Genomic DNA, 72089 nt, shown 5'->3' on the forward strand with positions numbered 1-72089 from the left:
AGCATGATGGTGTGTGTGTGTGTGTGTGTGTGTGTGAGAGAGAGAGAGAGATGATGGCTGGATAACTTTAAAAGCAAAAATGTTTTCTACCAAAATTGTGTTACATAACTTTTTTTCCCCCCCATTCCTCTTCTCAACCCCTTATCTCTGTTTTACCCCCCAAAAAAATCTGTTTTAAGCCAGATTTAAATTATTAATTCAAGTCACAAAATTGTGTACCAGTGTCCACTTTGCTGAAAACAGTGAGACTATTACATCCTGGATCCTCATCTACAGGCCCATAAAAATAATGTAGTTAAACACACAAGTAATTGTGCCACATATGAATGTGTTGCGTGCAAAACCAACAAATTGAATCTAAAAAAATAGCATGTTTTGTGTCTCAAATAACCAATGGACTGAAGAAGTGTGAAAATAGGTTTGGTATGGCCTCATGACTTTGGTGTGTTGTATCACAATGCAAAATACATGTGGACATTACCACTCTTTCTTGTGTTTAAAATGTATTGTTAGGAGAGACAACTTCTTACTCCACCTGCAAAAATGTCAAGTGTTGATTGGATCTTCAGTGACCGGCCCCTCTGTGCCTCTCGCAGTGACTGGCCCTCCTCATGCTTGTTGTGTTGTCGTTGTGCTTTATTAGTACCTGCTTACTATGACGGCATTCAATGTTTTGACAGCTTGGAAAGTTTACTGTTAATACTGCTAGCCTTTACATGAAGCTTCCTGATACTGGGGTTGAAACATGCACACAAATTTGTCCTACTGATAAAGATAGGACTTAAAGTTTAAAAATCTTTTCAGACCAACGCGACATAATGACATTCATGTATTAATGGCAAACATTTGCAATCGTTCATACGTTTTCATGTCAATTGTGTGTTTGAATTGCTTACATCATACTTTTCTGGATCCCCATGCAACTTTTAGCTTGTGGAAACAAGAACAAATTGAGCAAATGAGACTTTTAATTTTAATTTCAGTCTTTATGCTAATGCTATGACTCCTAAAAATAACATCATTGTCTGTGATTAATGGAGTAAAATAGTTGAGATTCGTCATGATTGAGTCACATAATAAGATCCATCCACCCATTTTCTAGCTGCTTATCCAGATCAGATTCATGGTGGGAAAAGATCAAGCAGAGCAGCCCAGATAACTTTTCCTGAGCAACTTGCTCAAGTTGCCTCACTAGGTGCTCCCAGACCAGCTGGGAGAGTCGCTCCAACGCGCATGTGTGTATAATGTATCTTCCCCACCAATCCAGTTTTCTAATTAAACTGAAAATATTAGATGATCTTCTGCCTCATGTGTAGTGTACATGAAACATAGTTGTACGGTGTAAATAAACCAGTTCTTGGGTTTTTCCATTTGATTCTTATTATTTTTTTTTTTTTTTTGACCCACATAGGTGTGAAAAGAATCATTTTTAAGATTAAAATAACTGTCAAGGTTTGAAAATCAAAAATCTTTTACATAATTTATCTTTTGCACTGTACATCTGCAGAAAAAATAATTCAGTGGAAAATTGCCACTAAATGGCCAAAAGAAAATTGCTACAGAGGATGTAAAGAATAAAAAATGGGCATTCTTGTGCCCCACAGCCAGTCGTAACAGATTCTACTGAAAGGGGGCGCAACTTGTTTTGTCACCGCTGGGCAAAAGGGTTTGCAAAAGGGGTTTACTAAAAACTTTGAGATTCCAAGAAATGGTGAATTGATAAAGCACTTTTAATGAAGATTTAAATAAGCTCCAAAACGCAGTGATGTGATTTTATTCTCACAAGGGGAATTTAAAAAGGTTTTGTAATAAGTATTTCATGCTGTAATTACAGTTGATATCTATTTATTGTCACACTTGCTCATATTTTGATATGTATGCTAAACAATGGGTATATAGTTGTTTTTAAATGAATGTATGGGAGGTTTGAGTTCTATATTCAGTAACAGTATAGCTATAAAATAAGATAATCAGGTCTTTTTCTAGAATTATTTTCTCGATATTTGTTATTGTAGACGCAGCCGAATTTTAAATCTGTAGTAGACCCCTCCCTAATTCATCTCCCATGCAAAATGTATTTTCAGTTAATGTTATGAGGTATGCCACAACATGCTGTAAAATGAAAATTGAGTGGGTGAGTTATATCTTATAGAACCAAAACATGCTGTTTGAAAAACACTTTGCGTAAAGCAACACCTTTGTGCGTGTTGTCAGATTTTGAGTGCAAGTGATTTCACCGAATTCACGGCTGCAAAGCAGTAATGGGCTCATTACTTTCCCCTGAGGCTGAAGAGAAGAAAACACCAACTGCAAACTTGAAAGTTGGTGAGAACCACAATTGTATAGTGGGTGGTCTTGCCCCATTGCCCACAAGGGACAGCACTGAGCCCATTCCACACTTGAAAACAAACTTAAAAATAGCTGTCTTCCAAGCAGTGGTTAAGACAGACTCAAATGGGGCTATCACTGGTACAGTCGATATACCGGGTGATGTCAACGCAGGTCACGTTAACATTGTCTGTGCCTTAATCCTTTGTTCTCCATACAGGGATTCCTTTGTATTGAGGTATTATTACTGACACAGATTCATACTGATGCAAAAGCGTCTATATGCAGTTGAGACCAGTATAAAACAAAATATGACCTGATTGAGAGACTGTGCACAAGCCTCACTCTGTTTTGAAACAGCAGATCACTAATATTCTGCAGAATACTGAGCATTGACAGAACTTCATATATTTTCTGTCTGCAATCCCAGTACCTGCTGCATCAAAGAACTCACAGGTAATTTGCCCTCCATATTTATTTGCTATCCACTTCATTTATAATTTGTTTTACCAATTAAATTGACTTTTCTTCTGGCCTAAAAAGGTAACAGCATTTGCTCAGCTGTGCTTTGGAATTAACATCCAGGCTCATGTACCAGATTGTGTGCCCAGACCTTTCTAACAGGCCATGCCTGCAGTGGTGTATTTAAAAGCACAGTCATGGAGCAGCATCATCTGCCGGAAAAAGCCAGATCAAATAACAGATCCAGATTCGCCGAAAATCATTAAATTTAACATGCTGGCAGTGGAAGTCCTTGTGGCTACTGAATGAGAAATTTTTTCAATCAAAGATTGGAATTCTTATTCAATCCCCGCAACTGCCATTTGGGGACCAGACTTCAGTATTCACAAACCAGAACAGCGTGTTGCAGAAAAGAAAGACCCTTTACCATTTCAAAATTGATCATGAACTTGCGGTTGGCAGAAAAATATTTGTTTCTTATGTATCATTCCTCTGTCTTAAATTGAATAAACCCATACTACAATGTGTCCCAATGTAATGTGATGAAACAAAAATTAAGTGAGTTTTAGCAGTGTGTAATGCTCTTTATTTTGCCCTGACCACTGTTCAATCGTGGCTTCCCGCTAATCCGGCGATGTCTGTCATAAAGGCTGTAAATGTGGAACAGTCACACAAATATTCAAACAAATATCACAGACTAGGGACTTAACTGGTAGGACTTTGGAGAATTTGGAGGGATTCATCAGGGTAAATCTATGAGGGGTTGGCATTTATATAGTTGTACAGAGTGGAGTTATGTGTATACTTGTGTGAAGTACTTATATTCTTGTGGACCTGTGCTGACATTTTTATGGAGCAAATTTAGGGCCAAATGTTCAATAGTAAAGAACAATGAAGCGTACTTGCAACCCTATTAGTTCTTGTGTAAGCCTCCTGTAACCTCCACATTTGATTGCTCATGAATTTCATCGTTTATTAGATACAACATATAGAAATTTCTGCCAGAGTTTTGCTCTTTTGTTCATAGACGGTTGAGGTTGTCTGCATCTGCTGTTCATTTGGTCTCTTGTCCAGGGTCCTTGTCATTTCCCCCTTTGTAGTGTTCCTCTCAGCTGTTGCATGTAATTTCATGCACTGCTCCAGTTTTCCTCTTTAGGCAGGTCCTGTCTTTATGGTGTATCATCAGACATCTTAAGATGTTTTTCAGCGGCTCCCTGTGACTTCAAGGCTGTTATTATGTTCCAACAGCCCAGCTACATAAGGGAATCCCACCGGGATGGTCTTGGTGATTCCAGTTGAGTAAGTGTTCTTCCTGGTCTTAAGTCTGTGTCTCATTATCCACTAAACACTGCAGTTTCCCTTGGACCTGCTGCACCTCCCACTCTCTATCCTTCCCTTCAGGGGGCTTTTTGCCCTGGACATCTGCTTAGTTGTAAATAGTAAAAAAAAAAAAAAGGAAAAATCTATTTGTTTTCTCTTTTATAGTTTGGTTATTCTGTGTGGTTTAGAGCTGCTGTCTAAATTTTTTTGCTCTGAGACATTTATATTATACATTTTGCCACCTTAATAATGCAATCTAAGTACAAAATGAAGTGATACAGCTTCACCATTGAAGCAGAAACCGAAATGAAACCCGTTTTAGCCAGGCGAAACTAAATGGTTTTGGTCTGGCTGTACCTGTTAAATGAGGAGACTAAACAGTGAGCAGGGGATTGGTAGAGCATGCAGGCAGATATATGGTATGCTGAACATTTGCTTAGTTTGATAGAATTGATTAGAGTAGACCCAGTTTGGTTGCACATGTGTAAAAACAAAGTTTTTTGTTTAGAATAGTGTGCTGAGCGATTGCAGGGTTCATGGGGTCGTGCCTACAGAGTGGCTATCCTTGTGTTCATGCAGCATCAAGAGCTCAGTCAGAAGGGGGTATTTAGGCCTGTGTTGGCGTTATGTGGAGGGCCAACGCTTACCAGCCAGTGAATCACTGCTTTGGTCACCGTAGTTTTGATTGCTTAGGTCTGTTCAGCTAGTTTGTGAATATTCTGTTCCACCGCAGGCATCTGCTGTTGAGTCGCCTGCCAGAAGTGCAAGAGGTTTCAAATGGCATGTAGGTTGTTAGCCCCCCCACCCCACGTCATAGGGATTATATGTTTTGTACAATAACGATCGGTATTTTATTCTTTTACCACCTTGTTTTTTGTTGTTGCTCTACAGTGGGAAAGCAGAACATCAAATAAAAAAAAATTGCCATTTTAGGTAGAGAGGATGAGGATCTGACACATTAAATATTCGAGCAAAACGAATTTATGAACTTCTGTTCTGTCAATAACTGGCACGGAAAAAGAAGACACTGTATGTATTACATAAAGTTATGTGACGCTTTTCTCCTCCACTTTGAGGCTAATTTATGTGGTTTGCAATTCCATTCATAGAATCGAAGGATTAATTAGCAGCAAAAAGTTGATAGCTCTCCATGTTTTCTCCTCTGTCAAAGAACGCCATCTGCACTGCCTTCCTGATTAATGAGCAGGTGGAGTAGGAAGCATTTTCATCATGGTGTGCACTGAGGCAAACGAGAAGTGAATTTACTATTCCCAGAACACCAAAATATCAAGTGATTTTTTTTTTTTTTTTTTTACATAGTCAATACAAAAATGATTTTAATTCAAGCCATGTACATATAAAAATGAAATCATTTTTTAACAACATATAAACATGTTCTTCTCTGCACTATTATGAATTAATAAATAATAACAACAACAAAACCTTGATTAAAAGATTTTGAATGTACAACAACAACAACAAAAAAAAACAAAAAAAACAACAAACTCCCCTATAATTAACCTACCTTTTTCTTGCAATGGGGAGGGCTGGTTTGTGGCCATCTTTGTCCAAATGCTAGAGAAAGCGAGAGATGGAGAAAGAGCCAAAGTTGTGATCATTTATGATGTACTGTGGGGATAAAACCTGGGGCTCCTACGCTGATAATGAATAAGACTGAATTTGTCGAATCGGACGCTTTTCCCATTTTACACAAAATAGCAATTTTGTTGAGTTGATTGTGATTTGGATCACCTGCAATTTACAGTAACTAGAACATTTTCTGTAGATTGTGCTCTATCATGCCTGGGGCAAATACTGTACATACTTGGGAATAATTGTTTGCTCTCTACTAACAATTCAACATATTAGTGCAAGACTCAAGATAACTGTATTGTTGGCTCACAAGCCCTCACAATAGCTTTGGGCACAACATAAAAAACACTTAAAGAAATGTAATGTATTTGCAAAAAAAAATCCACTCTTAATTAGTAAATTATGTACAGTCACTCAAAAATAATCCTGGTCCAAGGCTATAGTGTTCATTACAACAGAAGTTATTGTAATTTTTCCAGAGAAAATCCAGTAACTCTGTCCCTTATACCCCTCCAAATAAATTGGTGATGTTTCCTAGGACGCAATGTCCCTGAACTACAACGAGTTTTTTTGAATTTATGAAGGGAGAATGTTCATGCAAAAATGGGGCGTTAAGTTGCTCTTTAAGACTGACTGCCAGCTGTGGGGTGACCAACCCAGCAAGAGCACGTAAGCACATGGACAACATGTTCACTTTTGCAGCTCCATCTTTTCTAATTCCACCATCACCATTGCCAACATCAGCAAGAAAAGCCATTTGTTATTCTATTCATATCCTGTTGTTTTTTTCACTTATTTAAAAAAAGTAATATTTAGGACTGATGCTGGAGACCAATGCTCTTATCCAAGGTTTAGGTTACTAATACAACTGGGAAAAAGATCAGAGATGTGGGTAGAGAATAAAAAAAAAAGTCATGCTTTACTTCCCATGGGCAGATGTTGTGGGGAAACAACATTTTGTGTTAGGAGTGACTGTATGTAAAAGCGTTTGTAAATGGATAAGGTTCTCCCGCTTGAGATGCTCCTTAGATGAATACAAGCAGCATGTATTGATGTGGGAGTGCAATCAACCCCCCCGGTGTAGAACAGGACTTCAGTGACATCTCTGTAACATTGAATTAGATGATGCACAAGGCAAGCAATGGCATCACAAATAGGATTATTAAGGAAGCAGAGCAGATGTGGGCTGTACCATTGACATTCATCTGTAACAGCAGTGTCTAAGCCATAGCAGCTACTGCCTTATGGGCTGTGAACCTCTCATTACTCTCACTTACAGTATCCACTGATGACATCACAGATGAGGCTGTTTTTGCTTTGCAAGTGAGTCATTCATGCAACAAACCTAAAATTTTGAAGGTCAAATGAATAAGTTATGTAAATTTTTCTGAGCTGAATGCAACCATTAAAGTTAACAGAATCTCTGTGTGGCCCTTGCACAGCTGGAAATGGAATATGGGATCTTTAAAATAACTAAACAGCATTGCACTCCATTAATATTATATACAAATAAAGCCGTCTTAATTGATACAGCACAGGTGTTTGTTAGTCAGGAAGGCTTCATGCAGTAAGTTAGGGGCTTTGTTTTTAATTACCTCAGGGATTTGCTCATTTACATTCTGCCTCTAAAAGTCTCTTGTTGATACTAGGAAGTGTGTGTGTGTGTGTGTGTGCACACATACAAGTGTATGTCTAAGTGTACTGTATATGTTGCAAAGTGGTTTGAGGAGGGTGTGGGTAAAGAATCAATAGCGTTTTAATGGGAAATCTCCTCAGGTAAAATCCAGGCCAAAAAAAAAAAAAAAAAGTATGAAATTCAATCTGTGGGATTATATTTTGGAGGTTGGATGGAGGAAGGAGAGAAATGTAAGGAAAGGCACTCGATCTTGGCCGTCATGTACACTATTCCTGAAGGTCAGACAGCTTGTTATAGTGTACAAACATTAGATGTCCAATGGTGCTGCCCTGTCATTAATCTGTTCTTATCATCTAAGGCCAAACCTGTGAAAGAGTCTGCATACTGTATACCAGCATATCTCAACAGTCCACATCTCCTCTGATGTAGAACGTCACAACGTGATGTCTAAAAACCATGGCTACTCATCCTTTATTTAACAACCATACGCTTCAGAAATGAGGTCTTTCTTCTCCCGATGGCTGAAAACAAGCTGTGTATCCATAGCCCCCCCCCACTGGTCACATATTTTTCATGAAGATCATCTTTCCTCAAGAATTTTATTGACATAGCTACATTATTTAATGATACACTGTAGAGCAAGGGCAAACATTTTTAGTTGGGGGGAGGTTTGGGAAGACATTACAATTATAGTCTATAGTTGCTATTTAACATGTTGAAACGAACCCTATGTTTTGTGACATACTGTCTTATACTACAGATTTTCCTTATGAGAGACATGAAGTAAATGTAATTGCTGTTTGGTTCACGTTCAGTTTTTCCAATGTAGGAATTTCTAAATTACAAAAGCACCAGAGACAAGAGTTTACATACTGCACGCAGTGTGTTGTTAGTTTGATAAAAACATCTCCCTACCAACTAATAAAGAATAAAATTCCACCAGTACAACCGAGAGAAAGAGAAGAAAGACAGTGGACAGAGTGACATTATGTCAGGACTTCAAGCTGCCACCACACTCTATTCTATACAGTGTTGCAAAAGCAAGATATGGACTGCAGTCCAACAGTTCTCTAATGGATGTAAACATTAAAAGACTTCTGTTTCACATCAGAAATGCCCCACCTCCACTAAAAACATCAACACAACTGAATATAGATTCACTTCCAAAGCTGATTTACATGTACTAGAAATGTTTCTGCTCATCATATTCGACTTAAGTGTTACCACTCTGCATTTTAATGTTTCTTGACGTGGATAGCATTCAGGACTGGACAGCAATGAGTTTTAATTTTTGTAAAGCAACGATTCCTCTGGGAAAGTTGCAATAGATGTTGCATTCAAAACAGGATATTTAAAAAAAATGTTGATCCCAGAGCTTTTTATTTTCCTGGAGCGCTGAGTTAACATGCAGTACCTCACACATATCATTTCATAGTCACATTTTAATTGCTTTCCATTAATTACTCATTCTGAGGAAGCAGGGCATTTGCATAGATTTCACATCCAAGTGTGACCTACTGTTATGTTGTGTGGGTGAAAAAGGTTCCACTCATTTATACGATATGAATAAAGTATGCAGTTGGAACCTCCTCCACCAGACTACACCAGTGTATGCTTGAAGACGTTATTTCAGCTTTCAGTGTGCGCAGAGGCTAGGCTGAGTTAGGGCTCCGGGTGACTGGGATTTTGAGTCTGGTGTATGTTTGTGCTTGGAACAATATTTTTGTTTTTTGATACCACTGTTAACAGTGATACTGTTGAATGTGTGGGAAAATTCTGTTAATAACCAGACTAGTTTTTGGTAATCTTGTAAAATTAGATTTGGATGAAAAAAAAAAAAAAAAAAAAAAAAAAAAAAATCTGATTTAGCATAAAGCCAGGAAAACTTCTCATGAATATTTGTTTTTACAGTGGGATTAATGTATTAAATTTATATAAACAACTATGGCGTGCGTGCATGTGAATAATTAAGCTGTGCTTCGGTTTGAGGGTTATGTAACTACTGTTCCCACGGTTGCAAGTTTACATACATTAGTCTATAACTGACCAAAAAAAAATAAAAAAAGTTAGATTGCCTTAATGGATAGCTTCACCATGTTGAGAATATAAAAACGCAGCTGTCAGCCAAACATCTAGCTAAGTAGTATTAGACGATAACATAGCATCTTTTAATTAGCATAGTATTAAGCAATATGGGCAAATGAACAAATGTAGTTTGTGTTTTGAATGATTTCAGTTATTTGTGCCGAGCAGAGAAGCCACATTCGAAACATCCACTGTGAGGAAAAGTTGCAGTGCAGGCAGGAGGTTCAACTCATGTAACAGGCTTGGCTATGAAAAAAAAACTTAGTTAAGCAAGCTTTCAGTTGCTGCAGGCATTCAGGATGCAGCACACGCTGTCCAAGTTTAATATGACGACTTTGGCCATTCCACTTGTTTTTATTGCCTCTCTTGCATGACATACACACTAGTGACGTCTAGCTTTAATAAATAAATAAATAAATAAATAAAAAAAAGTATATGAATTTCAGCAGGATTATGCGGACTGGAAATATTCTATTTCCTAACCTGGTGTGCTCTGGCAGCAAGAGCTATAGGAGCATTTGTGAAAAGGGATATGTTAGAGGAATGATATTGCATACTAGCTGAAAACAACTTTTCAATGTCATTCTGTATTTACCGTTTTATTTTTTAAACAGAAAAAAAGCGAAGATGAACTATAGAAGCTGATCATGCCCTTGACTACAAAAATCTATATTAAGTCTAGGCTAGTGTACCCAAGTGCAAAACCGAGGAGGACGGCATTGAATAGAAGAGCGTTTATTGCAGGGTTAAAAGGGATGGAATTTGAGTCAGGGATGAGAAAGACAAGAGGGGATGGCTGGGAGCACGGGGACCGGGCTGGTGGCTGGTTGTGCCGAGATGGGGAAAGCTGAGGCTGAGCCAAGCAGAGTGTCCGGAGAGTGAGAAGCTGAGCAGGGGTCCAGGGGCGGAGGCGCAAGGTTGACAGTATAAGGGGCCGGAAACGGTGGCCGGAGCAGAGCAGACAGGATGAGCAGGTACTATAATCTGGCAAGGTGGATGTGGCAGACCTGAGTTTTCGTAGAAGTCTTGATTACAGGATGGGATGCAGCTGGTGGGCCTCTGAACTGAACTCCAGTACACCTGTCTCCACTCAGACAATCACACTCACACACAGACACTAAGGGAGAGAGAGACCTCAGGCTAGGTAGAGGTGGAGGACGTGGCATTCTAATTAAATCGGAATCATAAATCCTCGTGTTAAAAGAAAAACAACCTTCACTCTGAGACAGCTTTTGAGACAGAATATTGCTCTATTTCATTTCTAAAAAGCCCCTGCTGTTGACTAACTGTTGACTTTCAGTTCTTACTCAGAAAGCTCCTTGTCTGCAATCACCATCATTTCTCAAATGTATCTCACTTTTTCTCTTCTTTTTTATATCCCTGGGGAAATAGAGGCCATTCTGCTGTCCACAGCACATTCCCCTGAAAATACCTCTGGGGATCCTTTTCTCAGTTGCAATTCCATCACTCCTATTATCAGTCCCCAGAGTGCCACTGAGCCTTGCCTCTCCTGGAAAGCAGGGAGGCACTGGAAATGTCGATGTCATGTCATTATTTGCGGCAGTGGATCCCTAGTGAGAATATATGAGACTGATATAAAAACTAAAATAACTAAATAAACAAAAACTACTAATAAACAAGACAAATTACTTTGGTAGAGCAATAGTTAAGCAGAAAAAAATTTGTTAATATGAAGCTTAACATCACTGTTAGAAAGTTACATCGATTTGGCATTTCAAATAAGCATTTACCAGTGAAATGTAACACACTGGTAAAAACTTTCTCCAGAGGGCCACTGAATACTTTACAGTATTAACAGTGGCATGAAAAGGTTTGGGCACCCCTGGTCAAAATTTCAGTTAAAGGTGAAACTTTCTGTTCAACATTTCAAGCAAGATTAATGTATTATTTTCATTACAAGTTTAGAGTTAAAAAAAAGGAAAGGAGCAGTGCACAAAAGTTTGGGCACCCAAAGAGATTTGAGGTCTCAGATAACTTTTACCAAGGTCTCAGACCTTAATTAGCTTGTTAGGGCTACGGCTAGTTTATAATCATCATTAGGAAAGGGCAGGTGAGGCTAATTTCAAAGCTTAATAAATACCAACAATCAGCTACAGAGCACTCTGAAAATTAGAATAATTGATGCCCACAAACCAGGAGAAGGCTATAAGACGCTTGTGTTTTCAGGTAGCCGTTTCCTCAGTTTGTAATGTAATTAAGAGATGGCAGTTAACAGGGATATTGGAGGTCAAGTTGAGGTCTGGAAGACAAAGAAAACTTTCTGAGAGAACTGTTCGTAGGAATGCTAGAAAGGCAAATCAAAACCCCCGGTAGACTACAAAAGACCTTCAGGGAGATCTAGTAGACTCTGAAGTGGTGGTGCACTGTTCTACTGTGCAGCCACACCTGCACAAATATGAACTGCAAGACTTGGAAACAAGTCTTGTGGACTAATGAAGTTAAAATAGAACTTCTCTGCCACAATGAGCAAAGGTATGTTTGAAGACAAAAGGGTGCAGAATTTCAGGAAGAGAACACCTCTCCAACTGTTAAGCATGGGGGTGGATTGATCATGCCCTGGGCTTGTGTTGCAGCCAGTGGCACAGGGAGCATTTCACTGGTAGAAGGAAGAATGGATTCAATTATATACCAGCAAATTATGGGAGCAAACATCACACTGTGAAAGGAGGATGGCTTCTACTACAGGATAATGATCCTAAACACACCTCCAAATCCACAATGGACTACCTCAAGAGGCGCAAGCTGAAGGTTTTGCCATGGCCCTCATAGTCCCCCTACCTAAACATCATTGAAAATCTGTGAATAGCCCTCAAAAGAGCGGTGCATGTAAAAAAGCCCAAGAATCTCACAGAACTTGAAGCCTTTTATAGGAGGATTGGACGAAAATCCCCCGATGTGAAAACCAAAAGACTCTAAGCTGCTACAAAAAGCTTTTACAAGCTGTGATACTTGCCACGGGGGGCGTTACTAAGTACTGACCCGGCAGGGTGCCCAAACTTTTATTTCCTTTTTTGTTATGTTGAAACTGTAAAAGATGGAAATAAAAAAGTAATCTTGCTTAAAAATTAAATAAATGTGTCATCTTTAACTTTATGCCTTTTGGAAATAAGGTCATCTTATTGTCACTTAACTATTCACAGTAAAAGAGAGTTTGCTCCAAACTTTTTCATTCCACTGTGGTTATTGAAGAATCTCACAGTTGGCCTTTTCTTGAGCGCTTATGTTTCTCAGCTGGTTTCTGTTATATTGTTTTTCACCCATGTATGCCATGAGATTCTGAGAAATGACAAAACTGATTTTACTAGCTTGCCTTTGTAGGGGATTTTTTTTTTTTTTACATTTTGCACATCCACATTAACATCTTGAATAGTTTGTTTTACTACTGGATTTTATTACTGCTCAGCATATAGTCTAGAATTCTCTCTTAAATTTTGCTCTTACATGTGAATAGTTTGACTTATTCATGAAGTCATTGCTGAAAGACTGGGTTCTCTTATCTTGAATCAAACCAAAACAATGTGCTGGTCCCAAGAGGAATCTCACAATAGTACTGAATCATTTTCTTCTCTTCTTAATTCACTGATATCAAACATATCTGTAACTTTGTGCAGATTTCTGTCACTCTCTGTTGCCTGTTTTATTCCTTCTTTTATTCGTTATTAATGTCTCAAGAGCTTTATTTCAAAGATTGCTTAAATCTTAATTTAATATATATATTCTACATTAAAGGAAAGGGTGGAATGTGTCACATTATTTAAGCAGAAAATGCCATTACCAGAATTCAAAATATTTCTTGTCAGTATTTTCCTGTTGTACGCTGACAAGAGAATAAAATCCCCCATGACAACTACCAGAGGAAAATCCTAATATATGGCTTCCATTCATGCGAGCGCACATAGTCATTTAAGAGCATTATAGGATTTATGCTTGACTTCCAGTATTAGTATTAAAATTGTGTGTTTTTACTTAATTTTCTCGCTTGGGTGTTTATTAAATGATAAAGGGCAATATATCTACACTACCATAATAGTTATATTTGTAATAAGCAAATAATGCACTGACTCATTTATGATTGGTGTTAGTGTTCCTTTATTTTTAAAGTAAGTGTAGTTTTGTGATACAACATCTTTAAAGGTAATTATTTATTGTTATATATCAGGAGATCATGATTTATTTAAAACAAATGTGACATGATTTTGAGCATTTATACTTTATGTAGCTATTTTTCCCTTGTGTATTGTCATCTTCATATTTATATTTCAATACTAAATTTTTCGTGGTATTAAAATACTGTTATAGCTGTGACATGGTTACTTTATTCTCGTTAACATATAGATTTGTAATCCTATATTAGTTTCTCTGTCTCTATGCCAGACACTGGTAGAAAAATACATGAGTTTTGTGTATCCTCAGCTGCTTCAAGAAAATGTGATGGTAGACAACAGCATAAAAACTACATGTGAACCACAGTGTTGGAGGGCTCAGGGTCAATGATATCTTCAAATGCCTAAACACAGTTAGTTATACTGATAGGATGCCATTTGTGTCCACAGTTTTCTTGGAGAATCAAAACAGCTTTTCCAATAGTTGAGGGAGTACAATTGAGGTGGAAGGTTGTTATTAAGTAAAAGCAGTGAAGTGCAAAACCCCTGTTCCAGTGAGATGTCAGGACTATAGAATAAAAATTGCATTTGTTAAAGGGAGAAATACCAGACCACTTATTTTTAAACACTAATAACTGTTATATTGTGGCATACATGCCTCTCACTGCTGGACTCCAAGGATATTACTACCCGACTTATTTTGTCAAACTAATAAGGATCTCTTTTGACTTTTTTTAAACCATTACTATGGCATCATTCTAACTAGAGTAATACTGTAGTAATACTGTATGTTCATAAACATAAGAATATCAGTACATGTCTGGCTGCCTCAGAAAAAAGTTTTAGATCAGAGACACTTGTGCACTTAGTCATATAGACATGACTGTCTGTTGTGAGGTTTCAGACAGTTGGCAGATCATTCAGTCATATTTAGTTCTGTCAAAATGATTCTGAATGTTCTAACCTTAGTCAACGCCCAAAACATTTGCAGTTACCATAGAAAATGACAAACTATCAGAGAGACATCTGTTTGCTTGCTGGTTTGCAAAATGTCTAGGTAGTTGCGTGTGAATGTGTATAGAAAGGCAGGGAGTGTGTGCATGTGTGAGAGGGAGACCTGATGTAGTGAGAGCTGGATAAGAAATTTGCAATCAAGCTGAGTCAGGTCGAGAGCCTCACTGCTGTGAAAAGGCCAAAATTTTTTACAGACAACAAGCTTTATTTCTATAAATGGATCACTCTGTAACCCAGATACTGATCTTGTCAGGTATGAGTCTGGGAATAAATGTTGATATGCTAAGAAAAGGCCAAAACTTTTATAGTCATGTGGCATTAGCTGTCTGAAACTGGCTGCAAGCCTGTTTGGCCACTGTGACTAAAAGGCTGGTCTTCAAGCTTTTACACCCTTCATTAGTTATAAAGCATCACATAAAAATAGATGTGTTTCCATAAAAAACGAAGCATACAAGAGTTACAGACTACTTGGACACTGTTAATCAGTGGTTTGTAAGCACTTATGATCAAATTAAAGGGCTGATGGGAAGATCTGAATTCTCTCCAGAGCCCAAAAACTGCCTGATAAAGCCCCCTGTGATTTTCATTCAGCTATCCCTGTGTCACCTTCATCTCACAAAACCGTTTTCTCGTTATATTTTTTATATTCTCAGAAATATTTTAATATTCAATATTTGGAATGTGTTTTTCAAAAATATTTGTTGACAGACATTGAAGAGGGTCATTGAGCAGAGTATCTGTGATGGGCTGCTTGACAGATATCTCAACAGTTGATATAACACAAGCTTGTCAGATACCATTAAGTGTCTGGACAACTACTGAACTCCATCATTGTACTGTTGCTGAAGCACAATCTAAAGACATTACACACCTTTTGTTAGCGAAATATTGATTTCTAACAACAATTCCTGCAATATCAATATCTTCCTACATGCAATATCTTGTTTTTTTCACTCTAGACAAATACTGAAAAAATAGGCTGAGCAAATAAAAATTAAATCTGTTTAATTTCAACTACTGTCTTAATTTATGTGCTTACATATTGCCTTTTGGTAAAGTGTAAGTGCAAAGCTTGGGTCCTGCCTTCAAATGGTTTGCATGAAAGTTAGCCGCGGTACCTGCGATTGTTTTTCTTCTTTTTCTTTGAAGTGAACCAGGTCTGAATGAGCTACAAGCCCTGGCCAAACATCCGACCTGGGTCTAGCCTGGGGGAAAACATATGACCGCTGGCTATCTAGTCACTGTGCTAGGGTGAGCCACAAATTGGGATGTCACACCATTGCCTTAGCTACGCCCTTGCCCAGAGCAAAGATAGGTGAAGAACAACATCTGCGGTCACATGTCCTTCATCTAAGGTGTTGGAGTGTGGCCAAAAACTAAAGTTGGTCCAAATCCTTTGGCATTTTTGTTTTGTCCTATCGCTGTGGATGCACTAATGCGCTTTCTCAGTAAACCTGCCAAACATGCTGATATGGTATGGTGTCTCCTGTAGTTCTGTACTAAATACAAAAAAGCTTGCAACCAAAACCACCCGGTTAAAAAACTGGGTCATGGTTACATATTTTTTGATATAAAATAAAATAAGATAAAATGAAAGCGCATTCTATTCCATGTGGAGTGATTTCACAATAATTCTTGATCTCTGTTTGCAGTACATTATGCCAAACAATTTCACTTCACATGTGGGTGTTCAGATAGACAGCCAGCAGTGTTTATTGTCACACACTCAATTTAGAATTGCTCTCTGCATTGGCACAGAGGGAAAAATATAAAAGTCCTCTTTAGAGGACTCCAAAGGTTTGTTTATTCATAAGAACTTCATTTGTTTCACTATTGCACAGTGACTTCTAAGACGAGGCAGCAACTGCAGCAGGGATAAGACTAATAAGGAGGTGTCAGATTATGCAGTGATTTGACACACTGCTTTGCAATTCCACGGGCATCTTGTGTTGATATGTGGTCAAAGTTGGGTGATAAGAAGTCAGTGGATGTCATAACAGGGCATCAGGGTTAAGACTATATTAAACAATTCAAAACCAAAAGCATTTGTGGAATTTAATAGTGTGAGATAATGAATTCATGACGAAAGAGGATAAACATATTTAAAGGTTGTCTAAGTATGTGTCTTTGTTTGTCCCAAGGGATATTTTTCTATCCAAAAGGTATTGTTATACCAAAGATATACTCCAGAATTATCACAGTGGAGAGCAATAAACTGCAAATATTCAAGTTCAGTGTTCAAGCAATAAAATCAGTGAAGTGGTAGGAACATGCATATCACATATTGTTTGTTTGTTAAGCAAAAGAAGCTATAGCAGCTGCCTGTGTAAAAATTGCGCAATTACTGCTTTCACACTTGTTTCCAAAGCGTAGTTCAGTTTACTGCTCTGGAAGATGTTCTCAGGTTTAAATGAAAGCACCATGCATAGAGGGACCATATAAAAATATGGAGAGGACATTGATAGGGGCTAAGGTCTGAGCATCCAATTTCAAAATTGAAAGGAACATTTACATCTCTCTAAACAAACAGTTGAGACAGAATTGGATGACTGAACTTTGTCAAAGGCCTCAATTTTCAAAAATCGCGCAAGACTGAAACATGCAGTATAAAGTGGAAATATACACTCACTGATCACTTTATTAGGAACAACTGTACACCTGGTTATTCATGCATTTATCCAATCAGCTAATCATGTGGCAACTGTGCAATGCATAAAATCATGCAGATACAAGTCAGGAGCTTCAGTTAATGTTCACACAAAACATCAGATTGGGGAAAAAATGTGATCTCAGAGACTTTGACAGTTGCATTATTGTTGGTGCCAGATGGGCTGGTTTGAGTATTTCTAAAACAGCTGATCTCCTGGGATTTTCATACACAACAGTCTCAAGAGTTTTTAGTCAGAATGTTGCAAAAAACAGAAAACATCCACTGAGCAGCAGTTCTGCGGACAGAAACACAGAGGTCAGAAGGGAATCACCGGACCGGTTGGTGCTGACAGAAAGGCTACGATAAATCAGATAACCATAATTTACAGTGTTACTGTGTTGAGCAGAAAATCATGTCAGAATTCACAAAAACTTTAACCTTGAGACGGATGAGCTGCAACAGCAGAAGACCACATTAGGTAACACACCTGTCAGCCAAGAACAGAAATCTAAGGCTGCAGTGGGCACAGGCTCACCAAAACTAGATGGTTGCAGACTGGAAAAATGTAGCTTGGTCTGATGAATCTTGATTTCTGCTGAGGCAGAAGATGGTTAGGTCGGAATTTGGCATCAACAGCATGAATTCATGGACCCTAGGTGCCTTGTGTCAACAGTCCAGGCTGGTGTTGGTGGTGTAATGGTGTGAGGAATGTTTTCTTGGCACACTTTGGGCCACTTAATACCAATCAATGTTTGAATGTCACAGCCTCTCTGAGTACTGTTGCTGATCATGTGCGTCCCTTTATGGCCACAATTTACCATCTTCCAATGGTTACTTCCAGCATAATAATGCACCATGTCACAGAGTAAAAGTCATCTCAAACTGGTTTGATGAACATGACAATGAGTTCAATGTACTTCAGTGGCCTCCCCAGTCATCAGATCTGATTCCAATAGAACACCTGTTCTACTGGATGTGGTAGAACAGGAGATTGGCAGCATGAATGTGCAGCTGACAAATCTGCAGAAATTATGTGATGCAACCATGTCAACAAGGACCAGAATCTCAAAGAAATGTTACCAACATCCTGTTGAATTAGTGCCAAGATGAATTGAGGCTGTAAAGGGCGGCTCTACCCAGTATTAGTATAGTGTCCTTAATAATATTTTGTATGATGTTCTGGTGTACCTACCAAGTAGTGTTCCCAATGAAATGCTTGGTGAGTGTATATATAAACAACTTATCAATGTTCCTAGAATTATAGACGGTGTAAATCATTTTATTTACTTTACAACCAGTAACAATACTGTAATAATGCCTACAAGCTGATGTGTCCCTGGGTACACCCTCAACACGAGGAGAACAGATCTCAGGTTTCCACACTTCTAAATCCCAAAACATATCCTGAAAGAAAAGTGCTCTGTCTTCAAACCATCAGATGTAAGAATGCCTAAGGCAAACAGTGGGACTCCATTTCATCGAGGATTAATCAAGTATGAACACATGTCTGGATGTGACACCTCTGGCCACCAGGTGTTACCCAGCAATTTGGCAGAGCCTATTGGTAAGGACCAGATTAGTTTAAGCACCATATTGTCCAAAATCTTATGACGCTGTACAATGCTCATCAAAACAGCCCCATTATTTCTTAAGTACTGTGAAACACACATTTGGCACAGGTGGATGTGCCACGCAACATAATACGCCACTGTCTTGAAATAGTACCATGATGGCATAGCAAATTAATTGGTGTATTGCTCTCTGGTCGGATAATATTTGTCTTTTGTTTGTCCTCAATCCAGGACAGCACTACACTTCACAGTATTTGCTTTTATTAGGCTTCATGTTGCTGTGTTATGCCACTTGGCATCTGAGTAAAATGTGATAATATGATGCTCTACTGCACTGTGGTGGTGCTGTGTTTTGCATTCTCTGCATTCTTTCTGTTGTATTTCCAATCCCTCCGAATCCCTCTGGCTTTTATAAGCCAAAATTTTTCATTTTGCATGTTAACATGCTTGCACATTAAGTATACCTATTTATAATAATAATTATTATGATAATAATGATGTAAGTAATAGTGATGATAATAATAATAATAATAATAATAATAATGACTGATTCATTGCTCTGCTTTGTTGTCTAATACCTTTGCTTTTCTGAATATAACAGTCTTCTCTAATACTACTACAAATAAAGGTAATTCAGTACAAATACAGGTGCCAGGGTAACACTGGTAGACACTAGCATGGACTTTTCAATTAATAGAATTAAGGTTCAAGTTCAGCGATGAAAATTCAAGCTGGAGTCATGTCCTGCTCCTGCAGCAATGGCTGCAGTCTGACATCTAAAATTGGAAGGAGGCATACAGGCTGTCCATGTCAAAGACAGATGAGCCTGACATCTGCAGTTGAGTAGACATGCTCTGGCCCATGCCTCTGCCTGTCCCCTTATTGCAAGCCTCCTTGACACCTGTCCAAATTAAATGTTTTGCAGCATCTGTGAGGCAGTCTTACTGCAACAGTTCTCACTGTGGTTGGGAGGAGTGCAACTGTCCAAGTTAAAGAAGAGTGGGTAATTCATTACAGTATGTTTTAGTGCAATTTTTCTTTTTCCGTGTTCTGTAAGTTTTCTGAAGATTACGCAAGACCATGCCTATGAAAAGGCTGGATTTCCCAAATTTCTCCTGGGTTGTTCTGATTCCATGAATATAACTTTATTATTAGAGTAACCATACACACAAGCAGGTAATAGTGACAATATACACATTATGATTAAGTCTAATTACTAGACAATACAGTATGTGAATTTCAAGCATGCTGGCGTAATACACTTGTAGCTGATTTTTGTTCCTTCCATCTAATTTGTGATCAGTGGTTTATTTATATATTTGCCTATGTAATAAGCAAATTATGCTGAGCAGGAGAAATCACCTCTAGCATTAACCTGCTTATATTTTAATCAATGACTTAAGTAATTTTATCAGGATGCCAAAGGCAATGAGGTGATGGAGCCAGTTACGGACTAGAATTTGTCCTTTTAAATGCCGAAGAGATCTGGTTGTGTTATTTAGTAGTTCTGTCAGAAAATGCAGTTTTTTTACAAGTCACCCAACCAAGAAGCAGCATTCATCATGCATTTGCAATTAATAGCCTCATTTATCTCAACCAGTGAAATCCTAGTAAAATTAAAGTTTTGACCTAAAGATTTATTTTGATTTTCAATTGTTTGATCAGAGTACACTTTTTTAAATCAGTACAGTACAGTACAGTAGTTCTTAATTACTAATCCTTGTAATCATCATGTAGTAGGGCACATAGAAAAAAAGTCATATTACCAATTCCCTTTCTTATTCCTGTGTTATTCCACTGAGAATAAGACTCAGAGTTTAAATATATCGATCAGAAGATCGATCGGTTGAGAAAAAGGGTTTCTTGAACAGCCTAATAAGCACATTTATACACATACAGTGCATACTTAAATAACCAGTCTGTGTGGTGTGTATGTGCAGTATGTGTTTTTTAATTTATTTTTGGATTATCTCTGGAATCTTGTTCCATATCATACAGTGGCATGGAAAAGTTAGGGCACCCCTGGTCAAAATTTATGTTACTTTGAAAAGTTACGTGAGTAGAAAATGAACTGACTCCAAAAGGTATAAAGTTAAAGGTGAAACCTTCTTTTCAACATTTCAAGCAAGATTACAGATTATTTTCATTTTGTACCGCACAAAAGTTTGGGCCCCTCAAGAGATTTGAGCTCTCAGATAACTTTTACCAAGGACCCAGACCTTAATTAGCTTGTTAGGGCTTTGGCTAGTTCATAATCATCGTTAGAAAAGGCCAAGTGATGCAAATTTCAAGGCTTTATAAATACTCTGACTCCCCAAACCTTGTCCCAACAATCAGCAGCCAGGGGGTCATCTAAGCAGCTCCTTACCACTCTGAAAATTAGAATAATTGATGTCCACAAAGCAGGAGAAGGCTATGAGAAGATAGCAAAGCTTTTTTCAGGTAGCCTTTCCCTCAGTTCGTAAAGTAATTAAGAAATCGCAGTTAACATGGACGGTGGAGGTCAAGTTGAGGTCTGGAAGACAAAGAAAACTTTTAGAGTGAACTGCTCATAGGAATGCTAGAAAGGCACATCAAAACCCCCAGTAGACTGCAAAAGACCTTCAGGGAGATCTAGTAGACTCTGAATTGGTGGTGCACTGTTCTACTGTGCAGCCACACCTGCACAAATATGAACTGCATGGAAGACTCATCAGAAGAAAACCTTTCCGGCTTCCTCACCGCAAAATTCAGCTACAGAAGTTTGCAAAGGATAATCTAAACAAGCCTGATGCATTCGTACAAAAAAGGGTTCAGAATTTCAGGAAGAGAACACCTCTCCAACTGTTAAGCATGGGGGTGGATTGATCATGCTTTGGGCTTGTGTTACAGCCAGTGGCACAGGGAGCATTTCACTGGTAGAAGGAAGAATGGATTCAATTAAATACCAGCAAATTCTCAGAGCAAACTTCACACTGTCTATAAAAAAGCTGATGATGAAAAGAGGATGGCTTCTACAACAGGATAATGATCCGAAACACACCTCCAAATCCACAATGGACTACCTCAAGAGGCGCAAGCTGAAGGTTTTGCCATGGCCCTCATAGTCCCCCTACCTAAACATAATTGAAAATCTGTAAATAGCCCTCAAAAGAGCAGTGCATGCAAGAAAGCCCAAGAATCTCACATAACTTGAAGCCTTTTGCAAGGTAGAATGGGCAAAAATCTCTCAAGCAACAACTGAAGACTTTAAGCTGCAACAAAAATCATTTACAAGCTGTGATACTTGCTAAAGGGGGTGCTACTAAGTACTGATCATGAACTTTTGTTTCAGACCGTTTCCCTTTTTTTTGTTATGTTGAAACTGTAAAAGATGGAAATTAAATATGCCACTCTATAGTAAGATTCATTCATTTCAAAATTGGATTGTGGTCCGTTTTGAAGGTGGGTGGGGATTGTCTGTAGTGCTCTACTGGACTTTTCTCTTACACCTTTGTTGATACTATTAGTAACCTTAAAAAAGGTCAAAAAGTTAAGTATCTATAAAACAACTGAGCTCTTGGAAATATTATTTTGATTAAACTAACTAAATTATCTTGTTTGTTGATTTTGAGGTTATTATAATAATATTGGTCACATGCTAATTGTTGTTGTTCATAACTATAATCAGTCATCATTATAATCTTTATCATTTACACACAAGCACTGCCTTACCATACATGATTTACCCCTTTTGCTATAATAATAATGACCCCATTTTAGTTTTCACTGGTAGTGCTACCTTCACCACCCTCATCCATCATTTTCATCATACTTAACATTAACATAAATACAACTTGTGTATGTAACAACTTGTACTTAAAAACTAGCTTTCAGAAAAAAAGATGATTTGTAAGTCAAACACTGAATTGCCAGATTATTCTTCATTTTTCCTTTTTAATTTTCCTGTAAAAAGTTTACAAGACAAAATAAGGAAGCAACCAATTTGCCAAATGTTAGTACTAATATTAAAACTATTTCTACTACTACTACTACTAGTCAAGTCATCAAATCAAATTATTTTAATATATCCCAATATCACAAATTTGCCTCAAAGGGCTTAACAATCCGTACAGTATACGACACCCTCTGGCCTTAGACCGAAAAAGTCCCAAAAAATCCTTTTTAATTCAAGAAAAATATGGAAGAAACTTCAAGAAGAGCAACTGAGGAGGTATCCCTTTTCCAGTATGGATAGACATGCAACAGATGTCTTTTATGTAGTAAATTTACAGTATGGACAGTAAGGATGTCAAAATTCTAGATTGTAAGTACATGAAATAGCATGCAACTTTCGGGGACCTTTTGTGGGTCAGTTGTTTGCGTTTAAAGCTTTTCATGTTGTTTATTGCCGTATAATCCTGGGTGTCATACGCCATTTTTGTTAGGGTTCGGGTTAGGGTTAAGGGGAGGATTAGGGGTTAATCAGTAGAGAAATTAAGTGATGTGAACATGCAAAATGATTTAGGAAATTGGTGTGTTATTCATACGCCATTTGGTGAGACCAGACTGATTGTACACATATATGAAGACTATGATGCGGGAAGAGGTCGCGCAAATTCCAGGGGCTCCCAAACACACAGGACCCGAACCACACAACCTCCTCTCCACAATGAAGACCTGGAAAGAGGACTACACAAACACACAAGAGGCAAAACCAAGCACACCATTCACATGTCTAGGTGAAGTAAAACAAAAGGAGAGAGAGACAAGGACAACATGAACACAAAGGGAATAGCAAGAGAAAAGGAAGAGGCTATGGCTCCTGGAGGACAAAGATCCACATTCAAAACATCTGGAATGAGGCACCAACAGACAGGGGAGACAGAGAGGTGCCAGGACGTGATGGGGGAGAGTCAGATCAGAAACCACTATCCCACAGGATAGAATCAGGTCAAAGGTGTTACCACTGCATTGAGTAGGCTCACTCACATAGTGGATGAGACCAAAAGTATCACTGAGTGCCAGAAGGGCTTAATTTAGAGGATCACAGACCTTATTCAGATGAATATTAAAATCATCTATCATTACAATCTCATCAGAAAGAGTAACTGAGATAAATTCTCCAAATTCCTTGAGAAATTGTACATAGGGGGCAGGGGTCTATAGAGTAACACAAGGTGGAGGTCGGCGTCTGTTGCCCTGGACGGAGCAATTTATAGCTGAGTTAAAAGTAATGTCAAGTTTGAAGATTAAATTGAAAATAGACTTGTAGATTAAGGCAATGCTCCCACCTTGTTTAGTAGCCAGAGCAACATGGGCATTCGTATACTCAGGTGGGGAAGCTTCATATAATAGTAAGAAAACATTTGGATTAAGCCATGTTTTGCATAAACCAATCATATGCAGATTATGCTGAGGAATCAAGTCATTTATCAGTAAGGTTTTAGTAGACAGTGGTCTGATATTTATTCAAATTCAAATTTGACGGTCGTGGCTGGAGCATCTGTCGCACTGTGCCCATTAAAATACATTTCTAGCGAAAGGAAAAACATGACAGTCATGTTTCATAACTTGCTAACACACAATATATGTACCTTGTGTTTAGAGTGCATGGAGTAATTTAAATTCACCTGGAAGAAAACATGAATGCTTTTCCTTTTTAGTCGGGGGTAGTGGTGCACTTCTTGTGGCCGAAACAAGTCCTACAACGACATTTTTTTCACCTGCCAAAATTTTTTTTTTTCCACCTGTTTGCACAGGAGAAAAAACAGTAACTTATAAAAAAATGAAACTTTTGTTTTTCACCAGGCAAAACCTTTTGTTTTCACCTGTTTTGAAATCATAAACACAGCAGAGAAAACAATTAAATCAGACTTTGAAAATTGATTAACAGAATTTTTTTTTCTCACTTGCCTTGAGGGCTTCCATACATCTGTGTATATTCCAAGGTAAAATAGCATCACTTACTCCAGTAGGATGAAGGCTGCCTGCTTTCAGCAGGTCGGGGCAGCCCCAGAAAGAAGGCCAGTTATCAACAAAACCAAATCCCTGCTCACCTCCGTGACAAGCAAAGGGAAAAGAGACAATTAATTGATGCAGACTCATCTTTCCGGCAAACTCAAACATCCTTGCCAGGCTCTCTTTTGTGATCTCAGTCTGCTTCATCCACATGTTATTGGTGCCAACCTGGATTCCAGTGTTGCTAAAGCTAGTGGTGCAGTGTGCAAATTAAATACAGAGTCTAGCAAAACGTGTAGAATATGGAGTCAGTGGTTACAGAATTGAGTAGCTTTTCACACTCAGTCACGGTGGGACAGAACCTGTCTCCGATACAGGAGGAGAAGAAATTGTTTCCGGATAGTAACGCCCGAAGCCCTGCTAATCATTAGAAGTCCTAAACCAGGGATGGCTGCCAGGAGAGAGAGAAGAAGGCTCCCTGGCAGCCACCGCAGATTAGATCATGGCAGGATCATGAAAATCTTGGTGTTGCTTGTGCCACTTCAGCAAATATTTTTGAGTCTTTGACAGTGACCATCGATGCTCCAGTAAATGTACTGGAAATGCAAGCTCACGAGTCTTTAGTGTTATGTCCAACATGCAAACACATCACACTCTCAGTGGTGATGGTTGCAGCAGGGATTAGCCCTGCCAGCACAGAAAGCATATTGCTGCCAGTTACTTTCCAGAGAAAAAACTGAACAGAGTGTCATTGCCTACTGCTCCTTTCAAGTCATCACAAGCTACAAGCTATAGACAATGAGCTCTTGATTCACACACAGCAAAACAGAAGCAAAAAGGTGGATAAAAACAAGAGAATTGGTACAAAAATTAAAGAAGAAAAAAGAAAATGAAATGAGTGGCCTGCACAAAAAAATAGTGTGGCCTCAAACATGTTACACATCATCTTGAAACCTGCTGAGAAGGGATGCACTTGTGAAGGAGTGATTGAAATTTTGACAAGTAGTTTTTACCCGTTCCACACAGTAAGTTAAGACACAGCGGAAAAATGTACTGCCACGGGTGTCCTCACATGGCTTTGCAGTGGAAGTTTAATGAATGTACAGCAAAGACGTTGCAAAAACATATTCTGCGCAAAAACTACAGAAAGAAGAGGTTACTTCCCCATGATCTCAGGCATTCTCAGAAGGCAAATGTTGGTTGTAACTGTAGCTGGCTGTACCTCACACAATTTAGGAAACGTAGGTCAAATTAGTATTTCTAAGTGAAGTCATGTAACTTTAAGTGCCTACTAATTGAGATCAACTTTTGATTTTTCCTAAATAAGGTTATTTACCTTAGGCTTTCATTCGTGCAACATCGAAAGTCATTAAGTGAAATTAGCTAAATGATAATCAGCCTACTTAATTGAATGGAATTTGGAAGATGGAAGAGCATACTGTCTGTGCTCAGCATGTTAGCATTTGGTGTTATTGAATGCACGGCAGATATTTTCATCTATTATTTTGTATTTACTTTTTACTTTTTACTTGTTATAGACTACAGCATGTTGCATGAAGCAGAGCTGTATTTGAAATTGCTTGGCGCATTGGCCTAGATGATTGTTTATATTGTTAAAGATGCTCAGAGCTCTTTCAGCATGAGGTCAAGCCGGTCAAGCAGAGTAGAGGTTACGTAGGATTGTTCACATCTCTAAGCTGCGAAAACATCTATATCACAATAGACACAAATGTTAGACCAATTTCATTACCAATATTTATTGAAAGCACTCTTACACGCACACACCCGCAGTAAAGAATAAGTTTATTTTTACCTCCTGCAACCAGAGTTCCAAGAGACATCAGCAAATGAAAATGTACGCCTGCCATAAGAGTTTTTTACATCACTATAATTTTACTTATTCTTTGACACAACAAGGATGTTAATGTTAGAAGTCAAAGTCAAAAAGCCCTAAATATTTACCAAGCACACAGCCACATGAAGCCAGTGGTAATTACATTTTACTATTTTGAAAATTGGCTGTCATTCATTTACTCAAGCTGCTATTCATTGCTGATCAGCTACAACTCAACACGTAATCAATACTTCTCTCATTTTCCCTATCAATACCACATTTAGGTCGAGTTTCAGCATTGAATTCTAAGAAAAATCCTACTCACTCAGTGCACTATCACAGATCTTTCCCTTTTTAGCTGAGAAAGTTCAGCTTCAATTAAGCCTCTTGTGTTTGATTCTTTGCATTATATTTAACTGCTTGAGCTTTAAATGATTGCTTGAATACCAGGTTGTGTGTGTGTGTGTGTGTGTGTGTGTGTAACTGTGAATATGGGTTTATGTATGTGAAATTAAATGTTCCTTCTGTCAGTTACTAGTTCATTTAAGCTTTCAGGCGGGGGTAGAGTTGACTGTGGGTGTGTATGCAGGGGTGGGGGGGTGGGGTAGTTGATAGCAAAGGCTGAGTGGACTCCCAGAATGGCTATGGTCTGATAGGGACCAAATCTAACTATGGGCCAATCCTGTTGCTATAGGGCTTAATGTCACTCCTGCATTTGGAGACCGAAGAAAATCCCAGGAATGATTATGAAAAACGAGATTGGTTTTCACTGTGTTTAGCACATTTCCAGTCCCCAGGCAGAAGCACGAGATTCATAGAGAAAGTGGTCTGTCTGTCACTTTAGCAGCATGGTGTTACATTGTCAAGGAAATGACGGAAATTTCTGTGCTACTGTATGTGCATATACATACAGACATATATAATATCCTGCATGCGGGACACACAGACACAACAAACACCATGAAAAAGCCAACTTTACAGATGAGAAACCACTCTAGTGCAGAGCAACACCTCAAAGCAACATTTCTGTCTTTGTTCCTGAGTGATATTAATGCCCTTGACCAAGGACAACTTGTCTGGATTGCATTTGTCAGGTCACGCTGCAGTTCACTAAAAGATATATACAGTATGTGACATTTAGCCAAATTAACACATTCTTTGTCATTTTTCTTAAAGTTCCAGGGTAAAACTACTTCTGCTCTCTAATACACCATCCAAGAGACTGTAGGCCTCAATGAAAACTAAACAACTAATTCATAAAAAAACTCCCTTTATGTACTGTTTCTACAGAGTTAGTATTCTGGAACACAATTCAACAGAACTTAATAACTTAATCTACAAAGTATAAACAAACTGTCTTATTTATGACTAATAGGGGGACATGCACATTTTTCCACAAGTGGGTATGGCAGACATTTTAAAATATTTAAAGAACAACAAAGTTTGGCAGTCATATCTTAAAACCTGAAGCTCTGATATATCAAAAGGCATCTTGATCTTCTCATTAAAAACTTGAATCTTTGTGATGATTAGCACATCTATGACTCTGTGGATAGAAAATGTCAGCCCTTAAAGACATTGAGTGCAGTAAGTCTCTCCTGGCAGGCCTATTACTTTGCGAGATTATTGTCATGTTAAGATTTCACTTGAAACCTTGCTTTAGGCAAAGTGATTGTAATACACTGTGACATTTTGGATTACAGATCAAAGATCATATCCTCAAATCGCAAGCAGTTAGCTAGAATATCTAATATCTGTACATTATCTTAATCTGCAGATCAAGCGTGAAAAATATTATACTTGGTTATTAGAAATTGTTTTCTGTTTTATAGAAATATAAAAAAATTACAGGTTTTCATTGTCATCACATTACCCTACAGTTGTGATAACTCGTTATACTGTTTGCTTTGAAAACTTTTTAAATTTTAACAAATACGTTAAAAACTATTATAAGGAGGAAACCCAGAAAAAAAGCTCATATCATAAAAATAGCTAGACACACACACACACACACACACACACACACACACACACACACACACACACACACACACACACACACACACACACACACTCACAAACACTTGTTAACACACATACACACACACACACACACACACACACATGACAAACAGTCATACTGTGTCAGTGCACCTTTTTCGCTCAATGAAATTCAATTATGAAAAGAAATGTTGAATCATCGCAATTTACTGAATGGAAATAAAATGAGATGCAAATAAGTGTGGTACTATGCATTTGAGTCATTTTGTCACACCATAATGGTATAATGTTGATAAGAGAAGTGAGGCCAAAATAAATTCATTCTGGGTAACAGAAATAGAGAGAAAGACTGAGAAATAGGAAAAAGCTCAAGTGTAATACAAGGAAGCAAATGTACATATTGTAACATAATATGAATAGATGTGGAGGGTGACTAAAACAGCTTGTTAATAAAAGAAATTATGCATTCCATTTGAGATTTGCTTGTTATGTGTTGATTTTTATGTGTAATGCTTCTTTAATTTAAACATACTGAGGCCTTTTTTTTTATTTTCAACCAAACATTAGGTTATTATGCTTTCATCCAGACATCTACTCAGAAGAAATAATCTTTCTTTGGATAACGTGACAGCCCAATAGTAGGCTTAAATGTACCATTAAGACCAGGTCTGTGGTTTTTGGAAATGTCTGCCTGCCAGCCTGTCTGCCTCCCATTTCAACATGGCACAATTTGAACTGTGACCGTTCATACTGCTCTGTTTCACCCTGATCACCGTCACTGCCAAGATGTCAGAATCTTGTTAGCCAGTGAAAAGCCACCAAATCTTAGCCCTGATGCCTACAGCTTTGCCTCTGAGAGACAAAATGTTCTATGGTGTGTGTCTGTCTATAGCATCTGTCAGTGCCAGTGGTGGTGCCAAAGACTTATCTCTTGTTAGCTACACAGACATTTGCATATGTCCTTGCAGTTGTTTGGCAAGCGCTCATAATGACAAGATGGGGCCAAGAAGACTTGTAAGAATGCTAAGATACATTTATGACAGATCGTGTCCATCTGCATCTGATTTGGTCTCATTTTGTGGTTCGGTTGATGCTGTTAAACTTGGAAATGGGCCAGGTAGCACTTATGCTGCTTAGGAATTGTTGTCGTTATTGTGACCATGAGTGATTATTAAGTCCATGAGTGCCATTCGTTACTTGAGCTGCCTGAGGTAGTTTGATTAAGAGTCGATAATTGGTCTATGTCTCAAAAGGGTTGTGAACAGGCCGGTATTTGAGACCCATTTGGATTGTGAACTTTGACTTTATGGGAACCTCCCATGCTGACGATTAATTCCTCATTAATCCACAAGGACCTTATTACATCTTTCAAAAACAAAATATCAAGTGCAGTTTGAAACAAGTACATGGATTTAATACAAGTAAACAATACAAGTAAAACAGGCTATAGGTATGATCATTACTAAGAATGGGGGAGAAGATCTGGGACACTATAATTGACACTTCTTTTATTTTCTTTTTCCCCCCCTAAAAGTAGTGTGACGCTAATTAAAAAACAATCTGTGATTGAACTGGCGCCAGTACCATACGTATTTAAGTCCTTTACACTCTGACTTCCAATCAAGTGCTGCACTTTAAACTGAGCCTCTGAACAGCATGAACCAATATTTTCTCTCCTCATATCACACCTTAATACCATATCAGAGTAATAAAACATCCCAGCATCACAGCATTAGGTCAAATGCCAATGAGATATCCCTTCAAATGTCTCTTTAAAAATGCAAAATAAATCATGGGTTACCCAGTTACAAATGTGCAGCCCTTAATGCAAATTGCAGCCATAGCGCTGTTTGATTGAATTAGCCTGTAAAACCATTCGGAAGTGGTCAGGAATGCATGTTACTCCAGAAAAGTGATTAATATTTACATCCTGTAGCCTAAACCTTAAAATGAAATTTGAGCAACATAGGACTGAAGATTGAAGACTGACAGGTTGAAACAATGGGATTAGCATATTGACTTTCGCTCGATTTTTTCTGCCCTTCTACACCTAACTTTATGTTCTAAACTTTGGGATTGTGGAATTCAAATTAGAACGATGTGAGTCTAAAATATAATGGTATTAGCCTTTTAAAAAAAGTAATTCTTTGTACATGAAAGCTGCACTTCAGTTGTTGAAATCCTCAAATTCGTAGACATAAGTTTCCCTAAAGCATCATGTGTGTTTTTGCAAATTGAGCCTGCAGATGAAATGCATTATGAGCAGTGAAGCAGCAGTAAAGCCTGAGCAGAAGAATGAGCAGTGCATTGACAACATAAATAGACTGCCTTATTGCAAAGGGTGCATTATATACATTAATTGAGTATGTAACAGATTATAACACAAACTGCGTGCTTGAAGGTCCTGACTTGTCTCTCGGTGACGCTGAGACACATTATAGGAGACACTTTAGAGAGTTAATCTCACTGTGGGAAAAGAAAGAACTGACAGTTTACTGACATGAATAACAAAACTTCTTTTCAATCTTGTGATTCTACAATAAAGTCATTTATTTCCATGGAAAATCAACTTGACAGATAAAATGCATCAGGACAGTGTGTTGTGTGCACTTGGCTCACTCCATGGCTCAAATCACATGAGCATTGGGGGAATCGTTCAGTGAGGGACATCCAGTTCTTTCAGCCGGCTCCTTGGTAGCTTGGAAAGAATTATGCAGACAAATCCCTTCAACTAACTTGAAGTGGGAAATTAATTATTCTCATCTGGTTTTAGCAACTTTTGTCATCAGTGTGACATAAAGCCAACAGACGAAAGAAGGGGAACTGTATATAACTTTTAAAAGAGGGAGAGTGCTGCCACTTGCATTGAGAATGCTTGTTACTTCTCTATATAGAAATGTAATTGTTCAAGGATTACAGATTATAAAAGAAAAATGCAATTTAGCTATGTAGCTCAGAAGAAAAAAAATTAGTAAGATTAATACGTTATGCACAGAAATTACTGTAGCCAACCAATTCTCACATAGAAATAAGGAAATTCATAAGAAATGAACCTGCAATGTAAATTCTGTTTTTGCTTGACTCATCTGGAGAGGTCAGATTGCAAGGTCCAGTGCCTTTGCAGGCAATCTGCTGTATTGTTTATCATACCAGTGTGAAGCAGACAGCTCAGTGTGAAGAAAGCTTGCGTGCATATATGTCTGTCTTTTCGTTGGTGATTAAAAGAAGGTAACTGTAGGCTCTGGGGCTCATCTTGTTACTGAGCAGCCTCAAAGGTAATACTACCACCATCTTTTATTTAACGTAGAGATCCTGTGTTCCTTAAACAGCCTTTTACTCATTTCATGTTGCAAGCCTGGAGTGATGCTTTCCAGCTGGCAAGGCCATATTCCAAATGTGGACGATGGCCATTTGCACTCAGTGGGAATAAAGATTCAATCATTTGCTTTGGAGAAGTGAAAGGTGTCCATGGCCTCCACCAGTGCCGTCTAGAAAGCTACTCTGCCAACGCAAAGCCAGTTATGTCTGACAAGTCCCAGGAGTGCAAATTTGTGTATACACTTTTAAGCTCCTACATATTAAACCGATGTACACACACACTCTGGCCACAGCTCGAGCTAAAAGCTCTAGCACTAACCTTACTTAGTAAGCTGTGTTACACCAAACATACAATATTTTATTTTTTACTTTTCAAATAAGCAAGTCTTACGATATAGAAAATATTCAGCACTCTGTAGATATCAAGCCTGTGTGAACATTGAATCATTTTGCCTGTTCCCTTCAATGCTAGAAAAGTCCTCTTTAGTCAGATTAGCGTGTGAGCATGTTGGCTCACTAAATAAACATGAGTCAAGATACTGTGAGTATGTTGATTCAAGGGAATGTTTTACACCAGTATCTTGTTTTGAGAGAAAAGTTTTATATTGTACCCTGCCCGTGAAAACACAAGCCTTAGATGCAGCCTTCTCTCAACTGAGCAGTAAACTCAGGAAACAACCTTCCCTCAGGAGACAGCCTTCCCCCTATTGTACCTGTCTTTGAAGTGTACGGCATGCTGCCTTCAGTGACCATGGGACAAGTTACCTAACAGCAGGGGTCCACTGCTCTGCACCTCTGCATGCACTCCTCCTGCACCTCTGCATACTACACTTGCTCAGTCATTGTCTTTCACTGACTCTGAGGAGCCTGCTGGGGCTCACTCTGATGCAGGAATGTCGCCTGTAAACCCTGCAAACAATCTTGCCGTATACAATCGCATAGGTCCCATCATCATCTAGTAATTTCAGTGGATGCTATGACATATTGCGGTGATTCACTGTTTGTTCATACTGCATGTCAATCATGTCCTGTATGTGAGCAACATGTTGAAACACAACACAGTACATCATCATCATAACTGAGGTGCCATTCTGCATCCTGTCTGTTTTTTTTACATGCGTTCTGCTGCATCTGCCTCTTCACATTTGATGTGTCTCTTTTCAAAAGTTTTTCAAAAGTCTTACTGAAGAATGCTGCTTCAGGATCACACATGTGAATACAAGTGTTTTGTCTTCTGCTTTCTACTGATGGCAAAAATATTTTGTTTTTGTTGCGTCTGCAAAGCTAGCAAGTGGGAGATGGGGAAATGGTAGCAGGTTAAGAAGGAGAGACTGCTTTTGCTCTGCAAGGCCCATGAGAGAGTGTGAGAGAGCTTAGGAAAGTTACGGTGTGTTTTCTTTTCTTTCCTTTTACTTTATTTTTTATTTGTAGCACTCTGAACTAAGTTGGTGTATGGGGAAGGCTTTTACGGCCGAGTGGCCAGCAGGTATGTTGGATTTACCAGCCAATCACACAATTTACCAGCTGATGCATGGTGATCAATTAACGCTAATAAACAATAAGCTATCATTCAAGTGTATCGTATGTTACTGGTATGGCCTGTTAAGGATGAGACGCACTATTTTACATTATTTCCTCAATAGGAAAAATGGTATTATAATATTCTCTTTAAATTCACAATATGCGCAGAGTAGTTGCAGTTGTTTGATACACTGTTAGGAAACAAAAAAGGTTATATGTAAAGATTAAATTAGATAGATATTTAAATAGATCTGTTTGTGTGTGTAGACAGTCATGTACAGTTTCCTAATGTAAGACTGCTGGCATGTTAAAAGTCTTTGGGGGAAAATGCAACTTGGAACGCAGATGAAAATTTATTCATTGACCTATTGTAGTACCCTAATTTCACACTTGTCACATTATGGTGGGTTCCTTTCTATGTCTTTATAGCTTGTCGAGAAATCTGATATACGGTACACCTACTCAATGAGCACCAAAACAATAAAATCAAAATACAATGGGAAAACAAACGGAAAAGAAAGTAGAAGGAAGTGTTGGAAGTTCAAAGAAAGATGGTATTATTATCTCTGCTTTGATATCCTGGTGTGAATTTGCCAGAGACATTTGTCTGAAGTAATAGCTTTGTCGGTTATGTCATTGACTCACCATGGGAGACAGTCAAGGAGGGATTACATTTTTGGGCACTCTATCATTACAATTCGAGAACTGCTGACTTGGATATTAGCTCGCAATAGGGAACAACGCTTCCAAACCCTCCCACAGAGCATACTGTGAATGTGTCTCAAAAAAGGGAATGAGATATAAATGAAACCAAACAATTATTTGGGCTTTACATTAAAAAACATGTTGGAATGTCAAGGTTTCAGACAAGAGAGACTTGTTTAGTTCCTTTCTCCCTCCAAGATGCTTTGAGTGATTCATCCCCCTGTTGAGCCATGGTACTCCAGCATGAGTCTCATTTTGAAAGGCACTTTGTGCATCTTCTCTTATCTAAACCAACTGGATCCGTTGTGACTCTAAAAGAAAGTAAATTTCTTGTTTATTTGTCTGAAAAAGTTTATCAAAGATGTGATTCATGAACCCACATGGAGGTCAAATAGTATTTTGAAACACTCAGTAATAATTGCAGTAACCCTTGCCACAGAGGGCAGAATACAGGAATGCTGTGTGCTTCAGTGTTGCTTCTTCTGCCCCATTTTTAGGCTCTACTTTGATATTTAAGCCCCGATTTTATTCTCTTTATATATGCTCCCAATGGGCTCTATTAAAACAACAACAAACTGAAAAAATCCATATATCCATCTCCTACCGACCACACGCAACTGCACTCTCTACTGAAACTGAATGATCCATGTTGCTTTAAGTCCTTACTCTTGAGGATGTGAAATGCTGAGCATTTGCGAAAAGCATTCTGAATCTACACAATATCTTATTTTGATTATTGTAATTCTCTGTATGTAGGAGTCAGACATACTCCTCATTCAGAAGAGAGAACACTCATCTTCTATGCTGATCTCCCTTCACTGGCTACTAAACCCAGAATTGTTTTTAAGATTCTTTTATTTCTCCCCAGTTTATATCACCGGATTTCTTAGCATCTATCTTACCTTTGGGGTCCTCGCATTTAGTGGACAGAATCACTCCTCTCTGTTGTTTGCTTCAATCAAAATCCAAAGGGGATCCAGCAGTTTAAATTGTTGCCCCCACACCTCAGAGCAGTTGACCTTTCACTTTCACATCTTCCCCTTCTATTGGTATTTTTAACTCCTTTCCTAAAGGAAAAGTTGGGCATTCTAGGAAATATGCTTATTCTCTCGCTGGTGGAGAGTTAGATGAGACGCTCCCGCTGTGGCTTCCAGCCAAGAAATGGTCTGGAACATAGCCCCCCACAAAAGAGCAAATTGTTTTTACCCTTTGGTTTCTGTACAGATTAAAAAAAAAAAAAAAAAGAGATCACAATAATTAGTGGAGCTTAAGAGGCTTTTGTCTTTCTTTTTTTGTTACCTTCAGACAGAGCCAGGCTAGCTGTTTCTCCCTGTTTCTAGTCTTTGTGCTAAGCTAAGTTAACTGGCTGCTGGCTCCAACTTCTCTGAGGAAGAACTCTGAAGAACAGTTGTTGTTTTTTAATGCCAAACAGTGAAACGCTGCACAGTCCTGTGGCCAAAGGACAAAGTACAAATTGATAAATAATACAAGAGGGCATAAGTGCAGTCAGTCCTCATTTCTGAGTGTTTTTAATCACCAGTCTTTCCTTTTTAGCACACTTACCTGATTAGTCTGTTTTTCTGTCACTGCGTTCAGTGTTGATTTGTTTGCTTTTTTTGTAGATATTTCGCCTTGTCTGTTTAGCAATAATGGCTATCACCCCCAATGCTTATAACCCAGTTCTTCTTTTATTTATTCCAGACAAGCCACTGCTGCGTTATATGTTAATGTTAATGCGTCACTAACAACTACCTGCTGTTAGGTGTTTAGAACTGCAAAAGCTTTGTTGAGTAAGGGAATGGATCGCTTTTGTGTGATATCAGTTGGAAAAGGAACATACCAAATGCGTGTTTATCAGAAAATGTTTTTTATAATTATTAACTTGTATAAAATGTATTTTCTTATTTGTAACTCAGTAGCAAAAATTATTAATAATATTAAAATCTTTGTGATACTTAAGCGAACAATAAAAATGGTATTACATCATTTCTACATCCTTGGCTAAAAAAAAATGTTGCTAGAGACATAGGTTTTTTTTTTTTTTGGTTCTTGTTTTATTTATTTGTCTTTGCTGGATAACTGAGGCAGCCAACCCAGGCTACTGATTGTCTCCTGAATGACACTGCAGCGTCAGAAGTAGCAGGAACTCATGGCCCTTTTCCTTAGCTTTGCCTTTGGAAGTGAGTGACACTCTTAAAGATTTAACTTGGGGGTTGTAGAGGGAGTGTCAGTAACATAACAGCATCTTTGAGTTTCCATGAAGAGAGAAATATTTTCCAAAGAATTTTACCCTGGTCTCCCCTGGTTCCTACAAAGAGTGTTTCCTATATACTTTCTATATTGTTTCCCTGTCTCATGGAGAGAGGAGTGTGAGTTCACAGCTGTTGTGGCAGAGGATATTGGACTGACTGTTGAGTGTATGCCCCAATGCATCAAAGATGTTGCAAATTGCCACTGATGACTTGGTTTTCAACAACAATGTTTACTTTAAGGCAGAAAGGAAGAAGAGAAAAAAGAGACACTCCTTGAATGAGCATGAATCTCTCCTGGTTGAATCATCAGTACAAAAGATGAACGACTATGTTAGGAGATATTTAATTCTTTGATAAGAAATCAAAGGTATAGGCCTTGCTACAAAAAATTGTAAGATGAGAAGTTAACTACAACTTCCAAGGTGAATTTTGAAAAGAAACATCCACTCACTGAGCTTAAAGGGTTTTTTTTTTTTTTACACGCACCTCTTATGGTAGGTGCAAGCTAAAGATTAAGCTGTTGAGAAAAACTGATTATAATTTCTCCACCTTTAATGAATTCACTTTAAGATTCTAGGGCAATTCTGGATGAATTCAGTAAACTATGGTGGCGGGGTTTGTTCACAACTGCCACAATGAAGCATTTTCATCTCACTACTGTTCTGATTCACACCTCTGACTCTACTCAATTCTATCGCAATGCAGGCCAAAGTTCATGTGTGTTATAGTATTTGCAGCCAACTACCAAGGCAAACAAATGAAAAAAACCCCATGATTTTTCAGACAAAACTTTCAAATAATTCAAACTGATGGCCATAACATAAACCTACATTTTACATTTTTTTAACATCTTACATTTTTCGATACTCTGGTGTTTCTATGTTAAGTAACAGTGAGAATATCATTAATAAGAAACTTAATTCAGAGTGAAGAAAAATAATCCCAGAATCAGCGGCTCTTCCGAGTTTCTAACTCTACAAGAAGAGTTGTTGTAAAGCAGGTGAAACTTCACCCCTGTGCCATGAAACCCATGTATTACATTAAAATAGGTGCCATAGAAAGGTCTCCCTGCTGCATCCCTGCTGCTTCTGCTGTGAACTAGACCTATGTAACTACAACAGCATTAGAGCTTCCCTATAAGGATCTGTCTCTATAGGGTGAATCTTGCCACAGAATTTATTTGCTGATAGTTTTACATGTGCAAGTTTATCTGATTACGTGTGTCGGCAGCGGGGATATTCATTGTGTTAAGTAATGTCTACAGCCAGTTCGCTTTGCTATCAGACTTCAGGTTATTGCTGAAGCAACATGTGAGTGTGTGTACTACTGACAGCTACTAGCGGTGACATCCAGGATATATTAGAGTCTGTCTCATGTAACATTAGCCCCCTGCATGCAGAAAGATGAATAAGGAATCTAAATCAAGAACGAGAACGAATCAATAAGGAATCTAATTCAACCGCAGCAGCAGTGAGGGACAAAGTAATGCACTGTAGTTTGCGGTCGATGATAGATGTTGCTTATAACCTAAACTTGAATTATGTCAATTGAGGACAAAGTAGGTCGAGCAGACAGTGAATGCTGTGGCTATTCATCACCAAGAGGCAGCTCTAGGGATGTAGCATAGTAGTAGCCCAAATTTACATCAGCCATCTGTTGAGCTATAAATGGATACTGTTTATGATACTGTTTGTAGTATGTGTGCACACACACGCAGAATGTCAGCATCCATTTTTTTTTTTCTAAATAGCTTATGGAGGGTTCTAAGTATTTGTGAAAATGATTGTAAGATTGTATTTAATAACTCTATATTAACCTCAGTAACTTATTTCATAATTAATGTTGATAGCACAGTGTGATGTATGGGAAGTGTAACTGTCCAGTTTCAGTTAGTCTTTCTCTATTCAGCTGGCAATAGATTTTCTTGTTTCATTCCTAATTAATCTTGCTAAATTTACAAAAAGATATTGAACGCTACATTGTGTTAGTGTTTTTGTTTTTTGTACTTGAGTCCAATTACACAACAATACAGGGATCGTTCAAATTACTGTACCTGTTAAAGAGCTTGCTTGGGCCCCACACCAACCTGTGAGCCATGTCTTATGTGCAATCCACAAATCATATACTGGGAGGGTTGTCTTTTCTTCATATGAAGTGTGAATCTAAACATAACATGGCATTAATAAAAAAAGACCAGCAATAAATACCCAAAATGCTACCTATTACTTAAATTCATATTCTGTGTATTTATAAATACATATATTTTGTCTTAGCTTCTTAATTTGGTACTTGGCCACAGGTGCAGCATAACATTGCAAGTCAACCATAGCTTAAAAGTTTTTCTTCAAGTATAAGCCACTATTTTATTCATGAGAATGTTCTGAAAAGCTATCTATAATGAATGCTGAAGCCACGGCCTTTTTGCTATGAGGTTTGACATGAAAGAAGGCTACCTCTAAACCAATGTAAGATTGATATAAAAAGACATCTGGAGTGCCTTCAAAGAAAACCTTGCATCCTATTTATTACATCTGTGCACACAGATTTACTTCCAACCTTGACTTCAAAGTTTACAGATTAACATTTGAGAGCACCTGGTAGGTTCAGACTTGTTCCTCTGAATTGTTTCATATTTGTAAAGTAAGTTGAGATTCATAATACATAGAGTTAGGTCACTTTTTTTTATTGTCAGTTTTACCACCGGTACATAATGAATGTTTCAAATAAAATGTAAATTCCTAAATGATCTTATTTCTTCGAGCACTATAATCACAATTCATAGTCAGAATTTGAAACTTAATAGGCAATTTGCTATTTCTCACGTGAATCATATCATTCTCCTGATAGTTCATGTGTTCATCTAACAGTAATCTAATGATGATGTTTCGAGGCTGAAACACACGTTATAGATTTGTCAGAGTTTGACAAAGCTTTAGCTATAGCTTCCTGCCTTTCAAATGTCACAGTTATAAATTGGAGATAAATAGATAGATATATTGATAGATAGATTTATTTTGCACATCTTTTTATGCTATTCCTTAATTTCTTATTACTTTAATTTTACAAACCATCGTAAACATATGCATGAAAAGTCAGGGAATCAGCAAAGTCATTAGGATCCATCCTCTGGTAAGCATGAATATCTGAACCAGATTTCCTTGCAATCCATCCAATAGGTGTTGAGATATTTCAGTCTGGTGGTTGACCAAACGACAGATCGACATTGCCATCCCTAGAGTCAGTCTAAAAATTCTGAGCTCAAGCTCAAAGCACTCAGTCACATGGCATCTTATGGCATTTATTTGCAGATGGAGTTTGCTCAGTTGCAATGGATAGGGTTCAGTTGTTATCAAGGTGAGCTACGTATGGAACTTTGATCACATGTCAGGTGGTCCCCTGGTGCGGGCCAGTGCAAAAAAGTCGAACACACACTGCTTTGGCATTTTTAGCCATTTTTGCTGGTTTACCATCATAAAACTCGAGGCCCTTGAGTACTAGACAAATAATTTTATCTGCAGATGGTGAAATGGGACTTAGTTACTACCTTTTGAATCCGATTGTCACATTAATTAGTGTGAACTCCGAGAGGGTTTATGATCGACTGTGATCGTGATCAGAGAACCACTGAGACGTTATACATTTTAAACTGTAAATCTCCAAGGGCAGATGAATTTGTTTTCAACACATTTTACAGTATGTTGATTATGTGGTCCTGTTTTTCTCTGCCTTCACTGTTTTTACAAGTAATTTACTATCTTTGAATAACAGAATACATTCTTACTGTGTAAAAAACACAACAAAAAAGAAATTTCTTTTTAATGAAGCAAAATTTTACTCGTTACACTAGGCTCCTCTGTCACTCTTTCCACAACTGTTTAAAAAGTAAAGCTCATTAAAATTTGTGTTAGGCTAAATTTATGCAAGTGTTTTATTTATCACCTCCTCCAGCCAGAATGGGAAATAATGAAGCTGAAATGTGGCATGCCACATTATAAAGACCACTTCTTGCTGGGATAGGTGTTATGTTCAATAAAAATAACAGAAACAAACACAGAACACTTGTCAACTCTTTGTCTACCCCTTCTGTTGATGTTTGATACAGAAAATCAATCAGACGCAGGTCCTCAATATGGTTGACTTTCATTGTGCCTGCCCCGAGTTCTGGGCAAGGGCAGGTATTTCAGGAGAGTCATACTTCTTTCTGTCTTCTCCACTAATGAGACAAACGAGCGGACTCTGCTGCTGCTTGACCATGCATGCTTAAGTAGGTGGCAACAGAAAGAACAGGAGGCAGAGCCTTTGAAAATGAAAAAATGTCTTCGTTCCATAGTTTTATTTCTATGAATTCGTGTTTTTCAATGGTTCTCTGTTGTGTCAAGGATATTTTTGTCAGGAGAGCTCAATGAGATCAAGGACAGTCATTAATATTTTGTAACTGTCTATGACCTCACTTTAGTTAGCCTTATTATGAGTTGACTTTACTTACAACTATTGAAATAGGGTCTATTTCCTTCTAGATGGTCCAGCACTGTGAATAAGATTTTCTTCGATAATCTTTTTAGTATCATCACAAATTTGTATTGAAATTTGGTAGAGTAATGAGTAATACTTAGGTCTTCAAGCTTGTCAACAGGGAATCCAGTATCCCTTGGAATTATGTTCATTCTAGTGCTCACAATGATGACCAATGGCAGCTTTAAGTGCCAAAGCAGGGACTATTGTGACCTTTACGAAGTGAGTTGGAGGGCTGGATGTGGAGGTCAGGGTGTTGGATGCGTGCACAGCATTTTTATTTTTTATTTTGACTTAATTTGCATCCTCTTACAATCCAACAGCTATTGTTTACGTTTCAACCACACCAGCGATGTAGCTCTGTGGATGGCGACGTTGGTCGGTCCAACAACTTTTGACTGCATAGCCAGAAAAGATAGAATGCACAAAATCTTAATTCACTAGTCACTGAGAAAATTGTTGAATCTTTATTAGGTAGAGTATAGGGAATAGTGAATGAGATAACAAAGAATTGATCTTGTACACAGCCCAGGTTATCATTCCAGCCAAACACTGCACCAGGTTTGTCCACTGATTTGTTGCTTTCTCTCTTGACAAGTGGTGAGATCATTATTAGAGATGACCGCCTTTCACAGGACAATCTCTTTTATTACCACAGTGCTTGCAGAATATTTACTTAACAGACACAAACACAGAGATCCTAAACCTACAGTGTCCTGAAGCATTTATTCGAATACTACATGTTACAATTAACTCACTTACACAATTACACTACTGTAGAATAAGGGCCAGCAGTCCCGCAGTAGAAGGGGAATTGGCTACACAAATTGATGGCAAAGTAGCCATTAACTTCACCAGTTTGCTATTCCGGGGGAAATAGGCAGAAGTAAATGAGTGTCATTACTGTCATGGCACCTCACTTGTAAAAAAAAAAAAGGATTACACTTTTCTTATATGTCCAGGAGAGCCTGAAGATCCTGAAGATCCTGCTTCACACTTAAATATAGTTAGCAAAATGATGTTGAAACAGCTGTTTTATTTAAGTTTGATACTTGAAAAGCTTTACCCTTTTCAATCAAATGTACCAAATTAAATCTATTTGGGTGTAGTGTCGTCAGCAGTCCCAACAATAAGTTTGCAAGTTGGTTGGCTCATAATACTAAACCAGAACATTAAGTCTGAAACTTTCATGAGCATTTCATGGAGGTGACCAGTGATAAAGAAAGAAAAGTGATAAAATATTTTAATGACAGTCTACAAAATTCTTATCGCAGGCTGCTTTTTCTGGCTTCTGGGAAACCATGGGTGTAATTGCACCATATGGTACCTTGCCCTGTACATTAACCATGCAAGAAATATTGCTGTATGAATGAATAATCAAATCTTCTCTGTCTTCAAATTTATTCTCTTTATTTAAAAAAAAACCAAAAACATCCATTGGTCACACAGTCATTGGTGCTGACATATTTCTGTGTGAAACTGCATTATGGGAATCATCTCCTCTGAGAGAGATAATACCTATAACTGTTGTGAGCCACTTCATTAAGAATGACACATTTCAACAAGAAAGGGCCACATGCTTTTTTTTTAAAAACATAGTCAGTTCTGCTGCTGTGCAAATGTGAGCTATAAACATGCTAAGCATAGAAAAATGATGACGCCGCCTTCGACCAAATGACAGCCTCCTGTCAGTGGGTTGAATGAAACTGCTCAAAGTTAATTTTACACACCACTGATACAAAACATGTTTTAGTTGTTTCACCCGGAATTACACAAGCTGTGGTCTTAACAAGGAAAATTGGATTATGGGGGATATATTTTAATCTCATGTGTCAAAGGGTTAAATTACCTTGTAAAAAGACAGGGATAAGAGGACAATATCATGCAAAAGAAAATCAGTCAAGAATGCAACACAGCAGTGGAGGTTTGGGCATTAAGTAATGAAAATGACTTGACATAAAACATTTTCAGAGGATTATATAGGATACGGCCACATAGATTGAAAAAAATGCAAATTATTTTTCTTTCATGCAGTTTTTTTTCTTACAAGCCATACATTCAAGCTCTGGATCTTCCAATGTGACGTTAAATTTTAATAGCATATAATACTAATGTGATTAGGACAGCAAATTAATAAGGGGAAAAATGTAATAAAAAGAAATTACAAAATGTAAATCAAAATTAATCGGCACATATTTATAATTTTCAATAAAATCTTTTGCCATTTTAAGGGGTGTTTAAAATTAACAATTTAGGATGAAGATGTGCTAATTTCTTTCACATTTCACAATTGAGGAAAATTATTTCTCATTCTGTAATTTATTTAATGCACAATACCGGAGACAAGAGATTGTTCTGCTCTGGGGAGCAGAGATTGGGGAACTCTGTTAAAGGCCTCAACCTGTGCTCAAAAATCTAGGGTTACAATGCCTTAACTTAATTTTTCTAATTTTGAATGCAACCTGATGAACACAGTGACTTATAATATGCATAACATGTATACCTGCCATCATATCAGTTTCTACGGTGGCTGATATAATGGTAGGCACTGTGTTTGCTTTAATGAAATTACACGAATGAGATTAAACCCTCTGCATTTAAACCATAAACATTTAATGTAGAGAGTTAGTGGTACACAGTGTTGTCCTTTTCTTCTACTGGGGTCTAAGGCTACCTTGGTAAAAATAATGTTTAAGCAGTGGCATGCTGCCAGGGCAAGCAAGGCAAACAATGCTTTACCAGTTGAAGCTAAAAATAGACATAACTTAGAATAATACTGAAGTGGAAGTGATATGTCTCCTTACATCTCAGATCAGTATGGTTTATAGTCACTTGAGTGTGTCCTTTTCAGGTAATGGTAAATATTTTTAAGATTACCTAAGAATTGATTACTATTGACTGTAAATTCAATGGAATAATCCTAATACTTCTTCAGCCAGGAAGGAGTGCAGAAAGGTGAAGATGTCCAGGCAGAGTACAGCAAGATGCAGGACTGAGGGGGGGTGGGTTCAATTGGTTCTTTGGCCAGGTTGAGACTGAATCAAAGACAAACTGTTTGCACTGTGAGTGCATGCGTGTGAGTGTGTCTATGCTTGTCATGTGTATGCATAAGCTTGTGTGTTTTTGTACACTTCAAACACTCTTCAGTCTAAACTGCACACAATGGACCAAATCTGGATTGCAAGCTCAGAAAGATGCAGATTGCTAAACTGGGAAGCCAAAAAAATAATAAACACCTGGATTACCTAGGGAATCGACATTGATGTCTGCCAGCCTTGGTCCCAAATGGAGATGAACGTGTGCTCCCACCACAGTCCGCTTCAACAAGAGACACTCCACTATCCCATCAGGTGTTGACATGGTTTACCCAGCTCCCAAAACACTATGTAACACTGAAAGTCATTTAGAATATCAGCCTCTGAAAATTCTCTTCATTTAGCTTCATTTGTACCTCTGCCATTTTGTATTTATTATCCAGTTCATCTTTTATTACATGTGATTTGATGTAATATGACAGTAATGTGTAAAACAGTTTATGTCGCCTTTTTAAGGCCTCCAATAGATTCTAAATGCATAATAATAAATAGGCTGCATGAGGTCAGTGTTCTTTCACCAGTGCCTGTCCTTCACCTATCGCCCACACATGCCCTATTATAGGTTTGGCAATCAGTTTAACTGCAAAACTGTAGCTCTCAATTCCTCATCAGCATTATAATGTCTCTGCATCCCCTATTTGAAATATCAAAAAAGCCAAGAACCCACTTCCAATTTGCACCTTTTTAATTTGCATAACAGCCAATTATGGCAAATCACTCCTGCGCTGTTTGTGGACTACATACAATGCTAAAGTGATGGGGAAACCATACCCGTTCCCCACATGCAGCAGATAAAATCAGCATCAGCAATGTAAATTTCTTTTACACAGCAAGATTCCTAAATGTCACTGGAGCCATAGTTGGTTAGTTGCATTCATTAAATCCTAATATCTTCTGAAAATTGTTCTGCACACCAAAAGAGAAAGCATGCATACTCCATTAACACCCATGTGTAATGCTCAATGGCTCATTACTAGTGTAATGTCAAAATCCATAATTCAGTTTACTAAAAGCAGACTAATGTCATAAAGAAAGCAATAATGATGGGTGGTTGTCACGTATAGTGTGTAATATGTGTAATCACAATGATCCTCATAGGTACACACACACACACACACACACAGTATAATATAAAATTTATTTGCCTAATCCATAAGGACTCATAATTCAGGGACGAATTTAACTTGTTCTTACACTTCCTGGCCTTAAAATACATATACATTACAGTGACAGGCACTCTCTCTGTCCCTCTCCAACACACTCAAACACTTACAATCTCTCTATTTCTCTCACACACACCCACACCAACTTCCAACTTTTATGGTGTCCAGTTTGTTGCATGCGTTTGGGTGTCTGTCCTCTGGAGTAGACCATCTGCTCCTTCCTATTTATTGCTTCTATCCCCAGTTGTGCTCTATCCTTCTGGTGGTCTTCCACCCCCATGCCAAAGTAGACACCAATTAGAGAGTTATGCATTAGACTTTTCACTTCTTTCTGGCACTCATTATGTCATATTCAGTTAGAGCTTGCTTTACTATCTTCCTGTCCTCAGAGCCCTTTAAAATCATCCAAACACCCACAAAATCCTGCAAAATGGATCTAGGTAAAGTAAGCAACAAACCAATGAGTGTTTTTGTCTCTTTGACATTTCTTATGAAAAGGAATAACTAATAATTTTGTAGATAATATTTGGAGTCTCTGCTGAATACATAATTTCTCTGATGGTACAGTTTCAAAAGAAATTGTGTTATTGAATTCATGTTGTGCAGAGACTGTTACCAGCACATCAAAAGGTTTTTTTTTAAGAAAGCAGTTCTCATCTCATAACCTACATCTACTGTATGCATTGGTATACAATTACCTTTCTGAGATTTGTTTTGCACTTTTTATAGATTTGTGGACCACCATCCAACCATGAAAAATCTGTGGTGTAGGGGTTACTCAGGCACTTGCCAAACTGTCCTTCAAAGAAAATGGGGCCCCAACACTTAACACACACCTTCATCTTTTGGTCTTGCCATTTCTCTTGTTGGACTCTTCGATGTCAACCTTGTTTCCTATGAACTGAGTTCACATGTAACTATGCTGCATGATCAATATATAATTTGAGGAATTTGGGGAAATTTTAATGTCACGCAGTTTTCATCAACTTACCTGACGAATACTCATGTTAAATGTTTTTGCAAAACCTTTACTGTCAGTGTAACTCAGTTCGCTGTTCTTTCATTAGCTCCATATGGCTAACTAAAACATGTTAAGGCATGTTTGTGAGCTTACGGCGCCATACGTGGCCTCCCTAGCTTTTCTTCCTTCCTTATTGCTGCGTTACATGAATGTCAAAAAAACTTGCTTTTGCACCGACTTTAAGGTTGGTTCTGCTCTTTTTGAATGCACACAGCCAAACAGGCAGCCGCAGATCACTCACAGTGAATGTGCTTGTACAAAGCAAAAATGCAGAAATACAGTGGCAAGAAAAAGTAAGTGAACCTTTTGTAATTATCTTCATTTATGTATTAACTTCATCATCATTAATTTGGTCTAAGTTAAAATTATGAACAAACAAAATCTATTTGAACTAATATCTCACAAATCATTGTATTGCTCTTGTCCATACTGAATACATTATTCAAACATTCACAGTGTGGGTTCGAAAAAGAATGTGAACCACTAGACTAATAAGAGCAGCAAAATCTAATTGGAGTCAGGAGTTAGCAAACCTGGAGACTAATCGATGAAACTAGATTAGAGGTTTGGGTTAGAGCTACTTTGAATTATTAACAACACTCAAACATTTTGAGTTCGCTATTCACAAGAAGCATCTGCTGATGTGAACCATGCCTGACTAAAAAGAGACCCAAGAAGACATAGGATCAAGAATTGGGTACCCAGCTATGATGACTCCAAAGGCACAATGTTGAATGCTCAATGTGGAAAAAAGCTCCCCTGAGTGGAGCTGGTTAACAACTCTGTTCATGAGTCTATCACATGCAAATAATTGAACAGGTAAAGTGACTATTACAGGACACCTCAGATGAAGCCTCTGCTCCCCAAGAAAAAAAAAACCCCAAAACATCTCTGCATGCCTGAAGTTTGACAAAGGGGACCTTGACAGTCCACAATTCTGCTTGGGAAAATGTTTTGTGGACTGGTGACACTAAGGTTGAATTGTTTAGAAAGAACACATAGCGCTACCTTATAGTGTAAAAAGGGCAGGGTGGAGGGAGCATCACAAAAATAAAAAATATAAATACTTCATGCAGCTTGTTTTTCCATGGCACTTGCAAACTGTCCAATCACAAGAGTAATTCATGGTAGGGTAGCTTTGATAACCAGAGTGTGGAGATCCACCTATGTAAGTCAGGCCTTAAATAACCGATTAGAAGTCAAAGCCTGTGTGAAATAGAACAAGAAACAGAGCATGTGACTAATGGATCAGTGCAGCCTCTCCTCACAAAATAATAACACGGTTGGTTGGTTAGGTCTAATTTTCACTGCACTGAATCAAACATATAGATCATATTCATTGACCAAATGTTAAATGATCAGTCATTTACATTTACTATTGGTTCTTATAGAAATTCATGGTCCCCAAAGAATGAGGCTCAGTGACTTTGGTGATCTCCTGAATTGCCATGACTTTTGGTACATATAACCATTCTGCCAAGAGGATGAATCCTAACGACTATGACGATCCCCTGAATTTTCCTTTAGTGCCACCATGAGGTTGACACCACTTTACTTTAATTACACATGGCAGCCTAATATTCCCTGAACAGCAGATTAACTGATAAAAGTAGATATATGTTGAAAGTGTGTGCTGACAAGATAACTTGAGTAATCCACTTGATGCTTTGACAGTGTTATCTGAATAAAGCCCCTGCAAACAGCTGTGTATCTCTATCTGTCCCATGTTGGCTGCAGTGAAGTGTAACTGATGGGAAAAGAGAGAATCCATAGAAAGGAGACCTTGACAAAATATCTTACTTTCTTGTACATAAGCACAATGCGTGTGCGTGCATTTGCAGTGTGTGCATGTAAATGCGCATTTATTCTGACACAAACAGTGTGTGCACATAAACTGTAAGTGGTGTGTGAATGTATACGTCCATGTTGTTTATGTGCACACATCAGAGTAGCCATGGCTAGACATTACCTCCTCCTGCCAATGCAATTAAAGCTCTGGTGTGACATGTAACCTTCTATTTACTGCCCAGGGAGACCAATAAATTGCCCTCATATTTGTCACAATAAAGGAGCCATCAGACTCAAGGAAGAAGGTATGTGTGTATGAATCTTGATGCTGAGCAGCTGTCCAATTAAACTGGTAAGGTGGATATGCACCCTAGGCACTAGCATGCCACCATCTCTGGGAGAGACTAATGTACTGTACCCTGAAAAGCAAAGTTGCATATGTACTGATTGTCCATGAAACATTTGCTACGTACTTTTAATTAAATCTCGTGCCGTATGTGTATGTTAACAGGATTTAAATATAGTTTCCAATTCACTAACATACAGTACATGAAGACAACAAAGCTCCTGCCCAGCCTGTCATGTCACAGAGATGTGCCACATATTTCCATATAACTGTAGAATGAAAGATATAAAAAGTCGATGTGGCAGGCTTGCTGATGATTACTTAAAAATATAATTGTCATGACAACACGAAACAGACAAACATTGTTAAATGTAGAAGACAGACTGGATACTAATGCTTTCTGCGGATTAATTTATTTAGATGAAGAATAAGTTCACCATAAAACTGTCTAGGGAGCCGCACTAAATTTGTAACAAAAATAATATTAATGAAGAATTTAAAAAAAAAGAAAGGTAGGCTACAGCAAGCCAAGCAGAGAATAATTTAGAATTAGTGTATGTCATTTTAACATTTAATGAATGCAGTTTTAATTTCTCATGCATATGCTCATCTACAGGAATTGCGGTGTTGATACGTCAGTTTGGTCCTGACTGAAATATCTCAAGAAATACTGGATGGATTTCCATGAAATTTTGGACTGACATTAATGGTCCTCATAGGATGAATCCTCTTGACTCTTGCGATCACTTGACTTCTCATCTAGCACCACCACGAGGTCAAAGTTTTCACTTATTCAGTAAGATATCTCAATATCTACAAGATGGACTAGCACAATTTTTTGTAAAGACATTCAGGGTTCCCAGACCACCAATCTTAGACTAATGACTTTGGTGATCCCCTGATTTTCCTTTAGTGCCTCCATGAGGTAGGTTTTGAGTGAAATATCTTTACAACTATTGGACTGATTGCCATGAAATCTCTTACAGACATTCATGTTCATCTCAGGATGAATTTTGAAAACTTTAGTGATACCTTAACTTACTGTCTAGGGGCTCAAAATTGTAGTTTTTCTTTTGTTCATAATAAAAATGTTTGCAAATCTGCAACATTCACATATACCTCAGCTTCATTTTAACACGCATCGCTAAGATGGTGAGCATTTTAAACATTACCAGCTAAAAGTTAGGATGTTAACATTATTGTCATTAGCATGTTAGCATGCTGATATTCGCTCAGTTCACAGCTGCTCCTCACAGAGGCTGTAGTTAGGACCAGCAGTAAACTTTCAGTTTTGTGAAAGTCTGCATGGCCAGCTCCAGGTAAATTCAGCACTATCCGATTTTGTGATTTGATTGACACAGGACAACTCACATGACCTTGGATCTAGAAAATTCAAATTAACTTTGTTATACCTATCAGTGATAAGTATAAGGGAATTCAGAGCAATAATGCCAGACATGGTCAGCTTTTTCCGCTTGTCATTCTTTCACTAGCACTCCTTTTGGTTTTAGTTGAAAAACCAGCAAATTGGAGAGGCTACAATGTGTTCGGCCAGAGGAGGACCATTACAGACGAGAGAGACAGAGCAGACAAGGGAGTGTGTGGATGGAGACAGAGGAGTGATATTTGGACAGTTCTATAATTGACTCCTTATCCAATGCTCTCTGCACATCATGCGCTCTCCCTCTCCTTCAACTCTGTGACTGATCAGTTGTTCTTAAAATGTGGTAACTAAGGCAGAAAAAAAAAAAAAAAAAATACATCTATCCCACAATGAAAATGTATCTTGACAACTGACTCTCTTGTTCTTTCCTTCCCTTTCATTTCCCCATATTGTCTTTCTGTCTTCATTGCTTTTTCTCTTATAACCTCATGACAACCCAGAGTTTCACTGTTTATGATGTCAGGTGTCACAAGTATAGTGACTGCTGCATGCTTCAGCTCACCATGGCATTTGACACATTAACTGATAGTTGGACAGTGTTTAAAGTTGTTTTGGGCATACACAGACATGTGTCTATGTTAGAAAAGCGGTCTTGGTGGTGTCAAAATCAAGTCCTTTTGTCATGTTGTCTATAAGCATGTCAAATCTAAATCAGGTTTGACAATATGCTGATATGCTTAACTGGCAGAGAGCAAACCAAAAGAGAGACTTGTGGACCATTCATCACCTTTGGCTTCATGGTAACATTGATCCTTTCATCCTCTTTTCAGAGGCAATGCTGTTTGTGTCATTTGTATTTGCTGTTTTATGAAGAATATAACAATCATTATTGTTAGTGATTTCATTATTACCATAAAGGATACAAAATGTGGCGTGGCACACCTGAATATCAGGGTGTGTGGGTGCTGCTTTGCTTCTTTCACCTTCAGAAGATGAAAGAAGTTCAGCCCTCCAAGGAAAAAGTTCATCCCTAACAACTATTTTTATGTTATCCACTGGGTATTGACAATGTTCCATGAACTAAAGATGTTGAGAATGTATAATTTTGGTTTTTATATAAAAATATGGTTTTCACATGACCATGAGATATCATGTAAACATTACTGAATGAATTGCTAAAGTCCAATTGTCTTCAGAGTGCTGACTGATGATGCCTGCCAAAATACAAGTATGTTAAGTAAAAGAATTCACTATGTTTATGCCACACACACTGGAAGTCATCTTGGTTAACTTTAACCCAGAATATTTACTTAATTCACTGTGTGTAAAAATTACAACATGCTGATACATTCTTTTAAAGGACATTTGTCTCTATTTTGATTTGAGACAGAGCAGACAGACTGTCTACACTGTCTTTACTAGGTTGTGACTTATTTTTGTTTCAGTGTAATAGAAAGGACATCTACTGATTTTTTTTTTTTTTTTTAATGGTGACTGCTTTCCTCCTGTCACTGCCCAATTTTCCATTTTTTTGGCATTTACTTTAGACGCCTTCATGCATAGTAATGATGATTCATTCTTCCCACGTTGGTTGAATGCCACAACACTGTCAATGAATATGTTCCTCTGCTCCTGTTGTTTGCCTAGTTTCACATGAAATGCATTTAAACCAACTATTCAGCAGCAGGGCAATTCGTAGTTTAAATTTGATTTACAGTATGTGCTTATCACTGTGAATTCCAGAGTGTACTGACAGAGTTTACATATTCCTCAATACTCTCAAGACATGTCATCTTTCTGTCTTTAAGAGTAACAAAAGAACCCTTATTAAATGTAAATGTTTAGGAGGATGCCCACTCATGATGTCCTGTATCTATAACGCTGTTTATTCATTCTACTTTCAAACCAAAATCAAGGGAGAGGCTGAGAGCAGGATGACTATGATCTGAGGGATTGAATGGGGGAAAAAAAACATGTTTTCAAGCTACAAGTTTCAGGTTGAGATTGAACCAGACTTGAGCAGAGGCTCAGAGAAGGCAGTTTGCTGAACAGATATTAGAACTCGTTTCAAGAGAGGAAAACGAAATGTGTGTTTTTCCGCACTGATATTTATTTTGAAAATTAGTTGTGTATATGCTGGATTGTCTGTTGTATTGTGTCTTTAATTGCATTTGTGTAATGAGTAAAGCTCAGAGAAGTGTTGACAACGATAGATACAATGCATTTCAGGGAAGTTTACATTGATGGTGGTATGTAATCTATTTACAGTGAAATGGGGTGTCACCAGTACTACTTGTACAGTGTCTTTGTAGTCTCTTTCACTAAATTAAGCTGTGTGGATGTCCATTAGTAGCCCTTTCCAATTTGCATCTACTCAGCAAGATACCAGGTGGCCTCAGGAGGAGGATATATTGGGGTTCTGACCTTTCTGTGATGTTACGTTGACAAGTATGATGGCATTTTGTAACTAATAGTGTGAAAATGCTGCACAGCAGCGCTGCTAAAGTATATAGTAAGTATAGTAAGTTCTGTACGCATTGGGAATTGAACTGAGAGATTAAAGTCCACATAAAATTTAAAGAAATAAGGAAAGAATTTAATATAAAGATAATATGCTGCAGCTGACCAGCTAATTAGCTATCTAACCTGCACGCTGACGTTAGCAGTGAACTTTTCCCTAGCGAATGTTTGTTTTGTCGCTCTTTCAACAAGCTAACGTGCAGGACAAATGGTGGTCATGTTTGTAATAAGAAGAAACTTTAGTGGGGAATGTAATGTGGATTGTTGTTCAAAGTCTGTGGGTCTTGTGTAGCAGGCTGCTTTTGCTATATGCAAATATGGTTTAAAGTGAAGCGATATGATTGGCTGCACGGAAACAAGGTAACTGTAGTCTGACAATGAATGCAGTGTTAGGGGGTGCCATCATGAAACCAAAAAATATAAAATATAAATTTCCCCATTTTGGTTTCTGATTTTTTTCATATGAGAACACAAGACAAGTGATTTTTAGAGCAGACATGCTGTATTGGACAAAAAGTGCCATTTCATTTCAGTTGAACCTTAAAATAAAATGTTACTTTCCAACATTTTCATGTGGGTACAAATCAGTGGCGATGTAGGGTTCTTTTTTTCTTTTATTTCTGAAAAAAACAAGAAGGAAACATTTTTCGAACAAGTCCCATTGTATAGTCCAAGCTGCACGCCCCCCATTTACAAGGCTGCAGATTGAGATTCACCATGGAGCACACTCTCTGGTTTCCCTTTAAAAAACTGGTACCAACCCTCACTGTCAACTCAAGTAAAACAAATATTAAACAGCAAACAATCTTGTGCAGTTTAAGGATTGTTGTGGAAAATACAGAGAAATACACCCCTAACATTTGACTTATGTTCTAGCATATTACCACAGCGCACTCATTGAGCAGGTATGGGAGGCTGCCTTGGAACATATCAGCAAGGACAGTCCGCTGTGTTTCAGAATGCAGCTGCAGACTGTCGTATATTAGAGGGATGAGTTATAGTCGCCCATGTCTGGGTGGCCACATCACATCTTGTATAAATAAGTAGTGTGGGAGCAGCTCAGCGTGCTCACAGTCAGATACTATAAAACTCACTCTCTTGTTTCTGAGTCTTCATTAAAGGAATTTCCAAAACAGGGATTAAAGTATTTGTATTTTTCTTTATATTGCTTTTAACTGCAAAAGGATCCCAAAAAAGTCATGTCACGTAGGATGAATGGCAGTGTTTATGGTGCCATAAGTCTGCTGAAAATATAGATGATTTTTGCCAGGTGTTGAACTGGAAAAATTAAGTATTCACAAGGAGAATCCTAACCCAGCCAAGTCATACAGTTTGCGTTACTGATTATTCATTTTATAAGTTGAAAACTCAGTAGACAGTGCTGTTTTGATAAGGAAGTGGGATGCACCTAGAGACCACAGCTCTCACTGAAATTATGTTCAGGACAAAATAAGGCATTATACTATGTTACAAACATAGCCGCACAAAGATGCAATGCACGAAAGAAGAAGATGCAAGTGATGAAGAGTAAGTCTGAAGAACACTTTGTATCTCTCTGTCTCTCTGTTTCTCTGTCTCTGTGTGTGTGTATGTGTTTGTGTGTGTGTGTGTGTGTGTGTGTGTGTGCAGGAGAGGCTTACTGCACTGTTATGTGCTGTCAAAAGTTAGTTTATAAAAAATAAATGGCATGTTAAAAAACTGAATTCTGTGTGACAAATATAAAAGAGTGAATATTTTTTGCAAGCTGCAAAGAACAATTTAAGAAAAGAGTAAGCATTTACAACTGACATCAGTCTACCGCATCTTATTTCTTGACACCATGTTACAAGGAGAATTTTCATATTCTCAGTCTATGACGTGTTCTTTCTATTCATACACAGACACCACTCAGAGATAGACAGAGGCACGGCACTGCTCTCAAACTATTTTTCTACACAACTCGGTAGGAATATAAAAAGGTATCATCACTCCTGAGTACATGTAGGTTAAGGTCTAGACTTGCCCGTCCATGTGATTTATGGGAGGTTGAACATTTACACCTTGGCTTTCCCTTACTGTCTGACCAAGTCATTCATCAGGCAACATTTAATGAATGGACTTGTTCTGTACGCTGGAGCTAACAAGACGGTGCGGTCCTTAGAGTTCAGTAAAATGAGATTACAACCACTGGTCAAACCCAGGAAAAGGGAGCAACTCCTTCAGGAGTTGAAGCAAGAGCATGAGGCCACTGGGAGGAAGAGGCTGGTGATGATGAAGGCAGCATTACTGTGAGTTTCTGCTGTAGTTTCAAAAATGGAAAAGGAAAACAACAAAATACTTGTTAGCAGAGAGAAATGCCAAACCCCATGAAAGATAAATTGGCATGCAAAGATCAGCTATTTTATTGATTTCTGTAGGAATATAACCTTTTCACTTGGGCCCCTCCTCAGGGAGGTCAGTGGTCATTGACTGCGGACCTGTTGCAAAACCAGATAATCCTGTCTATTCTTCCACCTGGGAAGGGCCAGCTAGACATGTGTGGCCCCCTGACAGCGGTCCCATGTGTGTGTCAGGAGCTCTGGGTCCCATCACCTATTTCAAAGTAATCAAGTTATTCATCAGAAAAGTAACGTAATTAAGAAATTTGATAGGCAGAGGAGTACATGTACATGCAATCATTCTCAAATTACAAAGAAAATTTGTCAGTGATAATAATATAATATAATATGATTATGATATGATATGATATGATATGATATGATATGATATGATATGATATGATATGATATGATATGATATGATATGATATGATATGATATATTTATAATATAATAGTAGTATACTCTTGTAAATTACAGTATAAGACAGTTAATGAGAGGTTCTTGTAGAGGCAAAAATCTCCTCTATGGTGAGGAAGTAAAGACAACAATTAGTCTACTGCGATTCTGAGAATTTATTACAGAATATTAAATGAATTAAAGTGAACAACCAGCAACAATCAGCAATGATCATCAAACAAAGACAGAGACGAGCTCTTCAATACTATTTGGCCAAATAGGGTGCAGTCTTTCCACCAGAGAGGTTTGAGAGTCTGGATGCTGTCAATAGGAGAATCCCATCTTTATAGACAGTTGTGGTCACGTAGGCACTGCATAAGTTTAGACAAACAGTTCAATAATCAGCAAGTTCAGGCCTGCATCTGTTTGCCAGAATCAGTTCGTACAGTTCATTTAAACAACCTTAGCTCAAAAGACAGAACATCAGCCTCAGTTGACAGGACATAGCTCAACTGTTTACACAGGAAGGGGAAATACACATTAAAGGAAAAAATAGAACATAATCAAATGAGAAATAAACATTTTGCCATCAAAGTTCCATTAAGTCTAATAATACAACAAGCAATAAAGTGATATATAACTGCTACAACATCAACTACTACATCTACCACTACTACTAATTTTTACTCTTTAATATGAGTGTTCAGGTATCCATGTGCATGCATATTTTTTTGACCATATGGGGGCAATTTAAAAACCTGAAAACCAACAATGACTTGAATTATATGAATGAATTATAGCAAATGTATAAGCATACCTGTAGAATTTCATATTTATGCATCCAACAGATATGGAGCAACATTAGCACCAACTTAATCAGTTTGAGTGCAATATTCACTCTCCTTTTAGCTCTCTTTTGGTTTCCACCAGGTCCTGAGGAAAATATTTGTCTCTTCTGGTAAATTTCTGACCTGCTGCAGACTGAAATTATTATATTTTTAACCTAAGGTTACATTTTGTCCATATCTCAGATGGTCATGCAGGGATGCCCATTACTGCAAGCCTTTATCAATGTATCCTTCCCACTCCTCACTCCCCCCAGCTCTGTGGGGACACAACTAAGAAGACAGGTATCCATTACCTTAAAGCAAAGCAGTACACACTAGCTCCAGGCTTTATGTCACACTCTAATATATACAAAGCCCTGTGAATATACCCTCTTGAAATCCCCCATGCCCTTTATCTGCCAATCCGATGACTTTCATTGCATGACTTGAAGGATGATATCCCTAATGTTCATGACAAATTAATCCACAGGGGGAAAGCCAATGACAGTGAGCTGCCAGTGGGTCATCCCTTCGGCTAAGTCTGTCATTTCACATTTGCAGGGACTCATGTGCAGGACTGCATAACTAAACAGCAAACAGCATATTTGTACAACCTGAATGAAGGGGTTGGTGTCTGTGCATATGTACAGACAGCCGGTAAGGATTCAAATCGGGTGAAAAGGAACTTAATTGGGCCTAGGTGTTCTGCTTCGGAAGCAAAAAATTATTTCTGAAGGAAATGCAGATGTATACTTGTAAAGGCTATACAGGAGCCCTGCGTGTAATATGAGCTCATGGCTGCTCGTGAAACTTAAGCTGTTAGGATAAACCAGATGTTATTTTTAATTATATACTGAAGTACGATCTTTGACGAAATTGACCAAATGGTCCATGCACACAAACAGAAAAAGACTATGTGACCTAAATAACAGTGATTTAGAAATGTACTAATGATGCCTGTCCATCTTAAATTTTTGAAAATTCTCATAAAATAATAACCGACTTATTCTGGCCTCTTTGACACATGGCACAAATCTATAGAAATACAATTAGCCAAGCACTGATATTGATTATGGTGGTTATTATTGCTTGAAAATTGATGCAACTGGTGTGTTGAGTTGTATGGTGGGTACTATTAGGTTCTATTAGATTCTTATTGGAAGTCATCCTTTTTTAATTCTGGCTGGCTTGACAGCAACGTCAGTTTGGAAAAGTTTCTGCAAATTTGTATTACAGAAAATTAAAGTCTTATGTCTTGCAATTTAGCTATTACAAAGCTTTAACCAAAGCATTCATTCATATTATGTTAAAATATTATCATGAACATTATTATATTATATTGACATTCATATTCATGAACATAGTTTAATTTATAATAACTATACATTTGTTACACTACTGGAAATAAGGCATAAACAAAAAAGGATAAATTGTATGTTTGCAAACTTATACTATAACAACATAGAGTAGAGAGAGTAGAGTATTAAATTAATTTTAGTTTATGTTATAATACATTTGAATAACTAAATAAAGAAATTGGTAAACATAGGTAATGCATAAAAAACAAACAAACTGTATAGTAAAACAGTGGGGTAAGATGAGCCAGTGGGCCAGTTGACCAACCCCCTGTATCTAGGCATTTGTGCACATATTTTGTCATATGACCATAAATTCAGAAAGCACCCTTCATTTCTATCTCACGGTGATGGAGAGAGAAGCACATAGGAGAAGTGCTAAGGTGGTGAGTTTTTTTTTTTTAACACCAAAAACTGTTCTTTGCTTGCCAAAGAAATTTCCTGCGTATTTGGTATAATGACTGTTACATCAAATTAAAGTTATCCAGGTCTAAAAAAAAATGTATCGTACATGTTGGTGATTTGCTAACGTTTAAAACCATGTGAACCTCTTTGCTAAAGATTAGCTTGAATTGCTAAGCTAGGCCGTGTTTTTTCCCAAAATGTTGGCTATGGGTCAAATTCAGCCAAAAGCTATAGGGCAAAGTGAGCTAGTGGTTTAACTTATCCCTTCATAAGGTACTGATGGTCATTTAAATCTCTGAAGTATACAGTAAAATGGGACTTCATTGTGTTACACAACTGGTTTGATTTGTCATATGTTAACCACTGTAGAAAAGGTATTACGCCAAGATGAGGAAAACCTACTGGGGCCCAACACCCCTTGAAGAAATGGAGAGAGCAGCCACTGATGTCAAGGGTGGAAAATCCATCAATCAGTGGCAAAAGGCAGAAATATTAACAGCACTGTGGAAGTACATAAAAAAGGAGGTAAAGGAAAACAAGGAACTCGCAGACCAAGAAGCTGGCTGACCAGTTCTATGGACTGTACTCCAAAGAAATACTGTGAACTAGCATTCGAATTGGCAGGAAGATAAAAACATTCAACATTCACTCAGTACGTTAGCAAAGACTAACTTGTCTTGTGTGGTTTAATACAGTACCATGATAGAATGTTCAAGAATTTTATTGCACACCACCATCTCTCCTGCCGTATGCCTGAAGCGACATCTTTGGGAATGGCTACAGCCTTCAATTAAACTACAGTAGGGGAGTTCTTATACAGTCTGACTAATGTGATGGAAGGGTGACAGAATTCTTGTATTTAAACTAAATTAATAATTATTTATAACAACTACATGCAGTTAAGTACATTTACAACAAACTTGCACATGTCTTTACCTAAAAGCTATAATTACCAGGGTATCTTTCAAGGACTGTATACTTGCAAATATGCTTTTCATTACTTATAAGGTTTAATTATTTTGATTTTCATAATTGCCTTTTTTATTTATTTTACAGGAATACATTTCCCCCAAACATGATTTATGGATAGATGTCTCCTACCGAAATTCTACCCTTACCCAAAATTCAGCAGCCCAGGACACAAACAAACTGAAAGTGTGTGAAGACTGATATACCTGAAAAGCAGGCAACTGAAGGGGCTCATGAAAAGATGAAAAATTACAGAAAGGGAAAAAGGAAAGCACCATCAAAGAACAAGGAAAGCTGAAGAGGAAACAAACCCAGATGAAAATCTCAGTGTACAGCATCTTTGAGGAGAGTGATGTTCCCAACCCATTTGATGACACTTCTGAGCATGAGATCTCTAATGATGAGAAAAGGGAACCAGACATCTAGGATCTGTTAGTTGGTGACTTTGTCATAGTAAACCTTGCATCCAAATACAGGAGCTATCATTACATTAGCTTGGTTGAGAGCCTTGAGGGCAACAGAGAGGGTGAAAGATTTCTCAGAAGAATCCAGGGGATCATTGGCAGTGAGAAACCCACCTTTGCATTCAAAGAAAAGAAGGAGGCATCTTTCTCACTGAGTGATATGCTGAAGAAGCTACCTTACTGTCAAAAAGTTGGAGGAACTGCAAGGACAGGGCGACAATACATATGTCCCTGCAACCTTGACGAATATTGAATAGCTGTTTTGATTGTTCACTGGTTTTGAAGCTAACTTGTGGTGTGTTCCCACAAGTTCAAACTGTGAAACTGTTTACCATTAGTTAATGGTCATGTTCACCACATACATATACAGTATGACCAAAATATTTACTAGGTTGTGTAGCTGATAACCCATTATATTAACACAGTAATTTAACTTATGAGTATGTGAAAATATGAATTGGACCTCTTGCACTATGATGCAGCTCATTGCATGTTGTTTCAACATAACCAATAAAGGGTGATTTGCCTGCATGAAAGTTATATATACCCTGTGTTCACAGAGGCGAGAAGGAGCAAAATGCTGTTGTCAGTTGAGTGAGAGGAGAGAGAGGCTAGATGAAGCATACAGACACAGATGCTAGGACAGAGTGTATTTAGCTCCATATACTGTACATTGACAGTGGCAGACTACAAACTTTGTACTCGTCTGAGTTTTGCAAAACAGCATGTTTACGTGGTAAAACAGTTAAGAGCAAATGCCAGTCTTTGAAATTAATACATAGGAGAAACCATGTAATGCCATTTCCATCATTTCTTAGCAAAGCTAGTAGAAGTTGGTTGGCCTAAAAGCAGAGAACCCAATAAGTTTGATTCTAGCTGTGGCATGGGAATCACTGTGCTCTTCTTTTCACATATCTGAATTCAAAAAGGCCTCATAAAAGTAGATTGCTCAGACCATGTAGAAAAGCCCTTGTTTGGCTCAAAATTTATTCAATTTTAGCTTGTTGCTTGCAGTGCTGCATAGTGAATAAATGGTGGAGAAATTTGGTGACTAATGTTGCATGGCAGAGACACTGTTTCATTTAAAACAAATCGGCCACCAAACATTATTCAGTCATGAACACTCTAATCACAAGATGAACCATTTATAACAACAGAGGGTGATGCAGTAATGTTTGGCATTCATTGCTCTGCATTAAGCTGTTCCCTGCTTATCCAGCAACCATGCTGTTGGTATAGCAGGGGCATAATGAGCATCAGCAGGGTAGCAACACTGTGCTGTGTTATCACTTTAAGAGCTACCATAGGCTTAAGTAGATAGGCTGGCACAGGTGGAGGCTGGGTAGGTGGAGATAAAGCTTTAACAAGCAACAGAGTGTGATGCAGTTTTTGTAGCAAGAATGTTTTTTGGATGGATTGCGCTTTGTGTACATGGTGATCAGCTGATAAATTAGCAGCACAGGATGGGTCTGTCCTGCCTGAACAAACATATTGCTCCATTAAAATAAGTAAGGTACAATTGTCCTTTGACAAAATGTGAAAGCACTAAGAAGTCATTAAAGCATGAAACCGAAACCCTGAGCCATTCTTTTAGAATGATATATAGAAGATCGCTGTGAAGGCTGCGTGGGGGTATCTGATTTGTGTTTAAAACTGTAAACAGTTATAATCTGGTGCACATTTTTAGTTTCATGTCTATCATAAAATATATACTTATACAGAACATGTATTCGGATTAAACATTTTCATATATTTTTGAAACATTCAAGCAATATAATTTCCCCTCATACATCATCCACTAACCTATTTTTTCTGCAAAGTTTTGTCTGTTAAATGGAAATGGTAGGTTTATAGTGGGCCCTGTATGTGATTTGCATGTGAGTTCTCCATTAATCCAGGCACATTTACAGTGTATATCTCTTATGGTCAAAATCTGGCTGCTCACTAACTGAGCAGTAACTACGAGCATGGATTGGTTTTGAACTTAGCTTTCAGGATTAATTATTCAGTGCATTTTTTTGATGGACCTCTGAAACGGCTTCTCCTGTTGCAATATTAATTGCCTTGCCAAAATGTATTACAGATTTATTTTCAGTCATTGAAGGGTGTCAAAACTACCCTCCTTGAAAAGGAGCAAAACAGAATGAGGGAAGTAAGAAGATTACTGACCCAATAATTGTGATTTCAACAAATAACTGAAAAATTTGTGAATTTTTGAAAACACATAAACATGTACAGCTCTCTCTGTCTCTCTCTCCTCACACCACTGTGGTAGATCATCAAACCTAAAACATGTTTCAGCCTGAGTAGCTGCTTTCTTCATTAAATGGCTTCTCCTCCTTTTTTAAGGACAGTACTTTTTTTGATACTTGAATGTAGGGAGAGACAAAAGGGGAAACTGGAGACGTTGATAATAACCAATGTATACGACCATTAAAGTAGCAGTTTTTCAGTTCTATAGGTGTAAGAAGGTTAAGACAAAACAAGTCTGAAGCTTAAAAAAGAGATTTAAAAGTTATTTGTGAAGTCTGTTCTCCTCAGGGAGGTCATTCCAAAGCTTTGCAGCCTAATAGCGAAAGCAAGGTCACCCTGAGTTTTCAAATTATATTTGGGTAAAGCTAAGACTGACCTTCTTGATGATCTCAGGCAGCAACTGTAGGCTCATAGGGACTTAAAAGCCCAGTAATAAAGCTAGGTGCCAGACGAGCCAGTTTGTTAAACATGAATAGTGGAATAAACCCTGAACTGTGACTGCAGCCAGTGTATCGCAGCTAAAAATGTGTGATATACTCTCTCTTCTTAGTAGTAAGGATTCAGGTTGCAGTTTTCTGTCCTAATTTAAGTCTGGTCAGGTTATGTTTTCTGAGATGGGTGTATAATGAATTGCAGTGATAAAGATTTTTTTTTCTTTTGATAAAGCACAGAACACATAAAAAGAAGAAGAGCTGTTGTTCTTTGGGGTGTTTGCACAATGTGAAGCATAAATCTAGCTTAAGAAAATGAATGGCATGCTGTGTAAGACAGAAACTTCCACAAGATATCAAGATAGTCAGTGTTTTTGGGATCAATGCAAATACACAGCTGAAATGTGAAATGTAATGGGCCAAGGATGGAGTCCTGAGGTGTCCCATGTCTCAGTTTAATAGAGAAGGTAGACATACACATACTGATTAAGATTATTCATGACAATTTTGTGATCTGTGTTGTCATGTTATTAGTGGTGGTTAAACAATGGCAAGCCAATTTCCATCCCGAAAAGAAGTAATTTTTTTAAGTGATTCTTTTCTCCGGGTCCTCAGTTAAGAAAAAGATTTTAGAATTTGGCCTCAAATGAGAGTATATAGAATAGTTGATGTGAAGATGTAAAGATGGATGGTATAAATACACGTTAACATGTAAGATGACAATAATTCTAACACTTTCTTGAGGAAGAAAGCAGGGATAAAGTCAACTGGGCATGATGTTTTATCATGATGTTTTATGTTATGTTTTATCTTTGCAATAGCTGCTATCAGATCAATGATAAAATTCTCTGAGAAAAATAACCAGCAACCGGGACATCACTTACATAGTGATTCAGAAGAATGGTCTGTTCTGTAGCAATCACATTAAAATGACCTGAGTGATGCCAGTTGTTAGTCTTACACAATGCTATGGATAGTAAGGTTTTTTGTTTATTTTTTGCTTTCCATATACATTCAGTTTTGAAATGGAAAAATTGTAAAATTTTATCCAAAAGGATCAGGATTAGTATGTATTAAAGGTCATCAAATCAATTACCGCTTGTAGTATTTTCTGGAACATGGTGTGAACAGTTTTCATAAGGACTTTTTCTTTAGTAGAAAATAGTGTCTGTGAAAACTGTTCACAATGATGGCTTTGAATTATCCAGATAAACCAGCACACCGGTAAATATTATTACTGTTGTCGCTGTTGTTGTTTTTATTGTTCTTTTAACTTTTGCCAACGCTTTTAACTACATCTCATGGTCTTCTGTTGCCTTCGAAGAGATAATCTGGAAGTCATATCACATGACTTTAGAGAACTTCACAGGAATATGAGAGCTTTTTAAGTTTTATGCATACCCTTTTTAGTCAATACTGATTGTGATGATGATATTACTTATGAATAAAAGATGAAAAGATGGAAGATGAAAGTCTGATCAATAGAATAGTATTAGTGTGACTTTAGACCATTTAAACAAAAATTGTGTATGTCTCCAACAGACTGCAATAATGACAAAATTAAAAGGGGATATGATGTATTTATTTATTTATTTATTTTATTTATTTATTTTTGGACAAATTGTCACTGTGTGTCAAAGAATCATCAGTTTTTTTTCACCAGCGTTCCACTATAGTCATTTAACTGCTAAAAAACTACTCTTATTACTAAGGCAATACTTTGTTAAACTAAACACCATGTTCACCAATTTTAAAACGATGTCCTTTCAGGGGCTTAGTGGGATATGACAACAAAGGTATTTCAAGTTATCACTGTTTAGGCCTTGCTCACATGAGTGGTATACAACGATCAGCCATGAAAACTGGTAACTGGTTTTAATGTTGTGGCTGATCAGTGTATTTGCAGACCACGTGGGCATGGTTGGGAAATGTCTTGTCACTTTTTACAGCACGATTTGTTATATTGCTTGTTCTGTTCCATTTTAAGTGCCTTGGTGTGCATCACAGAAAACCACAATAGAAATAACGTGTAATATGTCGCTTAAGTTTGACTGTAAATTTTACAAGTTATACGTTTAAATCCAGCCTTAAATATTGAGAGACCTCTCATATTTAATAGATATTAGTAAGAATAGAGATGTTTTCTTGGGAATGATAAAAATCTGCTCATAACTTTTATTTAGTGGAAATAACAAAGTAAATGAATTTGAAAATCTTTGTCAGTTTATAGGGATTATAGGGAAAGAGCAGGACTTTAGAAGAGAAACATAGGGAATGAGTGTAAAATTTGAAAAATATGTTTTTCTTCTGGAGTTTTCAAGAGCCTATATACTGCTAGAAAGTAGACATTGGAGTTTTTACAGCCACATGAATTCTTATACTGGACTGTGTTTATTAAAAGAAAAAAAAATTTCTTAAGATTCTTTTGAGATGTACTTGGGAGTTTCATTTAACTATATGAATCAATGTGGGCCTGAACCCAACCTCAGGTACAGTTTTTAAGTTTCTGATTGATCAGCCTTTCATACGAAAAATAAGCAACAAAATGCGTATTTCTGCAGTCTGAAGGAATGCTAAGAGGAGAAAGTAATTTATTAATACAAAGAGCTGTAGTATTGTGATCCAGATATCATTAGACAGCCCAAGATAAGTGTCAACTGCTCGAGTATTCTCCCAACAGAGGTCTTAAGTGTTTGGTTTTATGTCTGAGAAATACAGTGCATATATTGCCTGACCCTGACTGCACTGATGAATCATGCAGCACTGTAACAAAATGTACCCTGGGACCCATGTTAACAAGGAGAGTGAGGGCAACATAGAACACAAGTAACATAACCTTATGCTTAGCATTAACAATTAAATAACAGATGCCAATGGGACTTGCTCCTCTACTTCCAAACAGTGAGAACAAGATGAAAAGAGGTACAATAATATGAAAGAAAAAATGAAACTATGCCCCCAGTCTGCCGTGCAGAATCAGGAAAATCACAAAAGTTTTTGTCACTGTTTCATAAAGTATTAAGATTTTTACAATGGAATGTAGCACTAGATTCCTTAAGATTTAGACTCCTAATTTACAAGAATTTTTAGATTGACGCACTTGTAATCTCATTATAGCCTGAGTAGATCAGCAACTGCTGGTTAACCGTAATTTCCAGCTAAAATTGCTTTGTCTTTAAAATTTAACATTATATGCTACATTATAATCCGATCAGCCATAAAATTAAAACCAGTGTATATATACAGTATATGTGTGTGTGTGTGTGTGTGTGCACGCGCGTGTGTCTGTATATACTGTTCACATGTAAACTGTATTTTGCATTTTGACACAGAACATAAGTCTGCAGTGCTTGTTTTGTACAGTGTGTTGTGAGGGTGACTGTGTAATTGTTGGTTAAACCCCTTTTCCCAAAACAAGTTACAAAGGAGGTGCCATATTATGTCTTAGAAAAATACTTTGGAATGGCTTATCTAAGCTTCATCCTTGACCTTCTTGGTGTACTCAACAATCATCATCACCTGATTACAAATGAACACAACATTGATGCACAACCATGGGTCCCAAAGACTCATGTTTCAGGATCCGATTAGCTTTGATGTTAATGAGAGCTTTGCCTCTATTGCTAACCCCCAAGCCATGTGAATGAACCTCTCCATCATCCTCAGCTGGATTCTGACACCCCATGCCCAGATGGTGGTGCAGTCTCAACCCTCTCTATCTTTGTTTTTTCACATGCTAAATACACCGATGGAGTGTTGCCCCTGGGCGTTGACAGTGCATATGGACACCATGAATACCTGCCTGATCTCATCATAACAGACACACACCAAAATTCATAACAAAGGAGAGGAAACATGGTATGTGAACAGCTGGCTTGCCATCCTCACTTCATCTAAAACTCTGTTAACGTTTGGTTTAACTGATAGATTGATTTCTGTTTTTACCGTTGACCAAGAGTTGAAAATAGTGTGGAAAATATGTGGGTTTTTTAGATAATTTGTGCAGCCACACTGCTTTTCACATAATGAGCTAAGACGTTATGCCATTTGGTGAATTCCAAAATGGCCGATGGTGTTACCTTTTCTAGTTGGAGTCAAAACCACAGAAAACATATGGCACATGAACTCGAACAGCAAGTGAATGGACAACTCCCCATAGGCTTTTGTCCATCACTTTGAAGTGCTCCAAGCTTGTTCCTTCTCTTCCTGCCAGTTTCTCCTTGTCCAATACAAACAAGTTTAGGGTAGCATAATTTAAAAGACCATAACAAATAATGCAAAATTTTAGGCAGCACCATGGCCTGATATAAGTAAGATAACCTTATAATGTAACACTTTCCAAAACTACACTTACAAAATGCGTTACAAATACCCTAAATACATTACACTAAAATACAATAAGAAGTGTTCAATAAAAGGAGTATAAAAACAATGAAATTCAAAGTTCAGAGTGAAAATAGATATGCTAAATATCCTAGACATGATAAAAATGCCAATCTATACAAGTAAAATCACATTTTTTAATTCATGTTTTATTCAGCAGACATAATGCTGGCGGGGAGTCTGTTCAAGTTGTGACTGCATATTTCAAATAAAAGAAAGACAATTTTTTTTTCTGTTAATTTTCTTCTTTCGTTACTATAGTGAGTATTAGCAGTATCTGCTTTTAGTATTACTTATAACTCAAGGTCAGAAAACATCTCTCTGTGACATTGATCATTATGAGCATAATGACACAAGATCAGTACTTTTCAACTGCAGTCAAATCCCCTACCTATTCCAGTAAAACATGTACAAGCCATCCTTTCCAGGGTTTTTGTATTAAGACTGTCTCAGCGCTAATTCCCAGATACCTAATTCCCAGCCTTACCTTTGTAATATTCCTAATGAGCCCCTAAGCCCTGAGATCCCTCGTTCTGCTGTGTTCCACGTTCCCTTTGATCCTGACGATCCCTTTCCCAGCATCCTCGGGGGGGTCTGTGCATATTGTTACCTGACTGTGTGGTGATAATACAACGAATATTCATCCACATCGCCTCTGTCTGCACTACTTGTCCTCCAAAACAAGAAAAACGTCAAACACAGTTTTAGGATATTTCAGAAGGGAAGATTCCACTACCAGGCAGTGATGACAACTACATGACACAAAACAACGATTACATAGTGATATTCGGTTAGATTCTTGTTTTTCTTGATTTTGGTGACAGCTTTGGTCATGAGTGGTCAGTGCTATCTTGTTATAAACTGCAAAAGCCAGTGATTACTTTTTAACTGTATTACCAGTGATTTGACATTGCCAGACATTGCAACAGCTCCCTGAGCAAGCAAGCATGTCTAAGGAAGCTATTAAACTAAGACAAGGGCCGCAATGTCTATAGATAGGGTGGTTTTGTGTTATAAACATATATCTATACTATTGTATATAAATGTACTCTGTAAAGCTTGATTCATAAAATTATGTGAGTCTGTGCTTACATTATTGCTGCTTATTTTCCAGAAAAAAAAATGATTTAATGAATTTCTTGATGGTGCTGAGATGAAATTTTGGCACTGCTCAGAGGAGAATATATGGAATATACATGCATACAGTAACAACAGGAATACCTTTTTATCCAGGAGGCCAACTTAGAGGCAGTTTTTACACTGCATGCACTATGGAAGAGACTAAGAGCACAACAATTTGTTAACTATGCCACCAAGGTGAAAAACAGCCATAGGTAACTCAGTAACCTTAAAAAGCTACATGTACGAATTCAACAGAGGAGAGAATTTGATGCATTTTGGAAAGATGACCTATGGGCTTGATTTTTTTTACAGGAGGACGGTTTCATCTGTGCTGCTCTGATGTTTTAAAAGAGGAGGTTGTGAAGCTGGTCGTGGTCACTTTTTAAAATAATTTTTAACAGTAGCATTATGCTAGCTCGCCATTGTTTTCTGTATCATTTTCTTATTGTTAAATGTGGGTCCTAACAAAGCTAAGCACTGTAAAAGGACCTTTTTAACTGTCCATACACTTATCTAAACCTAAAGCCCTGCTCTGTTGTTATGTTATGTTGTTGTGCATCGATAATAATATTTCCATTACCATGTGGCCACTCCACTCTTCGTCCGCAGCTACCACCACAAGCACAAATTGTTAGCAGTGGTATTAAATTACTGTGAATGACCTTTGCCAGCTGTTAATGTCTCTTGGGCTTATACTCACTGGGACAAATGCCAGGGCTTTATGATGGAAAATTAATTTTAAATAAATCCTAAAACTTTTTGTTTAAGGTTTGATGGCAGGCTTGTCCCTACACCCTGTGGTGTTACCACTCATGCGGCTTATGCATTCAACTCTTTATAAGGGAACACTTGATCACGCAGTGTTTACTTGTGGGCCACATTTTGATTGGTCCTACACAAGTGTATCAGTCACGTTAAAGTCTTTGTGTTTTTGTTGTGCATTGTGTATTTATCTTTTAGACCCTCTGCTCCACACCAGCCCACTAGAGTCAGCTCATTTGTGTTGGAGTATATACTGCATACTGTCATTTGTCAGGTAGTCTGGGGTGCTTTCTTGCTCACGGTCTACTTGCTTCTGAGGTTTCCTTGCCTGTTATTCATTACCTATTACCAGCCTGCTTTGCTGTTGCCAACTGTATGCTTAAAGAAACAAGTAAAAAGCCTTTTAACCTCAGCTGTCGAACCTGCAACTTTGGGGTCCAGTACCTATCCACGAATATTGCGGGGCACCTTTTCAGCCACAGGTACTGCAGCTAACCTGGTGCTGTGCGAGGCAGATACTTTTATTTAGCCCTGCACTGTATTAGCCTTGCCAAGACATCTCACCCTTGAACACACTGCTCCTTCTCTCTAACGTTCCCTCACACTGTTGTTTAGAGTGGCATCTAATATTCATGAGCAATGAGAGACAATAGGGCAATAGGCCTAACATCATTGAGATAAATTGCAGTAAATCACATTTGTCATCCACAGCTGAAGAATCATCGAGTTCAAAGTTTTTCCCAGTTGCATATCTGAGGCTATTCAACCTAAAAAGAGAAATTCATAGCCCATCCTTCTATTTCACATCTAAATGACATACTTACATTTACAGTCGTGTTAGTTGTGCATATGACAGAGACGTGTTGCTGGTGATATATATACTAAATCAACTTTACTGTTCAGTGAAGCAGGCTTATGATTTGTCTCTTGATATGTTAAATTGGAGTGTTAAATCCTTGGTTGATATTTCGGGAGCTGTTTTGTACATGATCACATTGTGTGTGGGGTACTTCTTGGGTAGTGGCCCGTGACTGGTGGGAGTAACAGCTTCTTGTTCTGTGTTTTTTTTTTTTTAAACTTCTTTTCCCAGTATCCTCAAACCTGCACTTCTGCATTTAACTTCTTCAATTAATGTGTGTACTGTAATAATGTACCTGAAATATTATTGACTGGAGACAATGAATGAACACACAAAAGCTATTTTGATATAGTATACCATTGGAAATGCTGTGTCAAATCAGCACAGGATTGGGAAAAAAAGTGGACTGAGGCAACAATAAAAAACAAAAAACAAAACAAGTCTTTATACTTCTGTCAATTCACCTTAGAGCCACTTTCTTTCCCTTTGGTTTTTTTTTTCCTTTTTTAAAATTTTATATCAAATCATCACATGGTAAAATTAGTGGGTTTTACTGTTCAGTTAGCTCAATCACATAGGCGCATATTACATTATTAGTAATAGGTCATTTCCTGTTTTAAATGTATTGATGTTTAAAGACTACATGGATAGCTTTTTTTAGCTATCCATGTAGTCTTTATTTATTTGTATTCTATTTACTGGGAATGATTTGTGAATGAATATTTATATTGAGCTTCTCTTCTATTGATTGCAAAACCACTTGCCTTAAATGAATTTCCCCTCATCATTCAACTTCCTTTCATTATTTACATGATTATTTCAAGTGCATTTATTCTTTCAAACAAATCTGCATCTGCACCTGTCTGTGGTAGTTTGGTGATTTAAATAACAGCAAGAAGCATGTGTGCAGGCATGCAGGCACAAACTTAGTCCCTCGTGGCACTTTTTAGATAAACCTCCACACAAATGAGTTAAATACCAAACAGACACAGGTGGCCCATGAGCATCACATTGCTCCTTTCTTTTCCCACCTTGTTATAGTCACAGAGATGTTTACAGACAGTTGAATGGAACTCAGAAAAGAAGTTCGGCTGAAGGAAAGCGTTTAGTTTATACTAAGCTCAGCTATAACAAGAACTCGCTCTTTTCTCTTTTGTGCAGTGTGAGGCTATCTACCCTCCCAGGACTCTCTCCTCCACCCTTCTCCCTCATCACTAATGGACTCTCTCTCTCTGTCAGGCCTTACCTCAGGTGGCCCCCTGTAATTATTCCCCAATGCCACAAACTGGGGAGATGGGTGTCAGTTACACACTGTGTGTCGAGCTTAAAAAAACAACTGTTGGGCCATTATTTGTCAATCAAACCCAGGGCCAAAACAAAATGTTGTCTGGTACATCCTGACTCTTAGTTATCATCATTGAAAACTGTCAGGCCAAAGACCATTTTTATTGATTTCTATACTTATTTATTTTTATTTTCCTCGCATTTTCCCTGATCTCAGTTCAGCTTTGCTAGTGAGCCTGTCCTACAATCACCTTGCCTCCCTTGGAACAGTAGAGTACAAAGGTTGTTTTTTTTTGTTCACTGTTGCAAAAACATTGCAACCAGTTCACACAAAAAGTACAACAATGAACTGTTTGTATATCCTCAGCATAACGAGATATGTTACTGGAACAGAAAGTTAAGTTAAAACATTGAAATCAATATTAAAAATGTTTATTTTATCCTCGGGGTGCCAGAACAATTTGTAAACATTTCTTCATGAATCAGTCAATCTCACATTAGAAGGAATTTTTCATCATTAGCAATTGAATCAATCTGGATCAATGGATTTGTAGAAAAGGAGTCGATGAAAAGGTGGAAGAACTACACTAAACTTTTCTAACCAAAAGAAAAAAAAAATCAATCCGCTAAAATAAGCTTTGGCTTCAAACTTTCTGCCGGAAGGTTTGTTGCTTGTTACCCCTCTGTAGTTCTGGGCTGAAGCGCCTCAGCAATGGATGCAGCAGGTCATGGCTCAAGTTGGACAAGCCGCATTGTTGTTTCTAATGGGGATGGAGCTATCCTTTCTGAGTTTGTGTGGTCTTTCAGACTGCTGTCGCTGATCAAACAGACTTTTGCCATCATTTGCAAACGTGGCAGATGTGCTGGTGATACACGCACAGCAGGGGAGGTCATCACTTTGGCTGCAGTCAGAGCCTGTTAAAAGTTTCAGTAATGTGCTGCTTATGCACAAACACAGCTGAGGACGTTCTCCTTCAGTGGTTGTCAAAATCTTCTCCTGAGACAGAAGGCTAGAGAAGCAGGTGGGGTTTTCTCAAGATTTCTGTATCACATGTTATAAAATTGAATAACTTGCTTCCAACGCTATTTTAATATTAAAAAGGCACCTATAATAATGTTCAAGAAAATGTCTTGAATTAGCTTAAACTTAAATATAAACAAGATCTGGAAGAAAACATTTTAAAGAAGCAAAAAAAAATGTACTTTAGATTTTAAAAAAATACACAGTACATTTGAAACTAGACCTTGGTGCAAATTTTAGGAAGACTTTTAAGATACCCATGTTAGGAAAAAAAAATCAATATCATAATATTCATAAGAATTTTATTCTGAATTCATGTAACGGAGTAAAGATGCAGACAGTTTGGACCATAAACATTTTGTTTTGCATGTCCATACTGTAAATGAGAATGAAATGTATTGGATATAGTGTTAGTAGGCCTCAGATACATTGATCAGACTTCAGTGGCCTTCTAGAGCTACATTCAGCTCCTTAGTTTAGAGATCAGAAATACACACATCTGACACTGAAAGCCATAATCACATGCATTCTACAGTACTTGTCTTATAGTACCAAATGCATTGGTTTCCACTGTACCTTGCAGGCAACAGTTTCCTTACAAAAAAGCCTGCTAAACCAGTAACACCAAACATATACAGAAAAATTGTATTTTACTTTCCATCTAAACACAAACCAAGCACAATGAATGTGTTTACCACTCTGTTAGCACACTTTCGATCCATAACACACATTACCACATCAGAGAGATAGCAACTAATTAGAGCGACCCACAAACATGCTCAGCCTAAATTTATGACTAGAAAATACTACACACAGTTAATGAAGCTGTTGAAATTGAACCAAAGCAATGCTTGTAAAAAAAAAAATAATAAACTTAAAAAAAAGCTTAAGAATGTTGACGTTATGTTTTCCACGAGTAAGGTGTTTGTGGAGGTGCTTGATGAATTTGTCAGCTACCTTTTCTAAATTTATATCCCTTGTGATAAATTTGTGGCAGTTTAACAATGCAACATGATTATGTTTCAGATTAACATTT

The 72089-nt window shown here is 37.7% G+C and overlaps 1 long non-coding RNA gene across 1 annotated transcript; it reads right to left on the minus strand.

Moving 5' to 3' along the window:
• Positions 1–4293: 4293 nt before the first annotated feature.
• LOC120794153 lies at positions 4294–35304 on the minus strand. Its single transcript, XR_005708101.1, has 3 exons — positions 34984–35304; positions 5636–5685; positions 4294–4862 (listed from the first exon to the last, which is right to left on the minus strand). It is a non-coding gene; the product is annotated as an uncharacterized LOC120794153 (long non-coding RNA).
• Between the last annotated feature and the right edge of the window lie 36785 nt (positions 35305–72089).

This window comes from Xiphias gladius, chromosome 1 (genome assembly GCF_016859285.1).
Source record: "Xiphias gladius isolate SHS-SW01 ecotype Sanya breed wild chromosome 1, ASM1685928v1, whole genome shotgun sequence".
NCBI classification, from domain to species: Eukaryota; Metazoa; Chordata; class Actinopteri; order Istiophoriformes; family Xiphiidae; genus Xiphias; species Xiphias gladius.